General features: G+C 39.0%; 1 protein-coding gene, 1 long non-coding RNA gene and 1 other non-coding gene across 3 annotated transcripts; 1 reads left to right on the top strand and 2 right to left on the bottom strand.

The window, feature by feature from the left end:
• Window positions 1-21,355: 21,355 nt before the first annotated feature.
• LOC140820579 (uncharacterized) lies at window positions 21,356-23,858 on the bottom strand. The gene is made up of 4 exons (XM_073180875.1): window positions 23,710-23,858; window positions 22,183-22,261; window positions 21,847-21,996; window positions 21,356-21,781 (listed from the first exon to the last, which is right to left on the bottom strand). Exons 1-4 carry the CDS (start codon window positions 23,856-23,858, stop codon window positions 21,356-21,358), a joined length of 804 nt encoding a protein of 267 aa, XP_073036976.1.
• A 6,243-nt stretch (window positions 23,859-30,101) lies between these two features.
• Window positions 30,102-30,207, top strand: LOC140820581 (small nucleolar RNA R71). The gene has a single exon (XR_012115527.1). It is a non-coding gene; the product is annotated as a small nucleolar RNA R71 (small nucleolar RNA).
• A 6,803-nt stretch (window positions 30,208-37,010) lies between these two features.
• Window positions 37,011-38,727, bottom strand: LOC140820578 (uncharacterized). Its single transcript, XR_012115526.1, has 3 exons — window positions 38,660-38,727; window positions 37,995-38,043; window positions 37,011-37,275 (listed from the first exon to the last, which is right to left on the bottom strand). It is a non-coding gene; the product is annotated as an uncharacterized lncRNA (long non-coding RNA).
• Window positions 38,728-72,089: the final 33,362 nt, after the last annotated feature.

Below are 72,089 nucleotides of genomic sequence, written 5' to 3'. Positions count from 1 at the left end.
TTTATTCACCCTATGTAAACACATGCACCGGACTTAAAAAGTGCTATCATAGAGGGTTTCTCGACCTTTAAACCTGCAAAATCAATGTCGTCATTCAACAATATTCACATGTTCTCTAAGGAATAATTTGATAATTGTAAGAATAGAATGTAGACTCATTTATCTGCACATGATGATGATATGTTGTACTTAATCACTGACGGTAAAATCAAGATCATGACAGCCAATACTGCAATTGTGACGTGCCGAAAATTTGAAGTCCAAATGAACCACGTGCGTGCAAGTTATTAAATTCCTCATGTATTTTATTAAATGGTTTTAATGCATGTTTATTTTATTAATTTATGTTTTAATTCATGATTTATGCATTTGCATTATTTTAAATTATTATATGATGCACGTTAAAGCGTTTTCCTGAAGTTTTATGTTTCAGGCGATTATTCGAGGCGGGATCGAGAAAAAGGAGACCGGCGACGATTTAGGCGATTTTAAACTACGGTATTTTATTTAAAGTCAATAAAATAGTATTTCAAATGATTTATTTAGTTTTTTAACATTTCAAAAGCCTAATTTAATTATTAGGCGATTTTGTGATTTTAAAACTTTAAAGACTTTCAATTGTGTATCTTTAAAATTCTCTTTTTAGTGAGTTAGCATTTTTATCAACACTTAATCTAACATTTTAGTAGCAATTTAATTATCCTTTTAATTAGCATTGTTAATTATGTAATTAAGCAATAATCATTCCCTAAATTACTACCTAAGTCACGCACACACACTTATACACACACCTACACGCCTAACACACACCACACACATACACATTTTCTTTCCCCATTATTTTGGAGAGCAAACCTAGGGTTCTAGGGAAAACTTAGTAGCCGCCCCCTCTCTTCAAAGATTTCAGTAATTCTCACCACTTTTCTTCAAGATAATCAGGCCACAAATCGTTTCGGATCAACCTCGCATCTTTCCCCGCTTCGGAGTCGTCGTTTCGGTAACGTTAAAAATTTAAAGGCACGTATAATCTTTTTTTGCTGCATCGATCAGGCCATATTATGTGTTGCGTTGTTTTATGCGTAAAAATATATGTGTGACGTTCGTCGTTTGAGCAGAAAACGATTTGGATCAGTTTTGAAACAATTTTAGATCTGAAAACTCGTTTTTACTGTCTTTCTAAATACTGCGACTTTTAGGTCATGAATCTGAGAAAACTTTCAACGTGAAAATTGTAGAACTTTTTGATACTTTCGATTTGACAGTAAATTTGAAATATTTGGATAAAAATTGAGTGAGTTATGGCGTTTTTCGTTGGACTGCTCAAACTGCGTTTTTCAGAAAATTATGTATTGACGCGTTCTGGAAGTTTATTTGTTGCAGGCTTCATTGGGGATCGATGGGTGATTGTTGCTGCATCTAGGTATGTTTAGCATGTTGTTGGGATGGTTATTGATGTGTCGTTTCATGTCGTTGGGTCCTTGGGAGAACGATTAGCCGTGTAAACCATTTTTCTGTCAAAGGTTTCGTTTATGAGTTTGATGAGCTATTTGGGGTATGTGGTTGTGATGGGATAATCGTATAGGCTTGAGTCAATAATATAGTAGCCTAGGATGGTCTCGTGGTGTTGATTCATGGTCCATACAATCGAGTCAAGAGCGTTAAACAAAACATGTATAGAATTTTTCGTAACTTCGCTTGTCCCGCAGGTACACGGACCCGAGCACGGACCCTGGCATGAGGTCTGTGTCTTCGCTTTTACCTTGGTGCGCCATTACAGTGAGTACACGGACCCTTACCCGGACCTTAGCACGGGGTCCGTGCCTCTTCTTTTTCCTTCGCACACATTTTACCGAGCCTACACGGACCTGGGCACGGGGTACGTGTCCTTCATATTTTGGGAAAAATTCTATAGTATTCCTTGAGGTTTGATGTCATGGTCTAGTACAATGAGTTACAAGGTCGAGTCATGAGAATTTTAGAACGTATGGAATTGAATGAACTTGTAAGTAAGTAGGATTGATACGTCTAAGCTATGCAAGTTTAGTATGCAGTTTCATGTTAGTATGTGCAGCAACGACGACCCTAAACGAGATCCAACGAATCCCTCAACGCCAAGTAAGTATGATGATGTGCAAAAGAAAACATTTTAAAGTTTTGAGGTATGCTAATTTCTTTGTGACCAAATGTATGAATGGGTTTGGAAGTCGGTGAACGTGGCCGAGGACCTCTCCGCCCCGTTAACTTATGAACGGGTTCAGATCGGGATTGTAAAGCATTAAACTTATGAACAGGGACTAATCCACCCGTTAAACTTATGAACGGGGATATTATGTATGCGGCAGTGGATACGTCCCTGTAAGCCTAGTACTGTGGTGTGTCTGATCATGCCTTATTATGTTATGGGTCACTTACTTTGAAACATTCCTCTACGTAAAATTATGCTTTATACGCTCAAGTTTAGGTTACGAGAATGTTTAAGAAAAGCTCATGTTGTAGGCACGTCTGAGTTAAGCTCGCGATGTTCAAAGCATGTTAAATTCAAGTTCAAGTATGCATGTTCTATTTTTAAAGTTGCATGCGGTTTTATTATGTAGTACTCGCTATTTCCCAGTTAATACGTGTTGAGTCTTTAGACTCACTAGATTTGATCGATGCAGGTGAGTTTGTTGATGAGGAGACAGGAGGTGGCGACCAAGGGGCAGGCTTGGACTGAGCGAGAGGCTAACCCGAGTAAGTTTTAATGTTTTAAAGTCTTTTAAGTAGTAAGCATCAAGTCATGATTTCAGTATGTGCATGTTTTAATTCTATCACCTGTATGTTTACACGACATACGTTTTAGAATATAGGTTTTCCTGTCGTTATGATTTGAGATGGGATCTTTAAATTTTTTATGCATATTACGACATGAAACGAGAAATTATTCAATTTTCTTGCATGCTGGTGTGGTGGAATTGGACATGAGTAAGAATTTTGCTTTTGGACATTAGGAAAAGTTTGAAATGATTTGTCTATATTAATTTTTGGTTAGTAGTACTGATGTTATACTTGTGAGTCATAAGTTAAACTTGACAATTACGAACGCTTTTGAGACTTGTAGATTTTCTAAGAAATTATTGATGGTTCGTGGTTGCTAGCTGAGTTTCTTTTTTAGAACTCCATGTAAGGATTATTGATTTGGGACTACGACGATATTTGGAAGTTTACAAAGCGTAGAATTTATTTAGGATGCATGCTCCCCCTAGTTGGATTTAAGGATTGAATTGCACGAATTGAGAACTTTAAGGCATAATTGTAATAACCAATAATTTGAGGACCTAAGTGCAAAAATAAAATTCTAAGGGACTATTTTCGAATTTACCGAAGTTTGGGATTAAATTCCGAGTTTTGAGAATTTTAAGGTTTAATGAGGCTAAAATCGAAAATTTTATTGGGGACCGGAAATGCAAACTTCGTGTGGTTGTAGGGCCAAAATGATAATTTTCAAGAACTATAAGGGCCAAATTGCGAATTTCGAAATTTTTGATGATTAAATTCGAACTTGGAGGAACACTTGGGTTAAATAAGTAATTTTTCAAGGCTATGGAAATTGATTTTGGGATTAATAAGCTTAAATTTATTGAACTTTATGATACAGAGAACCTATAAAATGGAATTAAAAATGCTAAGAGCTTATGGGTAATGGAGGAATTTTCGAAATTTAGGACAAATTGAATAATATTTGAGGAAATTAAGAGCTAATTTTTGCAATTTTAATATATTTGGGGACTAGTCTAGCTGTAAGTTATAATTGAATAGTTCAAGTGATAGGAATTTTCGATGATTTAAGTTCGAAGGGATCATTAGAACCTTGAAGTATATGGATTATAATATTATAAGAAATTGTAATCAAGGGAATGGTAGGATAAATCGACATTGGGCTCAAAAATTTAAGCGTTAGTAATTAATGTTGCGGAAAATTAAGAATTCAGGGTGATAACGATTTGAGGTAAAGTTGATCGGTTAGCTAAGTTATAAGAATAAACATTGAGTTCGCAAATTTTTGGGAACTTAAGTTTGATGTGTCACAAGTTTTATTCATGATCTTAGCAGTTAAGATTCTACGTTGTGGGAATTTAATTTTTCTAGGAAGTTTGGTATGACTGACGGTTAGGTTACTCGATAGATGCATGTAAGAATTGAGGTAGACACCTTGTCTTGAGGAATTTTGAAAGCCATTAGCAAACTTGGGACAAAGCGGATATATGTATTGGAGTTATACTATCTAATACTGCTTGTGTTGCGTAAGCTTGAATTTTAAGTTTATAAGATAGTTGTTCATACGGAGTTTTTGGGTGAAATAAAAACAAAAAGGAATTAGTGGTGTTCAACATAAGTTATCAATGGATGAATATTAAGATTTTTATTGAGTAAGAAATCTAAAAGTTTGATATGGGGATTCTAAAATTGTATGGGTTATAAGTGGAGTTGATTTATTAGAGTTAGTCAATCATTAACAAAGGAAACTTATTAAGTTTTATACGCTAGAATTAATTGAGTATTGAAGATATGTCTAAGTGGGACATTCGTTCCAATGAGGAAGGTCCACGTGTCTTAGGCCTCAACTATATTGTAATCGTGAAGAAAATATTTTAAGCATGTGATTGATGATAGAAAAGTTTTATTATTTAAGTAGAAGATCAACATTGTGTATGTTGAGTTTTATGGAATTTTGTTACTCGAAGTTAAAGGTTGGCAACAATTTTATATTTTGGGATGTACTTGTAAATATCTAAGTTACGTAAGTTTGGTGTCGTAAGGAAAGATCCGATTCAAGGACTGTAGGCCAATATTATTATGGGGTTAAGATAAGGTTTAACTTTTAAGTGTATTGCCGAGGATAGAAGTTGATCAGTAACCTTTGGTGCTAAGAGTTCTTAAGTTGAACTGCATAAATGCTAATGTAATAGGTCGTTGACATTACAGGTATAGTATAAAGAAGATAAGATACGATAAGTTTGAACCTCCATTTATAATATTGGGAACAACGAGAAAAGTCAGAATTCGAGGTCGTAGTAAAGCAAACTAAGTTACCATAAGTCGTTTTAAGTTGTGATTCGCAAACGAGGTTTTTGGTAGGCAATTTAATTAGGATTGAAGAAACGTAAGGACAACATAAGACTTAATTTATCAGAGTAGCGCAGCGGTAGCGTGGATTGTTGGGATACTAGAATTAAGAATCTAAACTTTTGGATTATCGAGGATTAGCGAATTTCGGGGACGAAATTCGATGTAAGGGGGGTAGATTGTGACGTCCCGAAAATTTGAAGTCCAAATGAACCACGTGCGTGCAAGTTATTAAATTCCTCATGTATTTTATTAAATGGTTTTAATGCATGTTTATTTCATTAATTTGTGTTTTAATTCATGATTTATGAATTTGAATTATTTTAAATTATTATATGATGCATGTTAAAGCGTTCTCCTTGAGTTTTATGTTTCAGGCGATTATTCGAGGTGTGATCGAGGAAAGGAGACCGGCGACGATTTAGACGATTTTAAAATACGGTATTTTATTTAAAGTCAAGAAAATGGTATTTCAAATGATTTATTTAGTTTTTTAACATTTCAAAAGCCTAATTTAATTATTAGGCGATTTTGTGATTTTAAAACTTTTAAAGACTTTCAATTGTGTATCTTTAAAATTCTCTTTTTAGTGAGTTAGCATTTTTATCAACATTTAATCTAACATTTTAGTAGCACTTGTGCTATGATCGAAAAACATATATCAGAATGGACTTCTGGTGACAAAAAAAGGTGAATCTGATAATTTTGCCAATGATATTCTGCACTTGACTCTCGAAAATGATACTTTAAGTAAGATCAAAATGTGTTATACTGCAAAAGAGATATGAGAAAAACTAATTCAACTATGTGTAGGAAAAGACCATAAAAATAGAAAAAATTTACTCTTGCGATACAAAATTTTGAAAACATCAAGATGAATCCCGGTGAATCTCTAAATGACTTTGATCAAAGATTCAACAGTATTATTGTAAGGTTCAAAACACGATAACGTAATCCAACTGCATGCAAATCTAGGAAAAATGAAAAATGCCCGATTGAATTATTTTAATTGCAATAATTAAATGTGGTATGCATGTTTACACTTTTATGCATGTTTACACTTTTAAAGTATGGTTTTCTACTAGAATGCTTAAAACTATATTTTAAATGATATTCAAAACGCGATCGAGGTACGGAAATCGGGGACCGTAAAGGGAAGAAATTTTTATTAAATGATTAATCTTGTTGTTTAATATATGGTGTATTTAAGGTATTATTTTCTAAATTGATGCTTTTCGAGATGTTTTTACGCACCAACTCGTATTTTGAACCGATAATCGATTTTTGACGAAAATATGGACTTTTTAGGAACTCGGCTAATATTTCGAAAACTTTTCTAAATGAAATATTTTATCTACTATCTAATGGGCCTAATGAGCCTATTATACCTAGGTTATTGAGCCTAAATTACACCAGACAACACACGCTTCACCCCTAAAACTCTGTTCATGCGTGAAATACGCAAATGAATGCCTTAATCTTCCTTCACTCATCTTTCATACCATATTATGTGTATTTAACATTATTGCATTAAAAATATGATATTTCTTTTATTTTCATATTTATGGCAAAACATGAACAAAACTTGAGTTTTTATGTTTTTAAACACATGATTATGTTGCACAAAGGGGCTTCCATGGTAGGGCTATGGGAAGGGACATTTTTCAACATGTTTAAGAGTCCATAGAAGCTTGGCAAGGGCTGGACAAGAAGGGTAAGAAGGGGGGAACGAAAATTGGGTTTAAAGGGACTAGGGTTTTGGGCTTTGGGTTCCTAGAAGGGCGCATCACCTAGCTACTGTAGGGACGTGTTCATGGGTCTTAAGAGGGCTGAGTCATGGTCTTGGATGGCTGGTACGGTACCTGGAGCGAGGAGAGGGATGGTAGACGCAAGCATGAAGTCGCGTGAGCCTCCTAGGGCACGACTTGAAGGACTGGGCACGCTTGGGGTGCTAGGACTTGTCCACTAGCCTGTTAAGGGCTCGAGTAGGGTCATAGGATGGTTAGCTAGGGTCTGTACATGATGGTTATAAGGGTCTAGGCTTGAAGGAACTCATGGTTGGTTAAGCTAGGGTTTCAAACCAAGGGCAAGGAAAATTCAGTAGCTGTCTAGGCATCTTTAAGGGTTTTAAATGGCTTGATTTGGGTTGCATAGTGCATGGTTAGGTGTTAATAAGCTATAGTTCAAATTTGGTAATGTTTGGTTACGCTTCGAGTCGATTCGGGTTAAAATCGAGATATATGTTTAAGTTGTAAAACGAATTTGGAAATTAGTCGAGAAGCTTAAGTTTATGTCTAAGAAATGATTATGGGTGTATTTTAAGGTGTTATTCTAAGTTTGGATGGATTTGGGTCGTCGTTTTAAGGTCCAAGGATAAATTGAGAAAGTTAGGGTTTCAAGGAAAAAATGATCAATTTACACCTGAACATGTTAGACGTCGTGACACTGCCCTGAATGCTGTAATAAATATTTAAATGTTTATTTGAAAGTTAATAGGATTTTATGATGAAAAACGATAATGCTAAAAGACGTCTTGCATGCTTGGTTTTAAAAAAAATGATAGTATATTCGTGAATTTTTACAAGTGATGATTATAATGAAAGGTTGAAGGAGGTGACTTTATTTTGACTAATATGAAAGGATATGATAATATGTAAGGCCAATGATCAGTTGATCGAAAATAGCACAATACGTTGCATGCTTGGTTTTAAGTAAAATTACGTATATGCATGCTTTTATTAAGTGATGAATATGATGACACATTTTTGAAGAATGAGAGTTGGTTGTGACTAATACGATGACATGATGAAATATAAGGCCAGGGCTCAGTGGACGGGTAATGTTGTCACTGATATCCTCGCCGCCAAGTACATCGGTTACAGGTAGATGGATCCATCGACTGACATGATAATACGAAAGTCGAAGCTGTCAAACATAATTCAAATTAAGTAAATGTACATGTATATGTTGATATGATAATATGTGCTATGATTATTATTATGTTTTGATATGTTACGAGTATGCATACCTTCTTCCATGATCATGAAATGCATGTTGAATACGGTATTTTTCAATGCTGCATGATATGTATACGTATTTGATATCACGGTACAGGTGTGTTGAGTCTTTAAACTCACTAGGTGTCAATGATGCAGGTGAGCATGTCGATAAGGGGACATGAGGTGCCGAATTCTGAGTAGGCAGGCCTGGATGTGCACACACGACCCGAGAACCACACCTTTCCGCACATCATATTTTTATGAGTTTGAGTGGACATGAACATTTTGATACGTTGATTTTGTTATAGTGATGATCATCAATATATTTAATTGAGTTATTTTTTACGTATACATATTATGGCCATGTCGACAATTTTAAACTGCAATATTTTTATTGTCAAAAAAATTTACGATTAATTTTAAATGACATATTTTCAGTAGAGTTGCATACATGTTTATTTTTTTAAAAAAATAAAAATTAGCAGCATTTGATATTAGTAGATGTCACATTAGTAGCTCTATCCAAAATTAAGATTTCAATACAGAAAATCAATCAACGTAATCAAAATATTCATCTCGATCAATTAATTCATTTAAATGCAATTCTAATAGCCTATTTGAATGTCTCAATTCGTTCTACGCTATTCATTTTAATTATAAATCCCAATAACTTATTGTTATACAATCACTAATATACATATAATAATTTACAATCAAAATTACAAGTTCCAGATTTTGTTTGAAATTTTGAAAATTGATATATAATTGAAATCATAATATAATTCAATTCCAACTTTGAAAGTTAGTTTATCGTCGGCTATTCTATCGCATATATTGATTTCGAATTCAAATACATTCCGTTCCAACAATTCAATAAATAAAGAGTTGACTCCAAGAAAAAATTACCTCAAAAGAATGCTCTCAATACGAGGATTCCGAATATATAATTTTTTTTGTGTTTCGAAAACGTTTCGAGGTAGATTTGGATGATAGAACTTGACTTTCTTGTTTTTCTTTCAAAATTGAAAAGAAAAATAAATTAGGATTATGAGAAAACCAAGCTTATCTTATCGACCTTAAAACTTGTGCAGCTAAGGCGGTGGGCGCGGGTGCGAGAAATCCCACGCCGGCCACGTGCTTGATGGTGTCTGAAAGGAGTTCGGCAGAGTTTGACGCACGAGCGCACGTATTCTCGCACGGGTGTGCTCCTTGTTCTGTCTTAAACTCTATTTTACACTTCGAATTAGCAAACATCATCAACATGAAAGTTGTAGATCTATTTTGTTTTTCATTTTCCATTGATCTCACCAGATACAAAAGTTATGCTCATTCTCCTAAAATGTGTCAGTGTAGGAACATCGACACACATGGCACACTTCGAAGTGATTTTGCCCCTATTTGCAAATGGATTTAAACAAAACTAAAAATATAAAGAATTAGTGCTATGTATTAGCTTTCTAATGAAATTAGTTTCATCTCATTTGAAATAATACTCATATTATTATTCTAGACATTGTAACATATGTCATTTCTCAATTGCGGTTCAGCATACTTTTTAAACATAAATCAATTACTAATACAATCCTTCATTATTACGACATATTTTCTCATTTTAATTATCAATTATATACTTCATATACTCAATAATATAACAAATATCATGAATTGTAAATAATCAAAATATGATTTACGATAGTACGATGCGAGATCCAAACAAAATCTTTAGATTCTCTCATCGCAATGGTCTTGACATCTCATTCCCTCATAAGGGCTCTAATTACCTTCAAGTAACTTCTTTGTTGGTGTACTCTTTTCCAAGATCTATCAATCTAATAATAAATGAAACGTCTACTACTCATATTTATTTACAATACACTAGAATTTTTTTTGCTTCCTTTAAAACTTTCGACCGAAGTATATCAATAAATATAAATACATAATTTTTCACCATTTAAAATAACTCATCAAATAATTTATTCAAAATCCAAAAGCATTGAAAAACGTAGAATCTTCAACCAAAACCTAAAACTAACTTTTTTACAAAATAAAGCATAAACTCTTTAATCCTATCAAAACCACTCAAAAGCATAAAAGTCATGAAATCCATCAAAATCTTTAAAGTAATCTTAAATCATATAAGTGCGGAAAAACTAGCAAAGGTCCTCGGGTTATGTGCACCATCAGTCCAGCTAGTTCAACCATCAAGTCCTCCATCATCATCAAAATTATTTTCACCTGCATCGATCACACCCAGTGACTCTATTGACTCAACAAACCTTAACCATGATAACAAGTAGTATATCTATACATTCGCAAGCAACCCTGAAAGATACTTTTAATAAAATAATTTTTCATAAACATGCATAAACTTTAAATATTTTTCCTTTCATCACATCCTTTTTCCTTTCATCATATACGTAATGTTTCCATTTTACTGAATTCAAATCATTAATTGTGACTTTCATTTAAGTTTTTGGTCGATGGATCCATTTACGTATAATCATGGTACCAGCGGCGGGGACATCAGCGACACTGTAACCCATCAACTGATCATTGGCCTTACATATTATCATATCCTTTCATATTAGTCAAAATAAAGTCACCTCCTTCAACCTTTCATTATAATCATCACTTGTAAAAATTCACGCATATACTATCATTTTTTTTAAAACCAAGCATGCAAGACGTCTTTTAGCATTATCGTTTTTCATCATAAAATCCTATTAACTTTCAAATAAACATTTAAATATTTATTACAGAATTCAGGGCACTGTCACGACGTCTAACATGTTCAGGTGTAAATTGATCATTTTGTCCTTGAAACCCTAACTTTCTCAATTTATCCTTGGACCTTAAAACGACGACCCAAATCCATCCAAACTTAGAATAAAACCTTAAAATACACCCATAATCATTTCTTAGACATAAACTTAAGCTTCTCGACTAATTTCCAAATTCGTTTTACAACTTAAACATATGTCCCGATTTTAACCCGGATCGACTCGAAGCGTAACGAAACATTACCAAACTTGAACTATAGCTTATTAACACCTAACCATGCACTATGCAACCCAAACCAAGCCATTTAAAACCCTTAAAGATGCATAGACAGCTACTGAATTTTCCTTGCCCTTGGTTCGAAACCCTAGCTTAACCAACCATGAGTTCCTTCAAGCCTAGACCCTTATAACCATCATGTACAGACCCTAGCTAACCATCCTATGACCCTACTCGAACCCTTAACAGGCTAGTGGACTAGTCCTAGCACCCCAAGCGTGCCCAGTCCTTCAAGTCGTGCCCTAGGAGGCTCACGCGACTTCATGCTTGCGTCTACCATCCCTATCCTCGCTCCAGGTACCGTACCGGCCATCCAAGACCATGACTCAGCCCTCTTAAGACCAATGAACACGTCCCTACAGTAGCTAGGTGATGTGCCCTTCTAGGAACCCAAAGCCCAAAACCCTAGTCCCTTTAAACCCAATTTTCGTTCCCCTTTCTTACCCTTCTTGTCCAGCCCTTGCCAAGCTTCTATGGACTCTTAAACATGTTGAAAAATGTCCCTTCCCATAGCCCTACCATGGAAGCCCCTTTGTGCAACATAATCATGTGTTTAAAAACATAAAAACTCAAGTTTTGTTCATGTTTTGCCATAAATATGAAAATAAAAGAAATATCATATTTTTAATGCAATAATGTTAAATACACATAATATGGTATGAAAGATGAGTGAAGGAAGATTAAGGCATTCATTTGCGTATTTCACGCATGAACAGAGTTTTAGGGGTGAAGCGTGTGTTGTCTGGTGTAATTTAGGCTCAATAACCTAGGTATAATAGGCTCATTAGGCCCATTAGATAGTAGATAAAATATTTCATTTAGAAAAGTTTTCGAAATATTAGCCGAGTTCCTAAAAGTCCATATTTTCGTCAAAAATCGATTATCGGTTCAAAATACGAGTTGGTGCGTAAATACATCTCGAAAAGCATCAATTTAGAAAATAATACCTTAAATACACCATATATTAAACAACAAGATTAATCATTTAATAAAAATTTATTCCCTTTACGGTTCCCGATTTCCGTACCTCGATCGCGTTTTGAATATCATTTAAAATATAGTTTTAAGCATTCTAGTAGAAAACCATACTTTAAAAGTGTAAACATGCATACCACATTTAATTATTGCAATTAAAATAATTCAATCGGGCATTTTTCATTTTTCCTAGATTTGCATGCAGTTGGATTACGTTATCGTGTTTTGAACCTTACAATAATACTGTTGAATCTTTGATCAAAGTCATGTAGAGATTCACCGGGATTCATCTTGATGTTTTCAAAATTTTGTATCGCAAGAGTAAATTTTTTCTATTTTTTATGGTCTTTTCCTTCACATAGTTGAATTAGTTTTTCTCATATCTCTTTTGCAGTATAACACATTTTGATCTTACTTAAAGTATTATTTTCGAGAGTCAAGTGCAGAATATCATTGGCAAAATTATCAGATTCACCTTTTTTTGTCACCAGAAGTCCATTATGATATATGTTTTTCGACGGTAGCACAATAAAGTTTGCCTGCACCGCAAATTTCTGTAGTCGAAGCTCCAATCTCCTCACTATCTGAGAAGTGAACATCTGATCCTCGGATGGAATTGATACTTTGAACCCTGAATCCATTGACACTGGTATGATACCTAGTCGCTTGAAGAAAAATTCAGATATAAAAGAATTTGTAGCTCCTGAATCTAGCAATGCATGTGTGGCTACACTTGAAATATTTATCCTTCCTGCGACAAAACATACCATCAAATCTGACCGCGTTGAAAATTAAGAAATTTCTTACCGACAATTATTCCCAAATCCTCAAAAATTCAAGGAATTAATCCCAAGTATCCCATGAAAATTTCAAAATTAATTCTCAAAATTCGGAATATTAATTTTTGCCCTTAAAATTTCGAAAAATTACACTTTGGCCCTATACCAGTTATCGAACTTTACAAATTTGACACCATAAAATTTCGAATTCTAGTCCCATCAACCCAGAAAATTCTCGGAAATGAGTATGAAATTTCTAAAAAAAACTTGGAATTTAAGAAATATCCTCTCAAAATTCCGAGTTTTTTTTTTGCAAATAAGTCCTCAAATTACTGGTTAATGCACTAAGGCCCTTAAAATTCTCAATTCATGCCATTAAATCCATATTTCCAATTAGGTAGAACATGCACTCTAATCCTTATATGTTTTCAATTTCCGCAACTAATTCCCATAATAATCAAATCACTTAATGCATTCAAAGCGGTAAACACATAACACATAAGAGTAAAAGTTACCGATGATCAAAATAGAATCTGGCTCCGCCTCAGCCTCTTCGGCATGCATCACGTATGCCCTGCTAGTAGTGGGGCCCATGTTCTGAGGGCAATCTGCTGCCTTGTGCCCCTCCTGTTTGCATATGAAGCATATGATGGTGCCCCACTTGCATTTTCCATAGTGAAGTTTGTTGCATTGCTTGCACTGTGGTCCTCCCTTGGTGCCTGAGGTGGCCGCTGCTGCCCTGGCCCCCTATACTGTCCTAGGGGCTTTTGCTGCCCCTGCTGCCTCGGCGGCCCTGTATACTGCTTCTTCTGCGGCTAAGAACTGGACTGAGCCTTCTTCCGCTTCCTCTGCATCTCGAAGTCTATGTCCCGCAAGGCCTGCTCCATCTGAAAAGCGTAGACGGTGGCCTCATCATAGCACGCTGGCCTCATTAGCATAACATCCCAGCGTAAGGTGGGTCTCAATCCGTCCATGAAATACCTTAGCTTTTGAGCGGCATCCCTGGAAATAATGGGCATGAAATGGCAGCCCCTGTCAAACTTCTGAATAAAATCTGCCACAAACGAGTGCCCCAGGTGGAGACTCATAACCTCCCTCGTTAGGCGGCCCCTGACATCAGCTGGGAAATAATTGCCATAAAACATCTCCTTGAACTCGTCCCACGTGAGAGTAGCCAAGTTCACTGCATGAGCGGCTCCCTCCCACCATGGGGATGCATCATCCCTCAACATATATATGGCACCCCTGACCCGATCGCCATCTCTCATTTGCAGATACTCATAGTGCAGCTCCAGTGATCGAATCCATCCCTCTGTCAAGAATGGATCAGTGGCACCCACGAACTCCTTCGGGTTGAGCCGTCTAAAATTCTCATAAACATCAGCATGTGGTCGGGGTGCCTGCTGCGCTCACTAGGCCTGCTCCATAAGCATAGATATACCCTCCAGTACTCGGGTAGTGGCATCTTCTGGTGGCGGTGGTGGCGGAGGGCCTCTACCGCCTCCAGGAATCTCATCCTGACGATCTATACTAGGAACACGTCTGAGAGGCATGATATCTGAATACAGTCCAAATTCTAAACGTAACCCATCATGCAATTTAATCTAGTTATTCAAAATAATAAGTCCTTAAATCATAAAAGCAGCTAAACATTCACTGTAAACCATCGTAAAACGTATCTAATGTAAACATGCAGGCGATATCAGTAAATCATTTAAAACATTTAAAGCTTATAGACTTGAGGCTTGAAGATTGAGTTGCAGAAGCTAGCGATGACACAACCCTATACATTACCTTTTGTAACGTACTGTAATTTTTAAACTAATTGAAATTTTGCGGGAAAATAAAAATTTTCTTAAATAAATAGTAACCCTTCAAATTGCGATAAAGATAAACTGCTCGGTTAAAATATTTGCAATAAAAACGATTACAAATATAATTTTCAAAATAACCGGTTTAAACGACGTAAACAAATCTCGTGAAAATCAGAGTATTTGAATCAACATGCATAAATTTCTTAAACACATAGGAGGTCCTCGGGTTTAGCCTCTGTGCAGTCCGAGCTGGTTCATTGGTCCTCACCCCTCTCATCTCCTCATATTCATCCTCACCTGGATCGATCAAGTCTAGTTAGTCTAAAGAATCCACATGTATAAAATGGGAATAACAAGTAATACATAATAAAACCACATGCGTTTTAAAGTAGTACATACATACTTAAACTTGAATGTACTTTCATAAACGTAGACGTGCAATCATATCGTAAATCTTTTCATAAACATACTTGCATCATACATATTTGAGCATACATAAACATCATCATTTTGTGTTGAGATATGTTTCAAAACAAGTGACCCATACATAAATGAGCCTGATCAGACTAAACCACAGTACTGGGATGGCAGGGATGTCCACTACCACATACATGAGATCTCCGGTCATGCTTTACCGGGTGGATTGGTCTCTGGTCATGTTTTACCGCTTTCCAATCTTGATCTAAACTCGGTCATGCTTTACCGGGGTGGAGAGGTCACCGGCCACGTTCACCAGTTTCCAAACTTGTTCATATTTGGTCACAAGACATTTAGCATACCTCAAAAAAATAAAATATTTTATTTTGCACGTCGAACATAATTACATCGCGTTGAAGGATTCGTTGGGTCTCACTTGGGGGCCACTACTGCAGATACTAACACAATTTCATGCACTTAGTTTCCATAACTTATGCGTAATAGTCGTGCTCACCCCAAAATGACAATTTACTTATGACATTCTAAATCACTCGGGACTTGACCTCGTTTAATCATCGTACTAAATCATGACATCGAACCCCGAAACAATCTCTATATGAAGTGTGAACATTTCTCCAAACATGAAAGAAATGAGCCTAAAATAGTGGTTTAAAAATCATGGACAAGAGCCTAAGAACTGGACAATGCTGCACTAGCAAGGCAGCAGGTCTAGCGTTGCGGCGCTAGACTTGCGCAGAACGGGCGCTGCGGCGCTAACCTTGTGCACAACCAACATAATGAATACATTTGATGCAATTTCAAAGCCATGCTCAAACGAATCGAACCAATGCAACGAGATTCGTCCTAGGATGCTATGACAATTATTCAAACTCACAGAAATGCCCCAAAAACAACGACGCACAACATAAAACGCAACAAAACACATAAACCTGAATATTTGACACCAAAACTCTTGCTAGGAATTCTAATGCAACCAAGTGCCTAACGACACAAAACGAAGCACCAAAAATCGTCCAAAAATCAGAACCAATTTACCTAAATGCAGCAGCAATCACCCGATGGTTTCCAATGAAGCCTGCAACAAACAATCCTCAAGAACACGTCAAGAACACATTTTCATAAAATCGCAGTTTGAGCAGTCCCACGAAAACAATCATAACTCACTTGTTTCTTGTTCAAAAATTACGAATTTAATATCAAATCAAAGCTATAAAAAAGTACTACGTTTTGTTTGTTGAAAGGCTTTCCAGAAAACCAACCGAAATTTCACAATAGTCAAAATGACAGAAAACTAGGTTTTTGAGATCTAAAAACCGTTTCAAATACAATCCAACTATTTTTGCTCAAAATCTTGCATAACTTACATGGTTTTTTCATACTATAAACATCAAAACAATTACTATGACGAGAACGATGCAAAAACAAAAAAATATACATGCCTTCGATTAATATACTCAAGAAACGACGATACAGAAGCGGAAAGATGCGAGGGTTTATTCGGGTCGAATTGTGGCACGTTTTCTTGGAGAAAATGAACGTGAATTTGCTGAATAAATGGAGGCAAGGGTGGCTGCTGAAAACTCTAAGAACCCTAGCCTCCTATCAAAAGAATGAAATAGAAATGCAATGAAATGTGTGTGTGTCTATCGGGTGTGGTGTGTGTTAAAGTATGTGTGTGAAACTAAGTTTCGGATGTTTGTCAAACTGAAGGGCAAAAAGTTCTAATAAACTTAACATAATCGGACGCCCCAACTGAATCCAGCAACTGAACTATCTAACCAACTGATCTACGTAACTGAACGCGCAGTCAACTGATTGCAGTTGTGAATTTTATCATTTTCTACCTTTCAGCTGACCTTTCAGGTGGACACGTCTTAAGTTGAAAACGACAACCGAAAAACAGTTCAACAGTCTGCAATTGTTAGTGGGAACGACACATTTCAGAAAAGGCGCACTGTACTATTGACAGAGGAATTTTAGACGTGGCACATCAACGGATAGATCTACCATGGTGCCCAATAGCAACCACAGTCGCCCCCAGTAAACAACTGAGGTTAGGATTCTGGTATGAAACAGTCCAACAATAACAACAATAACATAAATCATGCATAATCATGTAATGAAATGTACTATGCAATGCATGAAAAGCTCAACGAATAATCGGAATAACAGGAGCCAACAAACGGTACGATAACAACTGGAATAATGCTCGAGCAACAACACAGGAGAACTACATCGTCATGCAGCAAAACCGGCCTGCCAAGTATGCAAGGTATGCCAAGTTGTGCTGAATAAAACCCCTTACTCGGCCTCCATACAGCTGATACGCTATAACAGGATGGCACAACAGAACGAACTAGATGACACAATCCCAGCGCTCACCTCAAAAGGCTGCACTAACCACGAGATTGTTCAATCACATCTACGGTCTCATGTGTATAGGCCTATCAGCCACACAATGATCCTGAGATAAACAACAGTGCGAGATAACAACGGATATCAACAATGGGCTAACAAGAACGATAGGGCTCAACATGAATGTCATAACAGTATGCCCGAAGCTAAATTCCAATAATATGTCACAAATCAATGTAACACAGAACGACAATTAAACATAATTTATGTCTTACCGTAGTATGTTACCGAGCTGTAACATACCTATACCAACTTGAAACTCCAATATCAACTTCTCTTCAAGACTCTCGGCCTAAACAAAGCCACAATAAGCCGATCATGAAAATTACATTCCATACCAATGTTCGATTTGGCACAAAAGAGCATAAAATTCGTATCTCGCTCAATATTAACTCAAATTAATATCCGTCAATTGGAAATGAAAGATAACTTAATTATCTAAGTTTCTCCAGTTGAAACCATCTTCAGAATCTCAGTAGATTATTCTCAGAATATCAAGACGACACTGCCACTCAACAGATTTTCGGACAGAATTCTCCTACTGATCAGTTTCAGAAAAACCACCATAACTTGCTCAATTCTTACTGAAATTTAATGATTCTTTTATCATTACGAAGACAACATAGCTCTACAACTTTCATTCGAATCACAAGTCCAGAATCCGAGCGCATAATTGACAAAAACTCGAATTACAGTAGGTGTTGTACACAGCTCCAACACAGAATTCAATTTTGACACGTTTTGGTAGAAAAATCATATCAAATCCGTTTGTCATCCAAATTCAATGATTCTATTGGATATAGAAAGCTAACAAACAGAGCTAGATGTTTTATTTGAGCCACAAGTCGAGATTCTTAACGCACAATACATAGAACTTCGAATTTCAGAATCACAAAACTGAACTCACCAAAATACTGCACATAAACAGGGCTTGTGAAATGGAGCTTCGATTTGCTTGCTTTCTTGCTCAAAATTCGCGATTTTGGCGTTGAATCGAAGCCTAAGATGTTAGGAAGACACCCCTTCAGACCGATCAAGATTTCGACGCTGGACGGAGGAGATATCGCGATTCTTCCACAGCTGCTCCAAGGGTTGCGAGAATTGGGTTGAGGGAAAAGGGTTTTATATATATATATATTGTGTATTTGGTTACTAAAATAGTAACTCGAGCCCATCTATCCCGGTCTGTATTTATTTTGATCTCGTGTGTTATTTAAACTCTAAATGTATTTTTAATCGTTAAATTCTCCGATATTCTAAATACAAATTTCTAACGCACTTTTTCAATTTATTTGGCATAAATAATTATTTTAATTTACAACTCAATAATTATTCTAATTATGCCAAATTACCGGATAATTAATTACAGGACCTTACACTTCTCCACCCCTTAAAACAAATTTCGTCCTCGAAATTTCTATTTATACACATACATCTTACACACGAAACGAAACCAACAATACAATATTAAGAATCAAACAGATATAGATAAGACGCTCTCATCTTCTATTCTGTTTCCCATGTTGATTCCTGTACCCCATGCCTCGACCACTGAACACGTACAAGTGGTATAACTTTATTGCGTAAAACTTTATCTTTACGATCCAAGATACAAACAGGATACTCAGTATACGATAGATAATGGTCGAGTTCAATGATCGAGCAAAATTTGCACAGTGAAATCCCCAATAAAATATTATTTTGTATGCTCAAAAATTAATCGCAAGTGAACGATGTCAAGTTATAATATAGTGTACGTGAGTACGAGTATCTTTCCACTGAAAACTGTGTTTTACAATTGTTATTTTCAGTTATCGAACATTTAGCAACGAAAAGTGATTTGATTGTTTTATTACTACTAAAATCAAATAAGAATGCAAATAAAAAGATTCAAAATCAAGTAATGAGATATAATGTCTAAAATGGTTGAGTAAAATTCAATGAGAAATGGATTTGTTGGGAATCTCGGTTCACCTACCTCTCGTTAATTAATTAATTCGTTCGATCGTGATCAACGCTTCCGACAGGATTTCCTAATCTATTGAACACACTCTCTCGAGCTATGCCAAACTAATTCTACTCAATGAAGTAATTAAATATCTTTAATTATTTATTAAGAGCAAATCGCATTTCGACCTATGAAATCCTCTAGTTTTCGACCCTTAGGACTATGACTATCGGCACGTATCCAATTTCATATATCTATGTAAATTATAGATCCGCGAATTATACTACTCGATCCTATCACTCGTTATTCTCTCGAACTCACTCGTGATACGAAAACGTCGTTAAAGTTAGCTACGCTTTAATGACACAGTAAAACAGTAGTAAAATCAAGAATAACGCACAACCGAAATATAAATTAATTCAAATCAACGTTCGGGATAGGATCCCCTTTAATCCCAACAAATAATAAAGTTTTAGCAACTGAAATTCATAATCAAAATAAACAAAGCAAAGTTTAAATGATAAAACTAAATAAGAACTAGTAGAGTTGACGAAAAACGCGAAGAACGATGCCCGGAATCTTCAAATCTTCAATCCACGCGCAAAAGTGCTCTCCAAACTTGTTGACGGCTGAATAATTCTGTCTCAATCCCCTCCAAAACGTCCACCCCACCTTACCATATCAGCCACCCTCCAAAATAAGGTAAAGAATCGGCTGCAAAAATCTTGCCAAAAATAGGTGGCGCTCGGGCGGTAGAAAAGTACAGCTAGAGCGCCACATCTTCTGTAAAGTTCATTTGGATGTGCGGACTTCACGCTCGGGCGGTAGAAAACTACCGCTCGAGCGCGGACTCTTCTGTAGCTTGGTCTTTGTACATTCCTTCTCGCGCTCGAGCGGTAGAAAACAACCGCTCGAGCGCCGACCTCTCGGGATCTCTCCTCAGCCTTTCACCTCTCGCGCTCGGACGGTATAAAAGTACCGCTCGAGCGCCGCCTTTTCTGCTCACTTTTTGCTTCAGTTCGCACTTTGCTCCATATTCGGCTTTCCGGTCACTTTTCCTGGAAATTCATCATGCCCGAGTGAGATATGATAAAATGAAAATATTTACTCTAAAATGGACAGAATGCGATTGAAATAAACGTATGCGTCATGCAAAACACACACAGACCAATGCAATAAAGCACGTAAAAACGACACATATCATTCAACCTCATCAGGCTGAATCACATGAGACGGATCGGGCTCATACTTAAGCAACATAGAAACATGGAAAACATCATGGATGCCAGATAAAGACTGGGGCAAATCCAAATGATAAGCGCAAGTCCCAATACGCTCAACAATCTCGTAGGGGACAACAAAACGAGGTGACAAATTACCTCTCATAACAAAACGAACAACACCTCTAAACGGAGAGATTCTCAAAAATACAAAATCTCCAACTTGAAATTCTAGAGGTCGACGACGTCTGTTACCATAACTAGTTTGACGATCTTGGGCAGCTTTTATTCTCTGACGAATCAACTGGACTTTATCATGCATTTCCTGAACATTGTCACGTCCAGTCAACTGCTTCTCACCAAATTCATCCCAACAAAGAGGTGATCGACATCGTCTGCCGTACAAAGCTTCAAAAGGAGCCATACCAATAGTCACCTGGAAACTGTTGTTATATGAAAATTCTACCAGTGGTAAAGCTTCCTGCCAACTGTCTTTAAAATCCATGACTACAACTCGAAGCAGATCCTCGAGTGTCTGGATTGTGCATTCTGTCTGACCATCTGTCTGAGGATGGTACGCAGTACTCATCGCAAGTTGTGTACCCATTTATTTTTGGAAACTAGTCCAAAACTTTGATGTGAATCTAGGGTCACGATCTGAGACTATTGCAACTGGAACTCCATGAAGTCTCACAACATTTTCAATATACAAACGAGCCATTTTCTTGTACGAATACGTCCTCTCATACAGAATAAAGTGTACCGAATTAGATAATCTGTCGACAATCACCCAAATGGCATCGAAATGACGAGAAGTACGTGGCAAATGCGTGACAAAATCCATAGCCACCTGCTCCCAGTTCCACTGAGGAACCTCAAGGCTATGCAATATTCCTCCCGGTCTCATTCGTTCCGCTTTGACTTGCTGACAGATCACACAACAAGACACAAACTCAGCCACATCCTTTTCATATTCTTCCACCAAAACTGAGGCCGTAGAATATGATATATTTTCCTTCCTCCTGGGTGGATACTATATCGAGTACAATGAGCTTTTTTAGGGATGGGTGTACGCAATTCAGGAATATCTGGGACAACCAATCTACCATTCAACCGAAGAGAATCATCTGAGTGAATTGAGAAACCAGATTGGTGTCCTTGAGATACTAACTCATAAGATTTCAGAACTCGATCATCAGTTTTCTGAGCTGACTTTACAATCTGAATCAACTCTGGCTCAACAGAAATCTGAGATACACAAACAGCATTACCTTGGATTTTAAAATCCAACCCAGAGATGAAAATATCCTCTGTAGCTTGGTCTTTGTACATTCCTTCTCGCGCTCGAGCGGTAGAAAACAACCGCTCGAGCGCCGACCTCTCGGGATCTCTCCTCAGCCTTTCACCTCTCGCGCTCGGGCGGTATAAAAGTACCGCTCGAGCGCCGCCTTTTCTGCTCACTTTTTGCTTCAGTTCGCACTTTGCTCCATATTCGGCTTTCCGGTCACTTTTCCTGCAAATTCATCATGCCCGAGTGAGATATGATAAAATTTAAATATTTACTCTAAAATGGACAGAATGCGATTGAAATAAACGTATGCGTCATGCAAAACACACACAGACCAATGCAATAAAGCACGTAAAAACGACACATATCAACCCCCTCATACTAACCCTTTGCTTGCCCTCAAGCAAAATAGGTTACAACCCACACCCAAAATACGAAATAAACACAAAATGAAAGACTTAAACTAACGAAACTGATGGTGAAGTAGCAAACCGGTATCTCCTGCCTGAGCGGGTGTTTGAACCACATCCATTAGTCAAATCACAACATTCACCAATACCCCTTTGTAAAGCACCTTATAACATTTGGATTTTTGACCAGAAAGTGTGGTCGTGTGTGTGCTGTGGGTCTCACCAGCTCGTGCTTCAGACTGTTTCATTTGCAAATCATGCGAGTTACCCAGTCAACAGTTCAATGCAAGTTTCCCTATCCCGAGTTCTGTTTCTAGTCGTGACCAACAAGTGAACACAAAACGGTTAATTTTCAAGGTTGTACACCAGGCATTAGGGAGTCAATGTCATGAGGTTTCGAACGGCTAAAGAAGATGGGACGTACACTGATCATTTTCATTATGCACTTGTCAGATTTTTTATCTGACATTCCTCAACGCCTTACTTCTCCATCTATTTAGCCTTGGGATAGGATTTCATCCCTTTTTGGCTCCCCCACACCTTACATCCCCTTTTTTCATTTACAACACTCTTGTTGTAATACTTCTCTTTTTTCTTTTTCTCTTTTTTTTTTCTTGGTGCATAATTTTCTCAAGTGTACTCCCTAAATTTTGAGTATATGGAATGTTTGTTTAGTTGGCTTATGGATAACTCTTGAGGTATTATGCACAATTGGGACGAAAGTTATTCCGGTGGGTTCAAATGATCTACGCTATTTCATGTCACTGGTCGGTCGCGACTGTCAACAAAATTCATTCAAGTTCGACTTGCATCTCATGTTATTCCAGTTCCTCCCACAGATTCTTAAACTCGACTATCGTGTACACTACTAATAATACCCACAATGTACGCATATAAAATACACATTTCATTTCACTGGGGTATTCATAACGTGTGATACGACTAAGTAACATGCAGTTCATTCATCCCACAATCATCATCGGCTACCAATTCACTAATGTCACCATCACTGCTACTCATGCAAGACACAGACGAATGCAAATAAATAAGAAGACGTACAACGACCCCCTCATACTAGACGTGTGCAATGTCCCCATTGCACCAACGACTCGAAACACAGAAATGTAAACATACATGTAGACGAATAAACATGAAATTAAACACATGCTAGACTGAACAATTATAAGAAAGGAAAAACAGGAAACAACTAAAAGAAAAAAATAAATGTGCAAAGGAGGGGAAACAGTAAACTCCCCTGATCACGTGTCATCATCATCATGCTCCGGCGGTGGCACTCCTGCGGCCTCCCCATGCTGAGAATAATCATACTGGAACAGGAATGGGGGAGGAGGTAGTGGAGTCGGTGGAATGGTCGACGGGTCAACGCCCCCGTGCACAAGCAAAGAGCGCATCATAGAGTCAATGTGAGATAAGTGGTCGTGACATAGGAGTTGAACTGACTCTGATGCGCTTGGAAGGCGAGATTTTCATCCATCTTGTCATTCCGAGTTCGCCTGCGGGGTTGTGGTGGGCGACGTTGTGGCACTGATGTGCTTGATCCACCGGCATCCTCCGCCCGAGGGGGAAAGTCCGCCCGTCGTTTCGCTCTTTTCCTCTGCTCATCCTCCTGGCAAATTGGCTTCATCGGTTGAAGCCACTCCTCGTCGTCCCTGAAATGCACCCCGGCCCGTGCACACAATTCGGAAATAATGGTCGGGAAGAAAAGACCTATGTGGCTGTTGTGGGTGCTCAGTGTGATTTGCGAGTTGATAAGTTTTCCCACATCGATGTCGTCTCCTCGGTGCAACTCAAAAAGTAACACCGCACGCTCTTTTTGCACCTCGCTTTTGTGCGAGACCGGCATCATCCGTTGGGCCACAAACAAATACAACAAGGCACTCTCCGCTCTCAAGTACTTCTCATCAAAACAGCTCGGCGTTCCACCCAATGGTTTCCACATTGCACCCGGGTGGCACAAAGTCTCGATAATCAGATTGTAGTCGGGATTAACCACCAATGCCTGGAAATTAGAGTCATCGACCTCGGCCGTCTCCAAGAGGGTGTTAATCGTGGCCGAATCAAACGGCACAAGTTTTCCACTAACAAAAGCCCGACTATCAGTTCGTTCCACGGCATTGGCGCAGAATTCCCGAACCACCGACACCACAGCTGCCTTAGGTTACTCGCCAAATTTGTCCCATCCCCTTCTTTCTAATTCCACAATCGGTGTCATGTAACTATCTTCAAAAGTGCGACGAAATCCCCTCTCGGCTATGGGATTTCTATGTATTTTAGCATGATCATATCTAGCACGAGCCTCCGCACTCACGAAACGTGTTCTATCAAATGACGATGAAGAGGAGGAACTAGGATTACCTCATTGCTTCTTGGGGGCCATGGGATTGAAGAAGTTGGAGCTTTGAATTGGAGATGGTGTTCTTGCTTCCGAAGGGAGATTGTGCCTTGCCGCCGAAAAATTGAGTGGAGATGGTGGTGCCTGCACAAGAAAATCGAAAAGGAGAAAAATTGAGAGGAGTTAGGGATTTGGGAAGTGAAATTTGGGGGAAAATTTCGTGCAGAATGAGGAAAAGGGAAGGGGTTCCGCGTTTTTAAAAGCTGTCGCGCTCGAGCGGTAGAAAACTACCGCTCGAGCGCGAACCTCGCTGGAGTTTATTTTCCATAGGTACACCCTCGCGCCCGGGCGGGAAAAAAATACCGCTCGAGCGCCAACCTCTCGGGAATTTTTATCCCGAGGTAGGCGTTCGCGCTCGGGCGGTATTAAATTACCGCTCGAGCGCGAACCCCTCTGTTTTTTTTCTTTAAAACTTTTTTTTTTAAAAAAAAAAAATAAAATAAAACAAAAACAAGAGAGAATAACTAAATTGACACGAAAGAAAATCTAAATCAAATGCGAGAGAAGGGGAAGAAAATAGTTCTCAATTTATAGTCGAGAGCTTGACTGTCGGTCTGTCTCAGTTCGGCATGTCTTGGAACCGGGTGATTCCAAGTTGTGGCTCAATTGTGCCACCCATGTAGTTCTTCAGGCGATGAGCATTGACCGTAAATGTCCCATCCTTCCCATCTTTCACTTCTACAGCTCCCGATGGATAAACTTTTGAGATCACGAATGGACCAGACCATCGCGACTTCAATTTTCCGGGAAATAGTCGCAACCGGGAGTTGCAGAGTAGGACACTTTCACCTTCTTTGAACTCTCTCTCGATGATCCGCTTGTCATGGGCCTTCTTCGTCTTTTCCTTGTAGGTTAGTGCGAGATCATAGGCCAGATTCCGGAATTCCTCCAACTGATCTAGTTGAAGTAAACGTCGTTCACCTGCATCAGTAAAGTTCAAGTTTAGTGCTTTTGTTGCCCAATATGCCCGATGCTCTAACTCTACAGGTAAGTGACATGCTTTACCAAACAATAATCTGTATGGTGTCGTGCCTATTGGTGTTTTGAAAGCAGTCCTATATGCCCAAAGAGCATCATCTAATCTCACCGACCAATCCTTCCTACTGACACCTACCACTTTCTCCAAAATTCGCTTTATCTCTCGGTTAGACACCTCAACTTGCCCACTCGTCTGAGGGTGATAGGGGGTAGAGATTTTATGTGTGACACCATATTTGCTCAAAAGTTTTTCAAAGAGTTTGTTGCAAAAATGCGTGCCACCATCACTAATGATTGCTCGTGGTGTTCCAAATCGGTTAAAAATGTTTTTCTTTAAAAATTTTAGAACCACTTGAGCATCATTAGTGGCATACGCTTCCGCCTCTACCCACTTAGACACATAATCAACCGCCACCAAGATGTATTTTTTCGTGAAAGAACTGGGGAACGGTCCCATGAAGTCTATTCCCCACACATCAAAAACCTCACATTCAATGATATTATTTAAAGACATTTCATGACGGTTAGAGATGTTACCTGACCGCTGGCATTTATCACAATGTAGCACATAAGAACGAGCATCTTTGAAGAGAGTTGGCCAATAAAAGCCACATTCAAGTACCTTGGATGCCGTCCTTGTTGGTCCGAAATGACCACCTACCTCACGGTCATGGCAATGGTTGAGAATTTGATCAAACTCTTCCTCCGCAACACACCGTCTTATCATGGAGTCTGCACAAATTTTAAACAAAAACGGTTCCTCCCAAAAATAGTATTTCACGTCAGAAAAGAATTTCTTACGTTGGTGAAACGATAGGTTTGGTGGAGGTGTGCCTGTGACAAGAAAGTTAGCGAAATTTGCATACAACGGACAATTTCTCACCTCAAAGAGTTGCTCATCGGGGAACCAATCATTGATAGCACAATCGACAGAATCATCACAAATAAATTCTAATCTAGACAAGTGATCCGCCACAACGTTCTCGACACCCTTCTTATCTCTTATTTCTAAATCAAACTCTTGTAACAGTAAGATCCACCGAAGTAAGCGTGGCTTTGCATCTTTTTTATCAAGTAAGTATTTAAGGACAGAATGATCAGTGAATACAATTACTTTGGACAAAACAAGGTATGCATGAAATTTGTCAAGTGCGAATACTACTGCAAGTAATTCCTTTTCAGTTGTTGCATAATTCAATTGAGCCTCATCTAAGGTCTTATTTGCATAGTAAATTGTGTGAAATACCTTGTTTTGCCGCTGGCCAAGTACGGCCCCCACTGCAGTGTCACTGGCATCGCACATGATCTCGAAAGGTAGATCCCAATCCGGTGCTACCAAGACAGGAGCCGTCCCCAAGCGTTCCTTCAGATTCTTGTATGCCTGTAAATAGTCAGAATTGAAATCAGATGGCACATCTTTCATAAGTAAGGAAGACAGAGGTTTGGCAATTTTCGAAAAATCTTTTATGAAACGCCGATAGAAACCGGCGTGGCCTAGAAAACTTCTAACTCCCTTTATGGACGCCGGAGGTGGCAAGTTCTTGATGACTTCAACTTTCGCCTTATCCACCTCTATCCCGTGCTCCGAAATCTTGTGCCCTAGGACAATTCCCTCTTGTACCATGAGTGGCATTTTTCCCAATTCAGCACCAAATTCGTCTCCTCACATCTCACTAACACCACCCTCAGGTTCTGCAAACAGTCATCAAAAGAAGGGCCGAAAATAGAGAAGTCATCCATAAAAATTTCAAGAAAATTTTCTATCATATCATGGAATATAGCGGTCATGCAACGTTGAAATGTGGCAGGAGCATTACAAAGACCAAACGGCATGCGGCGAAAGGCGAAAGTTCCATAAGGACAAGTGAAAGTGGTTTTCTCTTGGTCCTCAGGTGCAATGGTGATTTGATTATACCCCGAATACCCATCTAGAAAACAATAAAACTCATGACCCGCTAACCTCTCAAGCATTTGATCAATGAAGGGAAGGGGAAAGTGGTCTTTGAAGGTGGCATCATTCAATTTTCTATAATCAATGCACACACGCCATCCCGTAACAGTTCTGGTGGGTATTAGTTCATTATTATCATTTGCAATCACAGTAATCCCACCCTTCTTTGGCACACACTGAACCGGACTTACCCATGCACTATCAGATATAGGATAGATAATACCTGCATCAAGAATCTTAATCGTTTCAGCTTTCACTACCTCTTGCATCTTTGGATTTAATCTTCTCTGAGGTTGCACAAGAGGTGAGTACTTGTCTTCCATCAAGATTTTGTGCATACAGACTGATGGATTGATCCCTTTGATATCCGCCACCTTCCACGCAAACGCACCCTTGTGTGCTTTCAAGACTTTCAACAGTTAGTCCTCCATCACACCTGTCAAAGCAGCAGAAATAATGACAGGTAAAATGTTACGCTCACCTAGGTATACGTACTTGAGGTGTGGAGGCAGTGGCTTCAGCTTGAGCGTCGGTGGCTCCTCCAGGCTTGATTTCTGTGAGATCAAGTCTTTTCGATCTCCCAAATCTTCTAACCTCATCTTCATTGACCTTCTCCATGGATGGTTGGCATTCAAGTATGCCACTATTTCAGCATTTTCGTCGTCCAAATCATCTTCTCCCAATGCAGTAGTGATAGCGGCCTCCAAAGGATCTCTCAAAGCATCCTGCACATAGTGAGAAACAAGAGAGTCAAAACATCAATTCTAAAACAGTTATCAGAATGCAGTGTGTGCATAAGTGCATTAAAGACATCAAAAGTAATCTCCTCCTCGCTCACTCGCAATCTCAACTTCCCTTCTTGTACATCAATCAGTGCCTTGCCAGTCGCAAGGAATGGTCTTCCCAAAATGAAGGGCATCTCTGTATCCTCCTCCATGTCGAGCACCACAAAATCGGCAGGAAAAATGAATTTGTCCACTTTCACTAGCACATCCTCAATCACTCCGCGGGGGTACTTGACAGATCTGTCAGCCAGTTGCAAGGACATCCTTGTCGGCTTAGGCTCTCCCAACCCAAGTTTCCTAAACACAGAAAATGACATCAGATTAATACTTACACCAAGATCACATAATGCTTTATGAAAAACAACATCACCAATCATCCAAGGAATAGAGAAACTCCCTGGGTTTTTTAGCTTCGGTGGGATTTTGTTTTGCACCAAAGTGGAGCAATTCTCGGTTAAGTTGACTGTCATATGATCCTCCAACTTCCTCTTATTAGCTAAAATGTCCTTAAAAAATTTAGCATAACTAGGCATTTGCATTAGAGCATCGGCAAAGGGAATATTGATATGCAACTTTTTAAACACCTCAATAAACTTACCGAATTGTGTATCTAGTTTTGCTGTTTTCAATGCAGTAGGAAAAGGAGGAGGTATAACAATTTTATGTTGTGTAGTGGGTGCTAGTGTAGGGTTAGAAGACTTACCTTTAGATGTCGCAGTATGCTCATCTACGGTTTGAGTTTTCTCGTTTTCCTTTGACTCCAAAACTTTCCCACTCTTCAACTCGATGGCCTTCACTTGCTCTTTTGGATTAGTCTCGGTATTACTGGGCAAGGTGCCTGGCTCTCTACTTGCTATATCTTCGCTAATTGACCAATCTGATTTTCAAGTCCCTTAATCGACGCATCCTCATTTTGAAGTCTAGTTTCAGTGGATGAAATAAACTTAGACATCATTTGCTCCAAGTTGGACTTTTCTTCTCTAGGAGGATCGGATCTATACACCGGTTGTTTGCCATATTGTTGTCCTCCTTGCGGTTGATTCTGACTGTTTTGACCGCCCCATGAGAAGTTGGGATGTTGCCTCCACCTAGAATTGTATGTGTTCGAATAAGGGTCATGCCTTGGGCGGTTTTGAACTCCCATTTGGTTCACTGGTGCCTCATTTTGCACATAGAATGGATTGTCGTCTTGACAGTCCTTCGCATAGTGTTCCTCTCCACACTTTTCACAGAATATCTCTTGAAGACGCATCGCCGTGCCACCCACATTCAAGCCGTTTTCCTGTTTAACGCATCAAGTTGTGCAGTAATAGCAGAAAAATCAGTTACCTGGTGCACTCCTGCACTTCTCCGCTGGTTGTTCCTGTCAGATTGAGGATGATAACTGCTAGCAACCATCTCCTCCAACAACTCATATCCTTCTTCTGCAGTCTTCCTCAAAAGGTTCCCACAAGCAGCATCATCTATCATAGTACGGTTAGGAGTAAGCAAACCGTAATAAAATGTTTGAACGACTAACCCAAGTGGCAACTCATGATGTGGGCATCTTCGTAGTAGGTCCTTGAAGCGTTCCCATGCCTCATATAGAGATTCCTGATCGAATTGAGCAAATGTTGTAATGTCTGCCCGCAGCTTCATGGTCTTGGAGGGAGGGAAGTATTTGATGAGAAATGCTTTCGCCATGTCCTCCCATGTAGCGATCGAACCTACGGGCAAACAATTTAACCACGCTTTAGCTTTATCACGTAAGGAGAAAGGAAATAAACGCAATCTAACAGCATCATCAGAAACTCCAGTGAATTTAAAAGTATCGCAGATTTCAAGAAAATCCGCGATGTGCGTGTTTGGATCATCCACTGCAGTTCCTCCGAATTGGACTGTGTTCTGAATCATCTGGATTATGGCTGGCTTGATTTCAAAGTGATTTGCCCGCACGATAGGTCTCACAATGCTAGGGCGTGCACCCTCCAAAGAAGGTTGGGCATACTCCAGCATCGGTATGCGGCGTGGCATCTCGAATTGTCTATTTTCACGTTGTTCCTCCTCACGTTCTGGCTCGTGTCTCTCCATCAGTTCTTTAAGCCTCTGTTGTTGTCTTCTCCTGCGGAAGGTTCTTTCAATTTCAGGATCAAACTCAAGCTCCACATCAAGTGACTTTGGCATGCACTGGAAGAGATATCAGTAATAAAATATGACGTGTTATCTCAAGAAAAATAAAATAATGCTAAAGGAAATAACTAAAAATAAAATTGTAGATTAACAGTCCCCGGCAACGGCGCCAAAACTTGATCGAGCAAAACTTGCACAGTGAAATCCCCAATAATATATTATTTTGTATGCTCTAAAATTAATCGCAAGTGCACGATGTCAAGTTATAATATAGTGTACGTGAGTACGAGTATCGTTCCACTGAAGACTGTTTTTTACAATTGTTATTTTCAGTTATTGAACATTTAGCAACGAAAAGTGATTTGATTGTTTTATTACTACTAAAATCAAATAAGAATGCAAATAAAAAGATTCAAAATCAAGTAATGAGATATAATGTCTAAAATGGTTGAGTAAAATTCAATGAGAAATGGATTTGTTGGGAATCTCGGTTCACCTACCCCTCGTTAATTAATTAATTCGTTCGATCGTGATCTACGCTTCCGACAAGATTTCCTAATCTATTGAACACACTCTCTCGAGCTATGCCAAACTAATTCTACTCAATGAAGTAATTAAATATCTTTAATTATTTATCAAGAGCAAATCGCATTTCGACCTATGAAATCCCTTAGTTTTCGACCATTAGGACTATGACTATCGGCACGTATCCAATTTCATATATCTATGTAAATTGTAGATCCGCGAATTATACTACTCGATCCTATTACTCGTTATTCTCTCGAACTCACTCGTGATACGAAAACGTCGTTAAAGTTAGCTACGCTTTAATGACATAGTAAAACAGTAGTAAAATCAAGAATAACGCACAACCGAAATATAAATTAATTCAAATCAACGTTCGGGGTAGGATCCCCTTTATTCCCAACAAATAATAAAGTTTTAGCTACTGAAATTCATAATCAAAATAAAAAAAAGCAAAGTTTAAATGATAAAACTAAATAAGAACTACTAGAGTTGACGAAAAACGCGAAGAACGATGCCCGGAATCTTCAAATCTTCAATCCACGCGCAAAAGTGCTCTCCAAACTTGTTGACGGCTGAAGAATTCTGTCTCAATCCCCTCCAAAACGTCCACCCCACCTTACCATATCAGCCACCCTCCAAAATAAGGTAAAGAATCGGCTGCAAAAATCTTGCCAAAAATAGGTGGCGCTCGGGCGGTAGAAAAGTACCGCTAGAGCGCCACACCTTCTGTAAAGTTCATTTGGATGTGCGGACTTCGCACTCGGGCGGTAGAAAACTACCGCTCGAGCGCGGACTCTTCTGTAGCTTGGTCTTTGTACATTCCTTCTCGCGCTCGAGCGGTAGAAAACAACCGCTCGAGCGCCGCCTTTTCTGCTCACTTTTTGCTTCAGTTCGCACTTTGCTCCATATTCGGCTTTCCGGTCACTTTTCCTGCAAATTCATCATGCCCGAATGAGATATGATAAAATGAAAATATTTACTCTAAAATGGACAGAATGCGATAGAAATAAACCTATGCGTCATGCAAAACACACACAGACCAATGCAATAAAGCACGTAAAAACGACACATATCATTCAACCTCATCAGGCTGAATCACATGAGACGGATCGGGCTCATACTTAAGCAACATAGAAACATGAAAAACATCATGGATGCCAGATAAAGACTGGGGCAAATCCAAACGATAAGCGCAAGTCCCAATACGCTCAACAATCTCGTAGGGGACAACAAAATGAGGTGACAAATTACCTCTCATACCAAAACGAACAACACCTCTAAACGGAGAGATCCTCAAAAATACAAAATCTCCAACTTGAAATTCTAGAGGTCGACAACGTCTGTTACCATAACTAGTTTGACGATCTTGGGCAGCTTTTATTCTCTGACGAATCAACTGGACTTTATCATGCATTTCCTGAACATTGTCACGTCCAGTCAACTGCTTCTCACCAAATTCATCCCAACAAAGAGGTGATCGACATCGTCTGCCGTACAAAGCTTTAAAAGGGGCCATACCAATAGTCACCTGGAAACTGTTGTTATATGAAAATTCTACCAGTGGTAAAGCTTCCTGCCAACTGTCTTTAAAATCCATGACTACAACTCGAAGCAGATCCTCGAGTGTCTGGATTGTGCGTTCTGTCTGACCATCTGTCTGAGGATGGTACGCAGTACTCATCGCAAGTCGTGTACCCATTTATTTTTGGAAACTAGTCCAAAACTTTGATGTGAATTTAGGGTCACGATTTGAGACTATTGCAACTGGAACTCCATGAAGTCTCACAACATTTTCAATATACAAACGAGCCATTTTCTTGTACGAATACGTCCTCTCATACGGAATAAAGTGTGCCGAATTAGATAATCTGTCGACAATCAACCAAATGGCATCGAAATGACGAGAAGTACGTGGCAAATGCGTGACAAAATCCATAGCCACCTGCTCCCAGTTCCACTGAGGAACCTCAAGGCTATGCAATATTCCTCCCGGTCTCATTCGTTCCGCTTTGACTTGCTGACAGATTATACAACAAGACACAAACTCAGCCACATCCTTTTCATATTCTTCCACCAAAACTGAGGCCGTAGAATATGATACATTTTCCTTCCTCCTGGGTGGATACTATATCGAGTACAATGAGCTTTTTTAGGGATGGGTGTACGCAATTCAAGAATATCTGGGACAACCAATCTACCATTCAACCGAAGAGAATCATCTGAGTGAATTGAGAAACCAGATTGGTGTCCTTGAGATACTAACTCATAATATTTTAGAACTCGATCATCAGTTTTCTGAGCTGACTTTACAATCTGAATCAACTCTGGCTCAACAGAAATCTGAGATACACAAACAACATTACCTTGGATTTTAAAATCCAACCCAGAGGTGAAAATATCCTCTCGTAACTTAGAAACACGAATTGAGGATAAATTAACATCAACAACCTTACGACTCAAAGCATCGGCAATGACATTCACTTTTCCCGGATGATACTGGATCTCACAATCATAATCTTTCAAAAGATCCATTTAACTTCTTTGTCTCATATTCAGATCTGACTGAGAGAACAGATACTTCAAGCTTTTCTGATCTGAATAGATTAAAAATTGCTCCCCAAACAAATAATGTCTCCAAATCTTGGAGCAAAAACAAGAGCAGCCAATTCCAAGTCATGAACAGGATACTTAGACTCATGCGGTTTCAACTGACGAGAACCATAGGCCCAAATCTGCCATGCTACATCAGAACACAACCTAATCCTCTATTTGATGTGTCGGTACAAACAACGAATCCTCCAGAACCACTTGGAATGGTAAGAACTGGTGCAGAAGTCAATCTCTTCTTCAACTCGACAAAACTTAACTCACATTCATCAGACCAAATGAATCTCTGATTTTTCTGAGTCAGTTGAGTGATAGGTCTAGCAATCTTTGAGAAATTTTCGATAAATCTCTGGTAATAACCAGCTAAACCCATGAAACTACGAATCTCTGGAACATTGGTCAGTCGTGACCAGTTCAGAACTGCTTCCACTTTACTTGGATCGACAGAAATACCATGTTGAGATATGACATGGCCCAGAAACACAAATCTATCTAACAAAACTCACACTTGGATAGCTTGGCGTACGACTGTTTCTTTTGAAGAATTCGAAGAACTATCCTCAAGTGTTTAACATGCTCTTCCTCGGACTTGGAATAAACAAGAATATTATCAATGAATACAATCACAAAATGATCGAGATATTTACAAAATACTCGATTCATCAAGTCCATAAACACAGAAGGAGCATTGGTCAAACCAAAAGGCATAACCAAAAATTCAAAGTGTCCGTATCTCGTGCGAAAAGCTGTTTTCGGCACATATTCTTGTCTAACTCGCACTTGATGGTACCCAGAACGGAGATCAATCTTAGAATACACCGAAGTACCTTGCAACCGATCAAATAAATCATCAATCCTAGGGAGTGGATATTTATTCTTGACAGTAAACTTATTCAAGTGCCGACAATCAATACACATCCGCATCGTTCCATCTTTCTTCTTGACAAATAGATTCGGTGCACCCCACGGTGAAGAACTCGGACGAATATAACCTTTACTCAACAAATCCTGTAATTGTTCTTTCAGTTCTTCAACAAGAGCTAAATGATATGGTGCTCGAGATATGGGTTCAGTTCCTGGCATTAATTCGATACGGAACTCAACTTCTCGTTCTGGTGGAAAACCAGGAATCTCTTCTGGAACACATCAGGAAACTCACAGACTATAGGAATATCAGAAATCCGTCGCTCATCTTGCGATAGATCAACAACATAAACAAGAAAACCTTCATGACCAGAACCTAACAATCGATTCATCTCAATGTCAGAAACTAGAGGAATCTTGGCTTGAGAACCACGACCATAGAAATTCCATTTAGGAGCAAAGCTAGGCCTGAAACGAACTATTCCTCAATAACAGTCAACAGTGGCACGACAGTCAAAACATCCATACCAACTATGCAATCAAAGTTATGCATAGGTAGAACTATGAGATTCAAATATAGAAAATTTTCATCGTGAAACAAAACCGCATTGAACACCACATTATCAGTGATAATCATTTTGCCCAACGGAGTAGCAACAGATAGATTGGAATTCACACTAGTGGTGCGAAGATCATGCGAAACAACGAATGCATGAGAAACAAAGGAATGAGATGCTCCAGTATCAAATAACACTCGTGCTATAAAACCACATAGAGTACAGTTACCGGTAATGACAGTACCTGGAGCTGCCTGAGCCTCATCCTCAGTCAAGGCAAATACATGAACATATGACTGATTCTGTTGACCACCTTGCCCTCTGCTCTGATGCGAAGGGTGACTAGGCTGATGGGAAGACTGGCACGCTGCTGGAAATCTATTAATTTGAGCTCCACTACCTGCCTGGGCTGATTTTCCCATTTTACTAGGACACACTCTAGAAAAATGACCCGGCCGACCACAATTATTACAAACCCCTTGAACTCCAACACACTGATTACTGGAATGCTTGCCTCCACAGTGATCACAGTAAGGTCCACTATAGCGATATCCACCACGGTTCCCTAAACTCGAAGAACTAGAACCAAACTTCTTAAATATTTTTCCACGTGGACGAAGAGATGCAAAACCAGATGAACTGAATTGTTGCCTCCCCGACTGATGATGTTGGGTAGGAACTCGATTGCCACTCCTCTTAAGACTAGCTTCAGACCTTTTTGCTATTTCCACCGCTTCAAGATAATTCAATGGCTTACCGTTAGAAACAAAAGAGTGCAGATGATTATTCAATCCTTCAATGAAGCTTTCGACAACAGCAACTTGACTCGCAGCAACATGAGGAGCATATCTCAGCATATCATAAAAAGTATCTGCATACTCCTCAACTGACATATCGCATTGTTTCAGGTTATGAAACTTCGAAGCCTTAGAACTGTAAAATGATGGAGGACAGTAACTCTCCTTAAACTTCAGCTTGAATATATCCCACGATGGAACAATCCTCTGAGCATCTAAAGTCATCAATGTAGCGGACCACCACATTTTAGCACGATCTTTCAACTGATGTACAGCTAATCTCAATCGACACTCTGGAGGATACTCAATCAAATCAAACGATTCCTGAATCTCAGAAATCGATAACTTAGCTTTCTCAGCTCCCTCCAAACCACTGATCAAGGAGGATGCATAGAATGGAAACGCGCAACTAACTCATCCATCCTAAGCTGCTCTAACTGATCAGCAGCTTGCTCCACAAAAGTATCAACAACAAAACGGACATGAGGTCTACCTCATCCAAGACCTCGACCTCGAGCTAAAGGAATCTCATCAACAGGAATTTCTCCACCTCCCTCCATTCTATACGATAAAAAACCAAAATAATTAGAAGGGAAGTAAACAAATCATATAATCACATAAGCATGTTGTCAATTAGCATACACAGGCGCAACAACCATTTTAGTGCCAAGACTCGAGTGTCCTAGAATCTAGTTCGAGCATATCCAAGTTTACGCTCTGATACCAAGATGTGAGGCCCATTTACTCTAACGACAATTAATGATCAAACAATAATGGTTTGATTTAAAACTGCAGCGGAAAAAGGTTTAAAATATTTTAAAACGGACCTCAGGGCCTAGAAAAATTTCGGCATGACCTCCCCGAAAATATGACATCCCGAAAAACTCAAGCAGGAATTTATATCAAAATATACTCCCACTAGAGTCATTAAAACAAAACCGAATTTAAACAACCTATAGCCTCACTGACCAGGACTAAACAGAAATTAAAACTTACCAAATACTCACCAAATCATAAACATCACATAGTCGACTCAGAACATCACAAAACAACCAAATACTACTACAGATACACGGGGCATCTCCCCGGCAAATAAACTACAATACAAGACTGAAACAAACCCAAGACATACATATAGATTAACTGGGAGACTCCACTGAACAGAACCAAGCAATCCAACCTCAATCCCGAGCTCCACTGGCGGAACCTCGGCCTGATGCTGCAAAACGACTCGGGAGATCTACCATGGTGCCCAATAGCAACCATAGTAGCCCCCAGTAAACAACTGAGGTTAGGATTCTGGTATGAAACAGTCCAACAATAACAACAATAACATAAATCATGCATAATCATGTAATGAAATGTACTATGCAATGCATGAAAAGCTCAACGAATAATCGGGATAACAGGAGCCAGCAAACGGTACGATAACAACTGGAATAATGCTCGAGCAACAACACAGGAGAACTACATCGTCATGCAGCAAAACCGGCCTGCCAAGTATGCAAGGTATGCCAAGTTGTGCTGAATAAAACCCCTGACTCGGCCTCCATACAGCTGATACGCTATAACAGGATGGCACAACAGAACGAACTAGATGACACAATCCCAGCGCTCACCTCAAAAGGCTGCACTAACCACAAGATTGTTCAATCACATCTACGGTCTCATGTGTATATGCCTATCAGCCACACAATGATCCTGAGATAAACAACAGTGCGAGATAACAACGGATATCAACAATGGGCTAACAAGAACGATAGGGCTCAACATGAATGTCATAACAGTATGCCCGAAGCTAAATTCCAATAATATGTCACAATAATAAACATAGATCGCAAAGAAGGCATTTAACAGTTTACAACAGCCAACGAGTTATACACCCGATCAATGTAACACAGAACGACAATTAAACATAATTTATGTCTTACCGTCGTATGTTACCGAGCTGTAACATACCTATACCAACTTGAAACTCCAATATCAACTTCTCTTCAAGACTCTCGGCCTAACCAAAGCCACAATAAGCCGATCATGAAAATTACATTCCATACCAATATTCGATTTGGCACAAAAGAGCATAAAATTCGTATCTCGCGCAATATTAACTCAAATTAATATCCTCCAATTGGAAATGAAAGATAACTTAATTATCTAAGTTTTTCCAGTCAAAACCATCTTCAGAATCTCAGTAGATTATTCTCAGAATATCAAGAACACACTGCCATTCAACAGATTTTCGGACAGACTTCTCCTACTGATCAGTTTCAGAAAAACCACCATAACTTGCTCAATTCTTAATGAAATTTAATGATTCTTTTATCATTACGAAGAAAACACATAGCTCTACAACTCTCATTCGAATCACAAGTCCAGAATCCGAGCGCATAATTGACAAAAACTCGAATTACAGTAGGTGTTGTACACAGCTCCAACACAGAATTCCATTTTGACACTTTTTGGTAGAAAAATCATATCAAATCCGTTTCTTATCCAAATTCAATGATTCTAGTGGCTATAGAAAGCTAACAAACAGAGCTACACGTTTATTGAGCCACAAGTCGAGATTCTTAATGCACAATACACAGAACTTTGAATTTCAGAAGCACAAAATCTGAACTCACAAAAATACTGCACAGAAACAAGGCTCGCGAAATGGAGCTTCGAACTTCTCGATTCCTTGCTCAAATTTGCAATTTATGTCTTGAATCTAAGCCTAAGATGTTAGCAAGACACCCCTTCAGACCGATCGAGATTTCCACGCTGGACGGAGGAGATATCGCGATTCTTCCACAGCTGCTCCAAGGGTTGCGAGAATTGGGTTGAGGGAAATGGGTTTTCTTCTTCTCTCTTTCTTTTTCCTTCTTTTAAAGGTAAGTTGTGTGTATGTATATGTATATATATATATATATATATATATATATATATATATATTGTGTATTTGGTTACTAAAATAGTAACTGGAGCCCATCTATCCCGATCTGTATTTATTTTGATCTCGTGTGTTATTTAAACTATTTTATATCGTTAAATTCTCCGATATTCTAAAATACAAATTTCTAACACACTTCTTGATTTATTTGTCATAAATAATTATTTTACTTTACAACTCAATAAAATTATTCCAAATTGCCGGATAATTAATTACAGGGTCTTACATGAATCTTGTCTCAGAATATTCATACTTACAAACTGATCAACATGTCTTCATTCAACAAAATACAAATGTTTTCCAGAGAAGATTTCGACGACTGGAAAACCAGAATGCAGGCTCATTTAGTTGCATAAGATGACGACGTGTGGTATGTCATCACTGATAGTCCCATGAAGATTCTAAAAGCAAACACTGTAGTTGCCATTACCGATGGGGCACCTCATCGTATAGAAAAGCTCAGTTAAGAATGAACTACTAAGGACAAAAAGAAAGCCAACCTAGATAATGTGGCTAAGGATATCTTATACAAAACGCTGGATAAAGTCACTTTCAGCAAAATCAAGATGTGCAAAACAATTAAGGAAATACGGGAGAAACTGATACAGCTGTGTGAAGGAAACGAGCAGACTAAAGAGAATAAGCTATCAGTTGCCGTTAAAAAAATTGATAACATCAAGATGAAAGCTGGAAAATCAATGCATGAAGATGACGAAAGAGTCAGTTGCATTATCAATGAATTAAATGCACTTGGAAACGTGTACTCCAACAAAGAAGTTGCACTGAAAGTTGTCAGCGGTCTTCCGAAGGAGTGGGTTGTTAAGACCATGGCGATGAGGGAGTCAAAGGACCTAAACAAGGTTGAGCTCCATGACCTGTTTGCTGATCTGAAGGCTTATGAGTTTGAGCTGTAGAATAGAGAAGGAGAACTCTCAACACCATCAGCTACAACTGCTTTAACTGCTGTCAGATTGGAACCAACTGGTTCAGTTGACAAATCTGCCGATCAACTGAGCAATGATGCTATGTCATTTTTTGTCAAGAAATTTGGGAGGTTCATGAGGAGGAATTAAGGAAATTTCTAGAAGCAATATCAGAAGAATCAATCTAAAGAAGAATCCTATGTTTGCTACAACTGTGGCAAATCTGGTCATTTCATAGCTGACTGTCCTAAGCCAAAGAAGGACAGTCGAGTATCAACTGATAAGGGAAAGAAGCTCTTTGAGGACAAAAGAAGGACCAGGGATGACAAGAAATCATTCAAGAAAAAGCATGAAGTGCTTTTGGGTGAAGATAAAAAATCAAAGTGGGCTGAAACTGACAGTGATGAGTCAGAACCAGAAAGCCAAAGCAGTTCAAGTGATGATGAAGAGAAAGTCAAGTGCTTAATGGCAGATGATGCTGAACTGGAGACAGCAAGTGAACAAGTTTTTGATTTCAGCTCTACTGATTTCACTCGTGACGAACTCATTACCACCTTGCATGACATGGTAAATGAGTATCACAAACTTGCTCGATCATTTCATAGGGTTAGAACTGAGCAAACTGATCCCAATGACAACAAGACAGAAACTGATGAGTCATTTGAATTGTTGAGTCTGAAAAAGGAGATTGCACAGCAAAAAGCTGAAATGATTGAAATCAAGCTTTGATATGTCAGTTAAAAACAGAGATTTCAAAACATACTGAACTGATTCAAGCTTGGAACAAGTCTTCAGTTGCATTAACTGAAATGAAGAATTCTCAAAAATCAGTTGATGATAAAACTAGTTTAGGTTTTAAAAGTTTTGATGAAAATTCTGCAATTGATGCTCAGCCAAAGTTGAATAAAAGCAAAGGAAAGTACATTACCTTTGTAAAATTAACTATGGTAAATGAATTTTCAGAACCTAGTAAACCAGTTGTTCAATTGATTGAAAGAACAAAGGAAAACGGCATGGTATTGGATATAGCTCTGAGAGTCCAACTGATACAAGAAACTGGTCACCTAAACGGCCCAGTCACAAAAATCAGTACTCAAGGAATGTCTATTACAATTATCACAACTGTAAGCCAGTTCAGAAATGATATCAAAAGAATATCCAGTTGAAAAAGGATACAAATCATACTCTCTCATCCTCACATCACACATATATTGCCAAAATTCGAGAAAAACCATTTGGAACACAGTAACTGGGAAATCAGTTAGACTGATTCAAGTCTAGGTTCCTAAAGGACTAATCAGTTTAGGACCCAAATGAATATGGGTACCAAAATTATACACTATGTGTGATTGCAGGTAACAGGTACAAGTAAAGAATCAACTTGGTATCTAAACTGTGGCTGTTCACGACATATGACAGGAGATGTAAGTTTGCTATCTCAACTTGTGAGACCTCGAGAATAGATGGCATTTTTCTAAATAAATTGAAAAAAATTCAATTTATTTTTATGGTAATTTCGTAAATAATTTGAAAAATAATGAATTAATTTTTAAGAATAAAATATGAAGTATCTTGGCCATATGAAGTCCAAATGATTTGAGATTTGGATATAACGTAGGAAACTCAAAGATATAGAAGTTTTATATTTTGAGTTTTGGAAAATTTGATCGTTTGACTTGTCCAAAGAAAATATCGGCGTAAAAATTTTAAATATTATATTATATTATTTTATTAATATAATATTAAAAAAAAGAAAATTGAGACGGTAGATTGAATTTATGGTTGAAGCGAGAGAGGTGAGGCGAGAGAGAGTTTCGATTTTTTTCTTTTCGACCGTGCGACTTATCGGTTTATCCAATCGACGAACCGACTTCAGTTCTGGGATCGTTGACACGAGGTCTTCGATTTGAGGTAGAAATTTTATATTTTTAGTGATGTTTGAAATTCGTCGATTTTTGGAATAAATCCGATAAATTGTTAAATCATACTAGAATTGAATATTGTTGAATAGTATATGATTTTAACGAAGAAGAGATGATTATAGTGATGTTATTTTGAATTATTCTCAATTTATTATAAATAGGGAATTTTAATCGTAGGGTTGAGATTGAATAATTATTTGTCAGCTGTTATTATTTCTGATAAATATATGTGGTAGAATAATCGACAAGAAACTACGTTTTGAAGTCGGAATTGAATTATGTTATGATTTCGATTTGATATGAAATTTCAAAGTTTCAAAAGATATTTGAAACTTATATTGTTGATATTGAATGATCTTATTGATTGAAATGGATATGTTATTGATGTAGATAGATTATTATATTGGTATCATCACGCTACATCAACTGGAACGAAGAATTGAGGTATGTTGCGACCGAGTAACATACGACATGTATCTGTATCATATGATATATGTTTGATTGATTTGATTGAGAATATGTGTCTATATGCCTTATGTGATGACTTGATGTGGCATACATGACATTGTGATTGGAATATCGATGTATAAAATAAATATTTTGTCAACACACATCGTTTGATGCATACATAGATACATGACATGCACGTTGAGCTATAATCCTTGGATACCCTGATAAGATTTGATTTGATTATGGGGTTTGTGAACACGATGCTATGTTTGGTATTACATGAACTTTAAAAGCATAGTCATTGTGGCCCCGATGATTGATTGAGATTTGGGATTTGATGGCGCTTTGTCGACGCTATCATACGAGTATCCCTGATTGAGGCCGGTGTGCCAGCTCGAGCATTGATTTGATAGCGATTCGTTTGATTCTGACATGTGCTCAGTGCATGGCATTTGACCTGATACCTCCACGACATACATGCATTGCATATCATAGATCATCGTGTAGATATCTGTTGTATATATGATGATTGTTCCGTACGGAGCTTTGCTCACCCCCAAGGGGGGCTGTTGTTGTCTTTGTGTGTGGGTAATGGCAGGTACTCCAGGATATCAAGAGACTAGAGAGGGTGCTTCTGGAGGGAGTCACTGTTGAGTTGAGGTTTTATGCTTTGTTTCCCACTATATATGTATACGTATCTATATACCGGGGCATGTCTCGAGGATATGAGTTGTTTTTATGTGATTGGTTTTGATTATGTGTGGCCGTGTTTTATGATTTGAAATTAAATACTATTTTTAGTACTCAAATTATAGAAGAGATATTTTGGGCTTATTGTAAAGAAAATTTAAACTCGTTTTCCGCTGTAATTAATTAACCCTGAGCTAAGTGCCCCACACGGAATGGTATCAGAGTATAGCTGGGAATGCTCGATTGAGTCTTGTGTACACTTGAATAGGCACAAATGAATTGTGCGTATGTGTTTTATTTATTTGTGTTACGTGCTCCTACTTGATTTAGTTTGAGTAAGTTATTGATGAGATTGATGATATGAGATGATGATGTTGTGAAATGATATTGATTTGTGATATTCATCCTTTGATTTGTAGATGGATCCCACAAATGAAACTGCGAGTAGTAGTACTGAGAGAATGGTTGGACAATTTGAAGGAATGTCCATGGATTTGGTGATGGCTCGATTCCAGGATCTGAAACCACCGAAGTTCTTTGACACTGAGAGTGCAGAAAGAGCTGAGGCCTGGTTGAAGGATATCGAGCATCTGTTTAATATTGTTGAATATTCTAAGGCTCGGAGAATGAAACTTGCTCTATATCAGTTGAAAGACCGAGCAAAATCTTGGTGGGAAGCCGCTGAGATTGGATTGAAAGAGGTCGGGATTGAAGTCACATGGGATGCCTTCAAGGCCCAGTTTTTGGAGCAGTGTTCTCCTTCTTCTTATTATACTGCTCAAGAGAATGAATTCAATAGTCTGCAGCAGGGAACGATGACTGTTGCAGAATATGCTTCGAAGTTTTCTACTCTATTGAAGTATGAACCTCACATAGCTGCGAATGCAAAAGCAAAATATAACAGGTTTGTGAATGGATTGCATACTGCTATATATACTTTTGTCATTTCTGGTTTGCCTACGAGCTACGCAGAGGCAGTTGAACGAACAAAGGCAGTCGAAGGTGGACTAAGGCGAGTAGGTCCTCAGTATACTCCTCAACCTCCAGTGTCAGCTCAGCAGCCTACCTTGCGTCCAAGAGGTAAGAAGTTCAAGAAGACTGGTTCCACTGTTTCTTCATCTTCTTCGAGTTCCAGTGGATCCCAGAGAGGGAGTCTTGTGATTGCTCCTTATTGTAGCCATTGTGGAGGCAAACATACTATTGAGAAGTGTCGAGGTATGTTTGGTACTTGTTATCATTGTGGACAGGAAGGTCATTTCTCTCGAGTATGTCCGAACAGGGGTACGACTTCTTCCCAACCTCAGCCAGGATTTAGATGTGGCCCTAGTATGATGAGACCTGCTGTTCATGTTCCCTCTTTTCAGAAGTCGAATGTTCCACGATATCGAGGACCGGGTGGTCAGACTGCTCCAGTTCCTCCTCAAGTAAGAGTGTATGCTATGACTGAGGATCAGGCGAAAGAAGCTCATGTTGGTGTGATTGCTGGTATTTGCATGCTTTGCGATTATCCTGCACGTGTTTTATTTGATATAGGAGCATATCACTCATTCATATCTCATGCATTTGTTGCATCGAATGATACTATGTGTACCGCGTTGTATGATACCTTGTCCATAGCCACGCCAGCATGTAAGATTATTCTTTCTGAGAAAGTTGTACATAACTGTGTATTGATCTATGAGGATAATGTGATATTCCTTAATTTGATTGTCCTCCCAATGCACGACTTTGATTGTATTGTTGGCATGGATATCTTGACGACAAATCGAGCTACTGTTGATTGTTTTCATGGAGTGGTTCGATTTCGACCTGTTGATGGACCCAAGTGGAATTTTTATGGCAAATGTTCCCAAGCCAAAATTCCATTGGATCCTCTTTGGGAATATCTCGACTTTTGATAGCGGAGATGAGGGTTATCTCATCTACGCTATTTATGTCTCTAAGAAGGAGCCTTTTTTATCTGATATTCCTGTTGCGAAAGAATTCCCGGATGTATTTCCCGATGAGATTCCTGATTTTCCTCATCATCGAGAAGTTGAGTTTAGTATTGATCTTGCGCCGAGGACTACGCCTATTTCTAAAGCTCTTTATCGCATGGCACCTCTGGAATTGAAAGAATTGAAAGAACAATTACATGATCTTCTCGATAAGGGATATATTCGACCGAGGGTATCACCTTGGGGAGCTCCAGTTTTATTTGTTCAAAAGAAAGATGGTACTATGCGAATGTGTATCGATTATAGGCAATTGAAAGATTTTCGAATGTAGCTAAACCTATATTCCACTGACACAGAAGAATCAGCGATTCATTTGGTCAGATGAATGTGAAGCTAGTTTTCTTCAATTTAAGACGAGATTGACCACAGCACCTGTGCTTACTATTCCCCCAGGTACCGGAGGATTTGTAATGTGTACAGATGCGTCTAGTAAAGGTTTGGGCTGTGTTCTGATGCAACATGACAAAGTGGTTGCTTATGCGTCTCGTCAATTGAAATCTCATGAAACACGTTATCCTGTTCATGATCTTGAATTGGCCACCATTGTGTTTGCACTGAAGATTTGGCTCCATTACTTGTATGGAGAAAAGTTTGTTATCTATTCAGACCATAAGAGTCTGAGATATCTCTTTTCTCAATCTGATTTGAAGATGAGGCAACGCATGTGGATGGATCTTCTGAAGGATTTTGATTGTGAGATTCATTATCACCTTGGATCGGTGAATGCTACTGCGGATGTCCTGAGTCGTAAGGTGCATGATTCTTTGTTAGCATCTGTTTGTGTCGCCAAAGTACACGAGTATATATGTACTTCTGGTTGAACTTTTCACTCGAATTGTAATTCTGTCACTGTCTCAGCATTTCAAATTGAGCCGAATTTGATATCTAAAATCCAAAAGGCCCAACGAAGCGAGGCTCACATTCAGAAGTCGAAAGAACTTATATCTGCAGGACATCAGTCGGGATTCAGATTTATTTTGATGGTTCTTTACGACTTAATGGTCGGCTGATACTTCCTGATGATTCTGATTTGAAATATGCCCTTCTTCGTGAAGCACATTGAAGCAAATACAGTATTCACCCTGGAGGTCGAAAGATGTATTTGACATTGAGACCACAATTCTGGAGGAGACGTATGAAGAAGGACATTGCTGAATTTATTTTTAAATGTCTTGTATGCCAGCAAGTGAAAACCGAGATAATGAAACCTGGAGGATTACTCCATAGTCTTGAAATCTCGAAATGGAATTGGGAACATATTGCTATGGATTTTGTGACTCATTTACCTCGTTCGCCCAAGGGTTGTGATGCTATTTGGGTTATTATTGATCGGCTTTCGAAATCTGCGCATTTCATTCTGTATGAGCGGACTTATCCTTATCAGAGAATGGCCCGTTTATACATTGAGAATATTGTGAGACTGCACGGTGTGCCGGTCTCAATTGTATCTGATCGTGATCCCAGGTTTGCTTCTAAATTCTGGGGTAGTTTCCAAGAAGCGATGGGTACACATTTGGCTATGAGTATTGCTTATCATCCTCAAACTGATGGCCAAACTGAGCGTACAATTCAAACGTTAGAGGATATGTTACTGCGATTGTGATGGATTTAAGAATGGGATGGCAAGATGCCTTACCATTGGTTGAATTTCTTATAATAATAATTTTCAAATGAGTATTGGTATGGCACTGTTTGAAGCTTTATATGGGAGACGATATAGATCACCGTTATTCTGGGATGAAATTGGTGAGAGACAGATGACTGGACCTGAAATGATACATGAAATGAATGATAAGGTTCAGTTAATTCGACAGTGGATAAAAGCTGCTCAGAATCGTCAAACGAGTTATGCTAATAAACGAAGGCGACCCTTGGAATTCCAGAAAGGTGATAAAGTGTTTTTGAAAATATCTCCTTTCAGTGGCACTGTTCGATTTGGGATGCGAGGAAAGTTATCTCCTTGATATGTTGATCCATACGAGATCCTTGATCGAGTTGGGGATCTTGCCTATCGATTGGCATTACCACCAGCTTTATCTGCCATTCACGATGTAATTCATGTTTCTATGTTGAGAAAGTATGAACTAGATCCATCACATGTGCTTGCACTTGATGAGGTTGAACTTGATTCTTCTCTTTCCTATGTTGAACAACCTGTTTGCATTATGGATCAGAAGGAGAAAGTATTGCGTAATAAATCGATTCCGCTAGTTTAGAGTGCAATGGGCACGACATGGTGTGGAGGAGTCAACGTGGGAATTGGAGAGTAAGATGCGAGAATCATATCCACACTTATTCGATTCTATTCCACCTGTTCCATTGTATTTAATGTATGATGATCCATTTACTGATTTTAGTTTTGATATGTACTATAACTGGTGACATATTATATGTTTGTCAATGTTATGTATATAGAGATGTTTGAGATTTCGAGGACGAAATCTTTTAAGTTGGGGAGAAATGTGAGACCCCGAGAATAAAATAGTATTGATGGCATTTTTGTAAATAAATTGAAAAATATTCAATTTATTTTGATGGTAATTTCGTAAATAAGTTGAAAATTAATAAATTAAAATTTAAGAATAAAATATGACGTATCTTTGTCATATGAAGTCCAAATGATTTGAGATTTGGATATAACGAAAACTCAATGATATAGAAGTTTCATGTTTTGAGTTTTGGAAAATTTGATCGTTTGACTTGTCCAAAGAGATATACTGACGTTAAAATTATAAATATTATATATTATATTATATTATGTTGATAATATAATATAATATGATATTAAAAAAAAATTTAAAAAAAAGGAAAATTGAGGCTGTGGATGCAACAGTGGTTGAACAGAGAGAGATGAGTCGAGAGATGAGTCGAGAGAGAGTTTCGATTTTTTTCTTTTCGACCGTGCGACTTATCGGTTTATCCAATCGACGAACCGACTTCAGTTCTGGGATCGTTGACACGAGGTCTCCTATTTGATGTATAAATTTTATATTTTTAGTGATGTTTGAAATTCGTCGATTTTTGGAAAAAATCCGGTAAATTGTTAAATCATACTGGAATTGAAGATTGTTGAATAGTGTATGATTTTAACGAAAAAGAGATGATTTTAGTGATGTTATTTTGAATTATTCCCAATTTATTATAATTAGGGAATTTTAATCATAGGGTTGAGATTGAATAATTATTTGTCACTTATTATTAATTCTGATAAATATACGCGGTAGAATAATCGACAAAGAAACTATGTTTTGAAGTCGGAATTGAATTATGTTATGATTTCAATTTGATATGAAATTTCAAAGTTTCAAAAGATTTTGGAAACTTATTTTGTTGATATTGAATGATGTTATTGATTGAAATGGATATGTTATTGATGCAGATAGATTATTATATTGGTATCTTCAAGCTACATCAACTGGAACGAAGAATTGAGGTATGTTGCGACCGAGTAACATACGACATGTATCTGTATCATATGATATATGTTTGATTGATTTGATTGAGAATATGTGTCTATATGCCTTATGTGATGACTTGATATGGCATACATGACATTCTGATTGGAATATCGATGTATAAAATAAATATTTTGTCAACACACATCATTTGATGCATACATCGATACATGACATGCACGTTGAGCTATGATCCTTGGATACCCAGATATGATTTGATTTGATTCTAGGGTTTGTGAACACGATGATATGTTTGGTATTACATGACCCTTAAAAGCATAGTCATTGTGGCCCCGATGATTGATTGAGATTTGGGATTTGATGGCGCTTTGTCGACGCTATCATACGAGTATCCCTGATTGAGGCCGGTGTGCCAGCTCGAGCATTGATTTGATAGCGATTCGTTTGATTCTGACATGTGCTCAGTGCATGAGCATTTGACCTGATATCTCCACGACATACATGCATTGCATATCATACATCATCGTGTAGATATCTGTTGTATATATGATGGTTGTTCCCTACGGAGCTTTGCTCACCCCCAAGGGGGGCTGTTGTTGTCTTTGTGTGTGGACAATGGCAGGTACTTCAGGATATCAGGAGACCAGAGAGGGTGCTTCTAGAGGGAGTCACTGTTGAGTTGAGGTTTTATGTTTTGTTTCCCAGTATACATGTATATGTATCTATATACCGGGGCATGTCTCGAGGATATGAGTTGTTTGTATGTGATTGGTTTTGATTATGTGTGAGCGTGTTTTATGATATGAAATTAAATACTATTTTTTGTATTCAAATTATAGAAGAGATATTTTGGGCTCATTGTAAAGAAAATTTAAACTCGTTTTCCGCTGTAATTAATTAACCCTAATCAGATTGTGTTGTAATAACGATTAGGAGCTAAGGGCCCCACACAAATGATCAAATATACTGGACCAAACATCAGTTTTAGAGACAACTCCAAAGGTAAAACTGTGGGTAAGGGTAAGCTTATCCATAGTAACTTTACAATTAAAGATGTTTTGCTGGTGGAGAATTTGAAATATAACTTGATAAGCATCAATAAGTTATGAGACAACAATTTCTCAGTTCAGTTTGACAAACACACGTGTTCAGTTAGAGACTCAACTGATGATGTCATCCTAACTGGAAATCGTTGTGGAAACACTTACAAAGTTAGTTGGACTGAACAATCTTATGCATCAGTTTGTTTCAATGCTTCCAAATCTTCCAAACACTGGTTATGGCATAAGAGACTGAACCACCTGAACTTTAAATCTATTGCTTATCTGAGTAATCATGATCTTGTAACTGCTGAACAATTGATCAAGATCTTTAAAGATTACTAAATGAAAAATTAGTTGGAATTGATAGAATCAGGTCTGATCGAGGAACTGAATTCATCAATCAAATTCTTTCAATTTTTTTAGAAAATACTGGAATTAAGGATGAGCTCTCAGCAGCTAGAACCCCTCAGCTAAATTGTGTAGGTGAGAGAAGGAATCATACCCTTAAAGAAGCTGCTAGAACAATGCTTGCTGATTCTGGAATTTCTCAAAGGTTTTGGGCAGAGGCAGTAAACACTGGATGTTATACTCAGAACATATCAATGATTAATAAAAATCATTTGAAAACACCTTATGAGATCTGGCATGGACGAAAAAGAGTGGTTTCTTACTTCAAAATATTTGTTAATCTATTTATTCATTCAGCTTTTGTTTCCCAACTGGAACCAAAGACAACTGATGAAGCTTTTGCTGATCCTAACTGGATAAATGCTATGCAAGAAGAGTTAAATCAGTTTGCCCATAACATTGTCTAGAACCTAGTTCCAAGACCAGTTTCAAAATCTATTATAGGTACAAAATGGGTGTACATGAACAAAATGAACGAAGATGGTTCAGTTGTGCGCAACAAAGCAAGGCTAGTAGCACAAGGATACATGCAAGAAGAAGTAATTGATTACGATGAAACATATGCAACAGTTTCAGGACTGGAGGCAATCAGAATATTCCTTGTCTATGCATCATTCAAGAATTTTAAAGTCTACAAGATGGACGTAAAGAGTACATTCTTGAATGTTCGGTTGCAAGAAGAAGTCTATGTTGAACAACTTCCAGGTTTTATCAATCATCATTTTCCTGATCATGTCCATCATTTGAACAAAGCCTTATATGGTCTTAAACAAGCTCCAAAAGCTTGGTATGAAACTCTTTCAAAATTTCTAACTGATCACGATTTTTCTATTGAATCAGTTGATAAGACGTTGTTCAAATTCTCTAAGAATGATCATATTTTACTTGTTCAAATTTTTGGTGATGACATTATATTTCGGTCAACTAACCCCAAATTATGCGAGAAATTTGCTAATATGATGCAGGATAAATTTGAAATGAGCATGATGGGTGAACTGAAATTTTTTCTTGGACTGAAAGTGAAGCAATTGGAAACTGGTATTTTTATCAATCAAACTAAATACATGAAGGAGTTGCTCAAGAAATTTGGCATGGAATCATGTTTAGCTGCAAGTACTCCCACGAGTTCATCAGTAAAACTGGACACTGATCAAGGGGGAATATCAGTTAAGACGACACTATACAGAGGTTTAATAGGTTCATTATTGTACCTAACTACTAGTCGTCCTGATATTGTATTTACTGTCTGTATGTGTGCTAGATTTCAATCAAACCCTAAGAAATTGCATTTTTCAGCTGCCAAACGTATTTTAAAATATCTTAAAGGCACGCCAAATGTTGGGTTATGGTACTCTAAAGACTCTTATTTCAATTTAGTTGGATATTCAGATGCAGATTATGCCGGATGTAAGCCTGATCGTAAAAGTACAAGTGGACCATGTCAGTTTCTAGGGTACAGACTGATTTCTTGGTTCAACAAGAAGCAGACATCCATAGCTACTTCCACAACTGAAACAAAATATCTTGTTGTTGTGCTCAACTGCTCTGGATCCAGAAACAACTGAAAGATTACTGAGTTATTGCCAAAGAATCACCCATAATTTGTGTGGGGACCCGGGCTCTAAATCAAATTCTGTCTGGGATTAAATGGATCTGTGAGAAAATGTGGGTCAAATTTTTATTTTTTTTTTGCTTTTTAACATTAAATCACATGTATATAAACAAGCATAAGATCTTTCTTTATTTAAGTACAACAAACATAAATACATGTTTGGTTCTAGTACAGTTAGACAAACTAGTGTTTAATACAATTTACAATCTACAAGTAATACAAGTCTGATAACACCACTAGCCGTCCTCTGCGCCTGAAGTCACCACTCTAACTCGATCTTATCTCTGTCGTGACCCAGATCCTGCCCCACCTGTTGTTATGCACACATACAGACATAACAACAGCCGAAAACTCCGGTGAGAACAAATCTCAGTATAAAACATGTATACATGCATATGCATAATAAAATCATAAAACACAATATCATGCATGTGATCTACATCATAGGTTCCATAGTCTATGAAACCAACATATATAAGCATGCAATGCAAATTAACTCATGTCTTGACTCTACTCTAGGGATCCCGGGGTGAATAAGACGTTACTGTCTGTTACCTACCCTCCCAATCGGGGTAACTGTACGTCTTACTCCTAGACTTCGGTCGTGTCTGTATCGAATGTCTACAATCGGAGGAAGTCTGCTCCTATGCGTCGATACCCCGAACGTCTAGTTTTGACAAATCTGTCAATGACTCTCCTATCTCAATGCTTGAATATAAATCTATAAACACAACATTATCATATCAGGAGATTTTCATATAATCTATAAACAATTCAAAACATATCAAAAACATAAACAATAAATCTAGTATGTGATTTGGTTGGGAAACTCTAATCAAATCTGATTCGAGTCGTGTCTTCCCTACAATCACATGAATTATACCTTCTTGTCATTCGTAGAAGTCGGAGTCTCGTATTCTTGATATCGAATCTGAAATGGCAATGTTGATATACATTTTTCAATCTCTAACTCAATCAAGACATATATACAGTCTATAATCAGTCTTGACACAATTGGATATCATAACGACGTGTTCTCGCGGTACCACCCAATCCAACTCTCAACATTTATCAATACATCATAATCTTTGATTCATAATCCATATACTCTACTCATTAACATCACAAAATCTGTAGAAATTCCTATACACATATGCTGGAAATTCATAGCGATAGCGTATGATATCCGATAATCATTCTGTTTGCAAATATACGATGCTCATAATCTCAAGAACACATATTATACATCATATCAGAATTTCTCCAACACCAACACTTCAAACCATCCTGGAATTTAACAAAACTTACATCCTCTTGTAGTTTATGAAGAGAAGAACACAAATCCGGACTCGGATTGAAAGTTGGATGGCTAAATCTTGCACAACCAAATGATAAAGATGGAAGGAAGACTTGAAACCCCTTGCTCTCTCGGTTCTCTAGCTGCCAGAAATGAGGAAGAATGACTCATCTTCGAGTTCTATATATATACCATGCCATGTGTCATTATACAATTCAAAGGTGGACTTCTCGCATGCAACACCGCGGGTGCGGTCCTCTTGCACCGCGGGTGCGCTCATGCTTCGGCAACTCTTATATTTTATAAAATCATCGACCGCGGGTGCGGTACATATCAGACTGCGGGTGCGGTCACACCACCGCGGGTGCGGGCCTTCTCGCACCGCGGGTGCGGTCTTGCTTCGAATAAAATTTCCTACCCTACTGGACATCGACCGCGGGTGAAGTCCTGTTCTTACCGCAGGTGCGGTCTTGCTTCGTAAAAATGTGCAACTTTCTGTCCATGCTACCGCGGGTGCGGTGTCTTCCCTTACCGCGGGTGCCGTGTAGTTTCGTCCTCACCTTATTCAAAACTCTCATTTCATGTCATGCATTCTCATACATTCCGAGTCTCACGTCAATGAAGATTAATAAATCAAATCTCAAGCCCTATATCATGCATACTCATTTCTTCCGAGTGTTTTGTCAATGAAGACTATTAATCTCGAGCCTTACATTTCTCCCCCTCTAAGAAATGATTTCGTCCTCGAAATTGCAGGCAATTTATCAAAGCATATATGAAAGTAATATAATCACGACTGAAAAATTACTTACATCATGAAAATAACTCGGGATGTCTCTGTCTCATATCTGCTTCTGTCTCCCAAGTCGCTTCTTCGATGCCATGACGACTCCATTGGACTTTCACTAGCGGTATAGTTTTCGTTCTGAGCTTCTTTTCTTTCCGATCAAGAATCTGTATCGGTTGTTCAACGTAACTCAACGTCTGATCAAGCTCAGCTTCGTCAGGGTGAATGACATGAGAGGTATCTGGCATATATCTACGCAGCATCGATACATGAAAGACGTCATGTATCCCGGATAAAGAAGGAGGAAGAGCAAGTCGATAGGCTCGGTCGCCAATCTTCTCAAGAATTTCGTAAGGACCGATATATCTAGGAGACAACTTTCCCCGCTTGCCAAATCTGACAACGCCTCTGAAAGGAGAAATTTTCAAGAATACTCTATCTCCTGCTTCAAATATCAACGGTCTACGTCTGACATTGGCATATTTGGCTTGCCTAACTTGTGCCGTCTTCATTCTTTTCTGAATGATTTTTACCTTCTCAGTCATTTCATGTATCATATCAGGCCCAAGTTCTGGTACCTCAGATACATCATCCCAGTACAACGGAGATCTGCATTTCTTGCCATACAAAGCCTCAAACAGTACCATCTCGATACTCGTCTGATAGATGTTGTTGTATCAGAATTCGCAAAGAGGTAGGGAATCTTGCCAACTAGTGCAAAAATCTAGCACTACGGCTCTCAACATATCCTCTAATGTCTGGATAGTCCGCTCTGACTGTCCGTCTGTCTGAGGATGATAGGCAGTACTCAAGTGTAAAGTCATACCTAGAGCCTGCTGCAAACTGTACCAAAAGTGCGAAGTGAATCGTGGATCACGATATGATACAATAGACTTCGGCACACCATGTAATCTGACTACCTCTCTGACATACAACTCCGCCATCTGATCATGACGATATGTCGTTCTGTATGGAATAAAGCAAGCTGATTTGGTCAATCGATCAATAATGACCCAAATCGCATCACAGCCCCGGGAAGAACGAGGTAACTTCGTCACGAAATCCATGGAAATGTGATCCCATTTCCATTCTGGAATAGATAAACTCTGAAGTAAACCTCCGGGCTTCTTTCTCTCAGCCTTCACCTGTTGGCAATTTAAGCACTTAGACACATATTCTGCGATATCTGTCTTCATCTGTTTCCACCAGAACTGTGTCTCCATGTCATTGTACATCTTCCTGCCAACGGGATGAATGCTAAACCGGCTACAGTGCGCTTCTGACAATATCTGTTGTTTCAACTCTGAAACATCTGGCACTACAAGACGGTTATTCACGTATAGCACATGCTCACGTACCTGATATTCTGACACATGCCCTGATCTAACCATATCAATCGATTTCTGCACATTTGGATCAATTCTCTGTGCTTCTTTGATCCTCATAATCAAGTCGGGCTCAACTTGAATTGAAGAGAGTAGCAATGGTCTATTACCCGTATCAAATGCTAATCCAGACAAACAGCAATCTTCAACTAAATTCGAAACACCTATCGTCGATAAGGATAGGCCACAAACCTTTCGACTCAAGGCGTCTGCTGCTGCATTTGACTTCTCTGGATAGTATTTGATTTCACAATCAAAATCTTTCAACAAATCGAGTCATCTGCGCTGTCTCATGTTCAATTCTGATTGAGAGAGCAGGTATTTCAAGCTCTTGTGGTCGGAGTAGATTTCAAATTTCTCGCCATAAAGATAATGACGCCAAATTTTCAATGCAAACACAATAGCCGCCAATTCAAGATCATGAATGGGGTATCGAGTCTCGTGAGTCTTCAGCTGTCTCGAGGCGTAAGAAATCACATGACCTCGCTGCATAAGAACACATCCCAACCCTCTGTGAGATGCATCACAATATACAACGAAATCACCCGTACCTGAAGGAATCATCAAGACAGGGGCACTGGTCAGCCTCTTCTTCAACTCTAGAAAGCTAGACTCGCAATCTTCAGACCACACAAATGGTGTATTCTTCTGTGTCAACTGGGTAATCGGCTTCGCAATACTGGAGAAATCTTTGATGAATCGTCTATAGTATCCTGTTAGACCCATAAAACTGCGTATCTCTGGCACAGAAGTCGGTCTCGGCCAGCTAATAACAGCTTCAACTTTACTCGGATCAACAGAAATACCATCTCCAGATATGATATGACCCAAGAAGACAACCTGTCTCAGCCGAAACTCACATTTTGACAGTTTAGCATATAATCTTTCATTTCTCAGTGTTTGCAACACAATTCTCAAATGATTGGCATGTTCATTCAATTTCTTTGAGTATACCAGAATATCATCAATAAAAACAATCACAAACTCATCCAAGTACCTCTGAAAGATGCGGTTCATCAAACTCATAAACACCGCTGGAGCATTCGTTAAACCGAAAGGCATGACAACAAACTCATAATGTCCATACCTGGTCCGGAATGATGTCTTCGGTATATCAACATCTCGAACTCTGAGTTGGTGATATCCTGATCGCAAGTCAATCTTGGAGTAGATAGATGATCCCTGCAACTGATCAAATAAGTCGTTTATTCTAGGCAAAGGATATTTGTTCTTTATCGTTGCCTTGTTCAGTTGCCTGTAGTCTATACACAATCTCATTGAGCCGTCTTTCTTCCGTACAAATAGCATCGGAGCACCCCAAGGAGACACACTCGGTCTAATGTATCCCTTAGCCAGAAGATCTTCTAACTGTGCTTTCAACTCTTTTAACTCTATCGGTGCCATTCGATAAGGAGCTCTCGAAATAGGGACGGTACCTGGAATCAAATCAATGCTAAAATCTACCTCTCGAGCTGGAGGTAACCCTGGAATCTCATCCGGAAACACATCTGCAAATTCCCGCACCACTGGCAAATCTGCCAATGCCGGGCTAGATTTCTGTAGATATACCGTATAAACAAGGAACCCTTCTGCTCCTTTCTGCAACAATCTACTCATAGTCAGAGCAGATACCAAGGGAATCCGAGATCTGGAACTCTTACCATAGAATTTCCACTCCTCTGTCATCTCAGGTCTGAACCTGACAATCTTGTGGAAACACTCTACAGTAGCTCTGTACTTAGTCAACATGTCAATTCCGACAATGCAATCAAAATCAGATAACCCAAGTACAACACAATCCAAATCAATTTCATGCCCCTCAAACTGTAATATGCAATGTCTTACTGAAGTCACAGATATCAACCCACTTCCCAACGGAGAAGAAATAGATACTACAGTAGACATTGACTCGACAGGCAAGGAATGCAACAATGCAAAACGTTCTGATATGAATGTATGTGATGCACCTGTATCTATCAATACATATGCAGGACAACCGCAAAGAAAACAGTTACATGCAATTACGTCATCTGGCGTATCTTGTGCCTACTCTTCTGTCAATGCAAACACCTGAGCCTGTTGTCGGGGAGGTTGGCTCACTGTCTGGCCACCTCTGGCTCTAGGCTGGGACTGTGTGGGCGTGGGCTGCAAGGAGTGGACAGACGAAGCTTGCCTCTCGGGCTGAGCTACTGAAGCTGATGACCCTGCACTCTGAAATCTCTGGGCACCTTTTTGGGGACAAACTTTGGCGAAGTGTCCCGGCTATCTGCAGTAGTTACATCTGCCCATCACTCCCTGGCACTGCTCCGTGGCATGCCTACCACCACACAAACTGCAATAAACACCACTGTACTCGGAACTCTGACCCTGACCTCTCTGTCGGGATCCGCTGGAGCTCGACGAACTACTCCCAGTTCTCTTAAACTGCTTCCCCTTAGCCTTCAAAAACTCTTTCTTGCCACTACCGCTTCCACTATCATATCGAGGAGGAGGTGGTGGAAACTGTACGGTGGACGGTTGCATCGGTCTCTGACCCTGAACAGTATAGGAAGCTCCTCTCTGTCTGATCAAACCAGCCTCTACTCCCTTTGCTCGGTTCAGCGCCTCAGAAAAGGTATTAGGTCGCCTCGTATTCACTAGAGTAAAGATGTCCGGATTCAAACCGTTTATGAACTGATCAGCAACTGCTTCGTCATTCCCTGCTACATGTGGTGCAAATCGAAGCAAGGAAGAGAATTTGGCGACATACTCCTCTATATTCCACTGGCCCTGTCTCAAATTAGCGAACTCCGCCCCTTTGTCCTTTCGGTATGATACTGGAAAGAAACGTTGATAAAATTCATCTTTAAAAACTTTCCAAGTAATGTCAATACCTCGATGTTCTAGGGCTCGTTTCGCCGTCAGCCACCAACTCTTGGCCACTTCTTGCAATTGATGGCCAATCAGCTTTACCCTCCGTTCGTCTGAATAGGCAAGTGATTCGAACAGCATTTCTATGTCATCCAGCCAGCTCTCGCAATCAGCTGCCTTCTCAGTGCCTTTCAACGTTGGGGGTCGGAACGACTTAAACCGCTTCAACAGAGTCTCCATTGGTGTAGCGGTCACGTCCTTCTGAGTACCTGACGTACTCCCCTGTTCTGGCACTTGTCCGGCAGCTGGCTGTGGTACTCTTCTAGGCGGCATATCTGAATATCAAACAGATTAGTATACAGTCTATACCATCTGTCTCAGCGCTCCTCTGATCATGGACCTCTGATCGAGAATCGGTTCTGATTCAGGCTTGACAATTATATGCTGTAAATCAAATCAGATAATACGACAACACATAATATGGAAAGCAATAAATCATTCTAGCACATCAAGAGCAAGGAATATGACTCGATCTACCCCGCTCATTCTATTCTATTTCAGTCTACAAAACCTACTGCTCTAATACCACCTGTTGTGGGGACCCGGGCTCTAAATCAAATTCTGTCTGGGATTAAATGGATCTGTGAGAAAATGTGGGTCAAATTTTTTTTTTTTTTTTGCTTTTTAACATTAAATCACATGTATATAAACAAGCATAAGATCTTTCTTTATTTAAGTACAACAAACATAAATACATGTTTGGTTCTAGTACATTTAAATAAACTAGTGTTTAATACAATTTACAATCTACAAGTAATACAAGTCTGATAACACCACTAGCCGTCCTCTGCGCCCGAAGTCACCACTCTAACTCGATCTCATCTTTGTCGTGACCCAGACCCTGCCCCACCTGTTGTTATGCACACATACAGACATAACAACAGCCGGAAACTCCGGTGAGATCAAATCCCAGTATAAAACATGTATACATGCATATGCATAATAAAATCATAAACACAATATCATGCATGTGATCTACATCATAGGTTCCATAGTCTATGAAACCAACATATATAAGCATGCAATGCAAATTAACTCATGTCTTGACTCTACTCTAGGGATCCCGGGGTGAATAAAACGTCACTGTCTGTTACCTACCCTCCCAATCGGGGTAACTGTACGTCTTACTCCTAGACTTCGGTCGTGTCTGTATCGAATGTCTACAATCGGAGGAAGTCTGCTCCTATGCGTCGATACCCCGAACGTCTAGTTTTGACAAATCTGTCAATGACTCTCCTATCTCAATACTTGAATATAAATCTATAAACACAACATTATCATATCAGGAGATTTCCATATAATCTATAAACAATTCAAAACATATCAAAAACATAAACAATAAATCTAGTATGTGATTTGGTTGGGAAACTCTAATCAAATCTGATTCGAGTCGTGTCTTCCCTACAATCACATGAATTATACCTTCTTGTCATTCGTAGAAGTCGGAGTCTCGTATTCTTGATATCGAATCTGAAATGGCAATGTTGATATACATTTTTCAATCTCTAACTCAATCAAGACATATATACAGTCTATAATCAGTCTTGACACAATTGAATAGCATAACGACGTGTTCTCGCGGTACCACCCAATCCAACTCTCAACATTTATCAATACATCATAATCTTTGATTCATAATCCATATACTCTACTCATTAACATCACAAAATCTGTAGAAATTCCTATACACATATGCTGGAAATTCATAGCGATAGCGTATGATATCCGATAATCATTCCGTTTGCAAATATACGATGCTCATAATCTCAAGAACACATATTATACATCATATCAGAATTTCTCCAACACCAACACGTCAAACCATGCTGGAATTTAACAAAACTTACATCCTCTTGTAGTTTATGAAGAGAAGAACACAAATCCGGACTCGGATTGAAAGTTGGATGGCTAAATCTTGCACAACCAAATGATAAAGATGGAAGGAAGACTTGAAACCCCTTGCTCTCTCGGTTCTCTAGCTGCCAGAAATGAGGAAGAATGACTCATCTTCGAGTTCTATATATATACCATGCCATGTGTCATCATACAATTCAAAGGTGGACTTCTCGCATGCAACACCGCGGGTGCGGTCCTCTTGCACCGCGGGTGCGCTCATGCTTCGGCAACTCTTATATTTTATAAAATCATCGACCGCGGGTGCGGTACATATCAGACTGCGGGTGTGGTCACACCACCGCGGGTGCGGTCCTTCTCGCACCGCGGGTGCGGTCTTGCTTCGAATAAAATTTCCTACCCTACTGGACATCGACCGCGGGTGCGGTCCTGTTCTTACCGCAGGTGCGGTCTTGCTTCGTAAAAATGTGCAACTTTCTGTCCATGCTACCGCGGGTGCGGTGTCTTCCCTTACCGCGGATGCTGTGTAGTTTCGTCCTCACCTTATTCAAAACTCTCATTTCATGTCATGCATTCTCATACATTCCGAGTCTCACGTCAATGAAGATTAATAAATCAAATCTCAAGCCCTATATCATGCATACTCATATCTTCCGAGTGTTTTGTCAATGAAGACTATTAATCTCGAGCCTTACATTTTGTGACAATACTAGCACGATTGTTATCACTCACAACCCAGTTCTTCATTCAAGGACCAGGCACATAGATGTTAGGCATCACTTCATCAGAGATCATGCCTTGAATAAGACTGGATTATGTTTCAACTGAAAACAAGCAGCTGACATCTTCACCAAACCACTGTCCGATACTAAGTTTTCTTACTTTCGCAATATACTTGGTTTAATTGATTTAAATTGATTATATTATTGTTATTATCATTATTTCCCCCCGTAACTGAGTCTTTTATCATCTGTTAATTGCTCAGTCAGTTAGTTGCAAGTTAATAACATTTCAGTTGTATGATATTCGTCTAACACCAGTTTGTATGCAGAAAAGTAAAAGACAACGATAAACTAATTAAACATTTTATTTATTATAAACGGAGCATACATTGATGATTTCCTTCTTAACAGCAGACCTCCACAAGGTCTACCAACCAGTTAAAACCCATGTTGAAGTCTTCAGGAATCCCTCTGAAATAGCTATGTGTTTCAGAGTCCACTTCTCTTTCTTAAGCATCAGTAGGTAAGCACCTTCATCTGTGAAGATGTCCACCTCATCAGCAACGCGCAAGCGCCGCCGATATTTCTTCATTTGTATCACCCGTTTGGAGGTGGCAACTGCTCCTCCCTGCTGAAGAAACTGGAGAACTTGAAGCTTTTGCCAGAATTGGAGAATCTTGTAGAAGACTCCATCTTCCGTGGCAGTCTTCCTTGTTACCAGCGCTGAATCCATGAACTCTTCAGCCATGTCTGGAACCTTAGAACTGCCTGCACCTGCCATTATATCTCTTGAAATATTTGTTTTCTAATGTGTTAAGACTAACCATGTTACTCCTATTTATAACCCAGGTTCAAAGCAACTGAAGGGACGTAATCATTACACTCGAAGTTTCATCTTCTGAAGCATAAGATTTATTTTATTATGTCACTCTATTTGTCGTTTAAACTTAAACATGCATTTATTAAGGGAGAATATCGATTTTAAGAGGTTAACTGAGAAGACAGTAGTTAGTGAATTTTCATCTGAAATGATTCAGTCTCACAACTGATCGTTCAGCTGATAATTTAACTAATCTTCTCATATAAGTTAACTAATTAATCGTATTTTTATTCCAAATCAAGTGACGTGACTGTTAGTTTTCACATTAAATGATGAATAGTGTTTTTAAACGTGGACCCCACTTGAACCATTTAAAATTGTACACACGTATTTAGCACAAGTACACATTTTTTTTCAAATTTTCGTGGACTGACACGTGTCCAGAAATTGAACAGTCACTTACATATGTACCTTTCCCCGCTCCAATTCAGTTCCTCCTTACGCGAACATTACTCTTCAGAGAAAATTCATACTCAGAGCTTTCACCTTGCAAAATTTCAGGTTTTCCAACTCTCAGAAATGGCAAACCAAGTTCCCGCACATATTCTGAATGCTATGGCTGTCAACTTTGAATCTGTTCTATCAGTCAATGATGCCGATGTCAAGAACGTATTTTTGAAATTGGAAGCAGGCGACTTAAAGACATTTCTGGGACAATCCTCTCAGGAAATTTATCCACATGAGCTTCGTGACTTCTACTCAACTGGTTACGTTACTGTTGATGGAACATCGCTGCTACTGTCAATGGTCAGTTGATGATCATTTCTGAAGAATATTTTGGTGAACTGTTTCAATTGCCTACTGATGGGCTTAACAATTTCTCTGAGGTGAAAACCTCCGATATTGAGGAAATGCAGTCTCTTCTGTCTGATGGTCGAAAAATCAAATTTTCCGATCCCAAGAAAGAGCTCAAGCCAGAAATTCAACTGCTAGTGGATATTTCAGCCAAGGGGATACTAACTAAGGCTGGTTCATCTGCTGCCCTTACTCTTGAAAAATTTCAAGTCATGAGGGTGATCATGGCTGAGAAGAAGATGAATTGGAGGAATATTATTTTCACCATTCTGATAAATATGCTTCAGTAACGAAGCAGTCACGGGGATATGCCGTGCAAAACAGTTTTCTACTGAAGATGAAGGGGCTAGTGGGTGATACTGCTGAGAAATCATCCAAGTTCAAAGTTTTCAATGCTAAGAATGTCCAGCCACCAAAGACCAAATTGGACATCTCTTCTGAACAATTTTTGAAAATTTAAAAAAGAGATTGGAACGCAACAGGAGGCTTCCAAATCAGTCAAAAAGGCAAATAATTTGGCTCAGCTGAATACAGTCAAGAGGAAACTGATTGTCAGTGAATCAGATTCTGAGAGGACACCCTATCCTCAGGTCGTCAAGAAGCCAAGGACCTTAAAGTCAAAACCTGCTATTGTGGCTGGCTCTATACCAACTGGAAGATTGAAACAATCGGATGCCCAAACAGCCTATTCAGGCTATTCCACTGAAAGCTATTCCAGCTGAAGTCTCAACTGAGGTTCAGTTACATCCACCAATTGCTCAATCTTAAAAGTCCATCACCACATTTGGTGAAAATGAGAAATCAGAAGTAGTCAAAATTCCTATGACTCGTATTATTCGTCCTACTATTCTTCCTCATGCACGACCTAAAGGAGTTGTAATTCAGGAACTGGTGGATAATACTCAATCAGGGCTGAGCATTCCTCAAGTCCTTACTGATTAAAAAGGCAAGGGAAAATTAATCGAAGAGCCTAGGCCAAATAATGCCATTCAGACTCACATTGACCTCATTTGGCAACAGGTCAATGCTTTTGCTGAGTCTGATCTGAAAACTTATGATGTGTGGGTGAGATTCAGAACTCACATTTTTGGTAAACAGTTGAGGATGAAGTCTCAACTGGAAAAATTCATTAAACTGGAAGCAGCAGTTTTCAAAGTTGTCAAAGCTACTACCATTGTTCAGGCACTGGATAGAAAAAATTATTTCTTTGATCAAATAAGAGCCAAGAAGTTGTATCAACTGCTTGATATACTGAAGAGCAATTACAACCCAATCAGTCCAACTGCTTACAATGACAGAGTTGTGTTTACTCAGTTGGATATGGACCTTATCTCTTTACAAATGGAGATAAAACATTCGGAACTAGATCAAGAGTTGGTAATTCAAGCAGATACCACATAATCTTCAGAAGAGGAAGCAGAAACTTTATCTCAGAACAGAAAGCCATCCAAGGACCGCCTACTACATCAACTGAGCCAGTCAAGGATGTGCCTCAATCATCTTCTGCTACTGATCCTCTCATATACACTGATACTGAACTATCTCTAGCAAATATCGATGAAATTATCCAATCAGTCGTCGTAGAATTTCAGCCCAATGTGTCTTCACCTGATCCAGCAGCCGTGGAGGCTACATTTGATAAAACTGAGGAACCAGTTCAGTCCTTCATCCCAACTGAACAAGAAGTTTCAACTGAAGAGCCGGTTCAGTCATCTGTAATGACTGAACATGTAGTTGCTGAAACAATGGAGATTCAGCAGTGCTAAACTGAAAAACCTACCGAGAAGGAATTTTTTGAAGAAACTGAGCAGCCAGTTCAGTCGGTTGTTATGACTGAACAGGAAATTCTTGAACCAAATGAAGAATCTCAGCTGCACTCATCTACAACTGAAGAAGTGCTAGCTGACGAACTAGTTATTCAAACAACTGAAGAATCAATTAGTTACTCAACTGAAAAACCAGCTGATTCTCAACTGATAAACCAACCACTTCTTCTGGTCTGAATCGTTCTTCTCCTCCCCAGCTTCAACAAGAAGCCCGTGTAGAAGATGCTCCAGAAATGGTACGTGCAGAAACGGTAGTAACTGACAGGACTCTGGTGATCTTTGATCAAGCTACCAGAGAACAGGAACTAGGGACATCTGGACCTTTGTCTCCTCATCCCTCGATGGATATTGATTCAATAATTGAAGAGATTCAGGTCATCCAGCACAACCTGTCAGATATGATGACTGCCATTTCAGATATCCAATCTACTCAGCTTGCTCATACTCTAAAGCTGAATTCTTCAAATGAATTCAATTCTGAGAGACTGAAGCAAATTCAAGCTACTGTGACCTCTCTCTCATTTACAATGGAAGAAATCAAAAAGAACAGAGGTATGGCTGAAAGTATTTCCATAACTCAAAATGTTATTGGCAAACGAGTTGAATTTTTGGAGACAACTGTTTCCAGAAAGATAGACTTGCTGCAAAATACTATGCTCAATGCTGTTTCAGACGTATCCACTACTGTTAAGATCTTATCAATCGATGTTCTGAGATTATCTAACAAGAGATGAATTTGACAAAAAGGGGGAAGAGATACTAAAGATAAAGCTCAACTAGATCAACAACACATCAAGACAAAGAGAAGAAGTCTCACAAAAAAACTTTTAGCAGTTGATTGATTCGTTTTAGCAGATTTTTTAGATTACTGAAGATTATTGTATTCTTTCATTCCTTGTACAAATCTGTACACTGAGGGAGTTATCTATAAAGAAGTTCAGTTATTCAAGATCTTATTTTATCTACAAAGAGCTCAGTTATTATTTACTTAGTTTTGTCAAACACCAAAAATGAGGAATCTACAATGAGCTCAGTTATTATTTACTTAGTTTTGTCAAACACCAAAAATGAGGAAATTGTTGGAAACTAAGTTTCGGATGTTTGACAAACTGAAGGGCTAAAAGTTCAAATAAACGTAACATAATCGGACGCCCCAACTGAATCCATAAACTAAACTATCTAACCAACTGATCTACATAACTGAACGCGCAGTCAACTGACTGCAGTTGTGAATTTTATCAGCTTCTACCTTTCAGCTGACATTTCAGCTGGACACGTCATAAGTTGAAAACGACAACCGAAAAACAATACAACAGTCTGCAACTGTTAGTGGGAACGCCGCATTTCAAAAAAGGCGCACTGTACTATTGGCAGAGGAATTTTTGACGTGGCACATCAAAGGATAGAAAGTTTTAAATCACATTCAAGTTGGAGGGAAGCCTATAAATAGCAGAGAGAAGCAGCTAAAGAAAACAATGAAACTTTACAATCAGTTGCGAAGAGTGAACTAGCAATCTTTCTTACTGCTACTTTGCTGAAATTCACGCTCACGCTTATCATATACATTCATTGCTGTTAGGCTATCTTTTGAGCATTTTAGCACATTGTTATTACTGTGAAACTTGATCCTAGAGATCAGTTGTGCTAATTTTTCAATCGAGAAAATTGAGTTGTAAGCTAAGAGTTTCAATTTTGGCATTGTTAAATCCAAATTGAAGTGGGTCTGTACAAATCTTGTATTGATCAAAGTCTTTTAGTGGAACTCATATCTTTGTGATAGAAGGGGTGGCGTAAGAGTAATTGAAATCTCCGAACATCCAGAAACAAACTTTGTGCATCTTTTACAAGCCTTTCAGTCAGTTATATTCCGCACTTAACTGTTAACTGACTGTGATCGACTGACAAGATTTTGAGGATCAGTTTCTCACCAAACTGATTCAAACCTTCGAGAAAGAGTTAAAAGCCTTGAGTGTTTATTCAACCCCTCTTCTAAACACTCTTTATCCTATAACCGATCCTATCAGTATGTGTGTGCATGTGTTTTGTGTGTAATAGTGTAACGTGGGTGTGTGAGTTAATTAAGGGAAAATGCTTAATTAAATAAATAAATCATGGCAATTAAAATGTTAAACCAATTAACAAGTTAATAAAATGTTAATCCACACTAATTTATCAAAAATACCCTAATTGAAACAAAATACACAATTGAAAAACTTTAAAAGTTTAAAAAAACTAAAATCACCTAATAAATTAAATTAGGCTTTAAAATACTTAAATATTAATAATAATTTAAAATGACACTCTCATGACTTGAAATAAAATACCACATTTTACAAATCGCCCAAATCGTCGCCGGTCTCATTTCCCCGATCCCGCATCGAATAATCGTCTGAAACATGAAACTGAAGAAAAAAATTTAATGTCCATCACATAAACATAAATAATTTAAAATAATGCAATTCATAAGTTATGCATGGCTAACATAATTTTAAACTTAATAAATAAACTAAAAATTTAAATAAATGCATGGGTTTTACTGTACTGATTTTGGGCTCTAAATTCCTTCCCCACTTAAATAAATAAATTAAAAATTTAAATAAATGCATGGGTTTTACATGTACTGATTTTGGGCTCTACAATTCCTCCCCCACTTAAATAAATTTCGTCCTCGAAATTAAGTCTTACCAAACAGTTCCGGATAGCGATTCCTCATGTCTGCTTCGGCCTCCCAGGTGGTCTCCTCAATGATTGATTCAGCCACCAGACTTTGAAAAACTTGGTCACTTTGTTACAAACTATCCGCTCCTGTCTGTATAGGATTTGGACAGTTCTTTCCTCATACGATAGATCTGGAGCCAACTGCAACGGCTTAAAACTCAAGACATGCTAGGAATTTGCTATATACTTCCTCAGCATCGAGACGTGGAATACATTATGTACACTGGCCAGATTGGCGATTAGAGCAACAAGATAAGCAAGTGTCCCAACTCTGTAAAGAATTTCGAACGGTCCAATAAATCTCGGACTAAGCTTGCCTCTATTCCCAAACCTCATAACACCCTTCATAGGTGCTATCTTCACAAATACGTGATCACCTACGTCAAATCGAGATCTCCCCTCCTATGTCAACATAACTCTTTTGACGATTCCGGGCGGTCTTCATCCTGTCTCGAATCTTACCATCACATCTGCAGTCTGCTGAACAATCTCTGGGCCAAGTTCTCATCTCTCATCGACTTCATCCCAATGAATCGGCGATATGCACATCCTTCCATACAGTGCCTCGTAGGGAGCCATACCTATAGATGATTGGAAACTGTTGTTGTAGGTAAACTCCACAAGAGGTAGCTTTGATTCCCAATTCTCATGGAAATCGATCACACAAGCTCGCAGCAAATCTTCAAAAATCTGAATCACTCGCTCAGACCGATCATATGTCTTAGGGTGCAATGCCGTACTGTATAGCAACTTCGTCCTCATGGCTGCATGTAAACTCTTCCAAAAGGACGATGTGAATCTCGGGTCCCTGTCGGACAAAATAGAAAATGTGATCCCGTGCAATCGGAATATCTCCTTGATATAGAGCTCTGCATACTGAATCATGGAGAAAGTCGTCTTCCTAGCAAGAAGTGTGCTGACTTAGTAAGCCGATCCACTATAACCCAAATGGCATTGGATCCTCTAACTGACCTCGGCAATCCAACAATGAAGTCCATGATGATATTAATTCTCCCATTTCCACTCAAGAATAGGGAACGGCTTAAGCATTCCTGCGGACATCTGATGCTCTGCTTTCACTTGCTGACAAGTGAGACATTTAGACACAAATCGACGGATGTCCTGCTTCATATCTGACCACCAATACAAAATCTGCAAATCATTGTACATCTTGGTGCCTCCTGGATGGATGGAATATAGAGACGTATGTGCCTCTGTCAGAATATCCTCTCTGATCGAATCAACGATAGGCACCCTTATCGTCCATCCGTATCTCACAATACCATCAGACAATGTGTAGAGTACACTTCCCTTGGCTTCATCCTTCAATCTCCATTTCTATAGTTGTTCATCTAAAGTCTTACCTATATGGATTCGGTCTAGCAAAGAAGACTGGACTGTCAGATTAGACATCTTAGGAGCTCTGTCATTGGGATAAACTTCTAGACAAAATTTTGAATCTCTGACTGAAGAGATCTATGTGCTGACAGCTATGCTATGACTGCAATTTTTCTACTCAAAGCATCTGTCACAACATTAGCTTTTCCTGGATGGTAGCTAATTTTACAATCGTAGTTTTTTCTAACTCCAACACCGTCTTTGTCTCATGTTAAGTTCTTTCTGCGTGAAGAAATACTTGAGACTCTTGTGATCACTGAAAATCTGGAGTTTCTCGTCGTACAAATAATGTCTCTATATCTTCAACGCAAAGACAACGTCCTCTAACTCGAGATCATGATTCGGGTAGTTCTTCTCATGCACCTTCAACTATCTGGAGGCATAAGCTATCACACGACCATGTTGGATTAGTATTGCGCCTAAACCAAGCTTAGAAGCATCGGTGTACAACAAAAAACCTGCCTTACCCTCCTGGCATGGCTAACACTGGTACTGTGATAATACATTGCTTCAAAGTATCAAAGCTCTACTGACACTCATCACTCCAGACGAATTTAGCATTCTTCTTAGTCAACAAAGTGAGTTGCACTGCAATCGAGGAAAATCCATGAATAAATTCCCTGTACTAGCCTGCCAAGCCTAGGAAACTACGGATCTCTGACGCATTCTTCGGCTCAATCCATTCCTTAACTGCTGCCACTTTAGCTGGATCCACCTCAATGCAATTGCTAGATATTATATGACCCAAAAATGCTACTTTCTGCAACCACAATTCAGATTTACTGAATTTTGCAAACAACTTACGACTCTGCAAGACCTGCAAAACTGTACCCAAATGCTGACTGTGTTCCTCATGGCCCTTCGAGTAGATAAGAATGTCGTCAATGAACACTATGACGAACTAATCTAAATAGGGCTGAAATACTCGATTAACGAGGTCATAAAAATCGCTGGAGCATTCGTCAGTCCGAATCACATCACTAAGAACTCGTAGTGCCAATATTTGGTTCTGAAAGATGTCTTATGAACATATGAATCTTTTACCTTCAGCTGATGATACCCAGACCGTAGATCTATCTTGGAGAACACTGTATCTCCCTGCAACTGATCGAATAAGTCCTCGATCCTTGGTAGTGGGTACTTGTTCTTGATCGTTACCTTGTTCAGTTCTCGGTAATCAATACACAACCTCATGCTCCCATCTTTCTTCTTCACAAAGAGCATTGGTACACCCCAATGTGAGAAACTAGGGCGGATGAATTCTTTATCTAGTAGATCCTGAATCTGCTGTTTGAGAACTAACATCTCAGCTGGAGCTAAACGGTACGGTGCCTTAGAGATTGGCACAGTGCCTGACATAAGGTCAATGGCGAATAGGACCTCTCTCTCTGGTGGAAGGCCAGTGACGTCAACAGAAAAAATGTCAGGAAAATCTCTGACTAGTGGTACATCAGATATCGACGGAGTGGGTATGTCAAATAATGCTGGCCAAGAAAGCCTGACATCCCTTATGAATAAGTCCACGTGCCTGCGTGCAAGAGATCATGCGAGGGAAACTCCTCCATCTATCTGCCTCAAAGAGGAACTGCTTCATGCCCAATGGTCTTACCAACACCCACCTTTTCTGAAAGTTATTAAGAACTCTGTTCTTCGTCAGACAGTCCATTCCCAAGATGATATCAAATTCTGGCATCGACAGCACAATCAGGTCGGCATACACTAGGTAGCCCTGGAGTTCAAGATCAATGTCTCTGACCACGCTAGTGGCTGATAACTGTTCCCCTGATGGGACTGTCACCGAATAGTTCACGCCGAGTCCAATAAACTTGAAGTCCAAATGATTAGCGAACATCTCCGAAATAAAAGAGTGAGTGGCCCCGGAATCTATCAAGGTCTTTGTGGCGACTATCTTTATTAAAATATTTCCTGAGAGACGTTAGCACAATACACAAAAGTTATATCCCAAAATACTAATCTCAACCTCAAGCATCGTAGAAAATCTCTACATAAGTCACCAAAAATACTAACTAGCACACTACTAATCCCAATCAAATTCGAAACATGCATAGCAAAAGAAAAATACGGTGCTGAATAAAAATGCGTTACCAGTAAATAGGGTCGTGTCTGGCTTCGCTTCCTCTGCCTGCATGGCGAACACTCTCCCTTGGGTCGGCTGCCTCCACTGCGGGTAGTCCTTCAACATATGATCGTTGGTTCCATACTTGAAACATTTGCCCGATCCCCATAAACACTGTCTCGCATGCTTGCGTTGGCACTTCGGGCACACTAGGTGCTCACCGGGCCTCTGAGGAGCCTTCTTCTGTGGAATAGGACCCTTGCTTTTTGGCGGTTCCTTCCCCTGTTGTCCTTGGAATGGCCTCTTAAACTGCTGCTGAGGTGCCTGATAGGGCCTCTTGCCCTGCCTGTCGTTCTCGATGTCTCTCTGATCTTGTTCAGCCGCCAAGGCTCTCGACACGGCAACAACATACGTAGTAAGACCGACAACTCTCACATCACGGCGCAAGATCGGCCGGAAACCATCAATAAAATGCCTCAGCTTCTCTCGGACATCATTTGAAATCAGAGGCACAAAGTGACACCACCTCTCAAATTTCCTGAAAAACTCTGCCATGCTGCTATCTCCCTGTCGCAATGTCATGAACTCCCTAGTCAGGCGGGGCGTACTTCCTCAGTGAAGTACTTGGAGTAGAAGACCTCCTTGAAACCAGTCCAAGTTAGTGTTTGCAAGTTCACTGACACAGATGCGCTCTCCCACCACAGTCTGGCATCTCCTGTCAGCAGGAAAGTGGCACACATGACCCTATCTGCATCCTGCAACTCCATGAACACAAAGATTACCTCGATGGAATTAATCCATCCCTTCGTTACCATCGGGTCAGTAGTCCCCGAGAACTCCTTTGGGTCCATCCTCCTGATCCTCTCATAAACCGCCTCTGGTCTGGGCGCAGCCCCTGTATCCATTGCAGCATTGTTTCCCGCAAACTGTGCGAAGACCTGAGTCATCCCTACAAGCATATGAGCCTGCATATCTTGTGGTGGACGAGGAGGAGTGGCCATCTCCCCATCTTGAGGCTCTCTATCCTCATCGCCTTCTCCACGCACAATCCTAAGTCTGGGAGGCATACTGTTCCAAAGTTTACACAACACGTAAACCCAACATGTATGAACATAATATCAATATCTTAAGATGCACGTAATTTGAACTTAGACATGCATATGCTGAAATCATGATGCTTACTACATGAAATAGTTTCAACACTTAAAAAGTTACAGACTTGATGCGTGACTTCATGAGCTTCTCGCAACTAGCAGTAGGCTTAACCCTTTACAAAAATACTGCTCTGATACCAACTGTAACGTACCGTAATTTTTAAACTAGTTGAAATTTTGCGGAAAAATAATTTTTTTAAAATAAATATTAATCATTCAAATTGCGATAAAGATAAACTGCTCGTTCAAAATATTTGTAATAAAAACGATTGCAAATATAATTTGAAAAATAACTTGTTTAAACGACGTAAAGCAATCTCGTGAAAATCGGAGAATTTGAATCAACATGCATAAATTTCTTAAACACGTAGGCGGTCCTCGGGTTTACCCTCTGCACAGTTCGAGCCGGCTCATTGGTCCAACCCTCGTCACCTCACATTCATCCTCACTTACATCGATCAAGTCTAGTGAGTCTAAATAATCCACATATATAAACTGGGAATACCAAGTAATATATAATAAAACCACATGTGTTTTAAAGTAGGACATACATACTTAAACTTGAACGTACTTGCATAAACGTAGATGTGCCATCATATTGTAAATCTTTTCATAAACATACTTGCATCATACATAATTGAGCATACATAACATCATCATTTTGCGTAGAGATATGTTTCAAAGCAAATGACCCGTACATAAATGCGCCTGATCAAACTAAATCACAGTACTGGGCTGGCAGGGATGTTCAGTACCACATAAATGAGATCCCCAGTCATGCTTTACAGGGTGGATTGGTCCCTGATCATGCTTTACCGCTTTCCAATCTTGATCTAAACCCGATCATACTTTACCGAG

This window comes from Primulina eburnea, unplaced genomic scaffold (genome assembly GCF_022965805.1).
Source record: "Primulina eburnea isolate SZY01 unplaced genomic scaffold, ASM2296580v1 ctg122_ERROPOS2000000, whole genome shotgun sequence".
Classification (NCBI taxonomy): domain Eukaryota; kingdom Viridiplantae; phylum Streptophyta; class Magnoliopsida; order Lamiales; family Gesneriaceae; genus Primulina; species Primulina eburnea.
The sequence above is the reverse complement of the archived record's forward strand: the minus strand, read 5'-3'. Positions and strand labels throughout refer to the sequence as shown.

Excerpts from the sequence above, each read along its gene's own strand:
- LOC140820579 (XM_073180875.1), bottom strand. The coding sequence starts at position 23,858 with ATGCGCTCTTTGCTTGTGCACGGGGGCGTTGACCCGTCGACCATTCCA. Across the intron at positions 21,997-22,182 it reads GAAAAGGCGGCGCTCGAGCG|ATTTCTGTTGAGCCAGAGTT; the intron begins GTACTTTTATAC and ends TGTGTATCTCAG. Across the intron at positions 21,782-21,846 it reads TTCGGTTGAATGGTAGATTG|TATCCACCCAGGAGGAAGGA; the intron begins GTTGTCCCAGAT and ends TACTCGATATAG.